General features: G+C 41.6%; 1 protein-coding gene across 3 annotated transcripts; it reads left to right on the top strand.

The window, feature by feature from the left end:
• Positions 1-5,015: 5,015 nt before the first annotated feature.
• On the top strand, positions 5,016-40,343 carry LOC138750432 (microtubule-actin cross-linking factor 1-like). Of its 3 annotated transcripts, none has more exons than XM_069912473.1 (8): positions 5,016-5,385; positions 14,670-14,879; positions 19,131-19,359; positions 19,592-19,908; positions 20,772-20,939; positions 26,017-26,140; positions 27,690-27,785; positions 32,975-40,343. In XM_069912473.1, exons 1-8 carry the CDS (start codon positions 5,188-5,190, stop codon positions 32,980-32,982), a joined length of 1,350 nt encoding a protein of 449 aa, XP_069768574.1. In that variant the 5' UTR covers positions 5,016-5,187; the 3' UTR covers positions 32,983-40,343. The 3 variants fall into 3 exon arrangements, with proteins under 3 accessions (XP_069768574.1, XP_069768575.1, XP_069768576.1); XM_069912475.1 differs by lacking the exon at positions 5,016-5,385 and adding an exon at positions 9,195-9,251; XM_069912474.1 differs by lacking the exon at positions 27,690-27,785.
• Positions 40,344-62,276: the final 21,933 nt, after the last annotated feature.

Genomic DNA, 62,276 nt, shown 5'->3' with positions numbered 1-62,276 from the left:
TGTTTACTTCAGATCTTATCTCTTTGAATAAATGATTTAATTATCTTCAAGGTCTCCTGACAGTCTGCGACCAACAAAAGACAACTGCATCTCTGGGCCTCATGAGGGAAGTTGGATAATGTCTACTGATTCATATGCATCCCTGGGCCCCATAGTGTAAATTTAGATAATGTCTACTAATTCATATGCAACAAGCAGGTTCTCAGCCTTGCAGGAGCAAAGGCTGCAAAAGTAAGAAACATGGTTTAAATCTTCCATTACACACCCCCTCATCATGCTCCCACCCTGCAACCGATGGGAACACCCCCTCAGCATACTCCCACCCTGCAACTGACGGGAAGCCCTACACTCCTTCAGCATACTCCCACCCTGCAACCGATGGGAAGCCCTACACCCCCTCAGCATACTCCCACCCTGCAACTGACGGGAAGCCCTACACCCCCTCAGCATACTCCCACCCTGCAACCAATGGGAAGCCCTACACCCTCTGAGCATACTCCCACCCTGCAACTGACGGGAAGCCCTACACCCAATCATCATATTCCCACCCTGCAACCGATGGGAAGCCCTACACCCCCTCAGCATACTCTGGGGAGCAGGGCACCAGAAATGGAGAGAACATCCCTGTTAAGAAGGTGAAGCTTGGGATATGATTCCACCGGCCAGTGACCATAACAGTGGATCAGAAATGGGTTCAGCGGCTAAAGGAGCCACACAGGCTGCACATGAGTTATGTTCATGGGAACCGCTCAGGCTGCGGGCTGCTGGAGACTGGCTCATGGGAATCCCCGTAGGAAATGGGATACGAGAGGGTGCTGAGGGCAAAAAGGGCTTCTGAAGGGTCTCGGATGCTGAAGGCTTCCTGATCATGTCGGAGGTTTGGATCTGGAGCTTGTGTTACACAACACCAATCGTTGTGGACCCTGACATCATCAACAACACACTGCCGCAACTACCTGTCCTAGCGGAGCTAGATGCTGAATTTACCATCACCGATGTCATAAAAGCAGTCCATTGCATGAAAAATAACAAATCACCTGGAATCAATGGTATCTCTTCTGAGATCTTGAAGATTGGTGGCGAAGCACTTACCTCCGAGCTCACAATACTATTCAAAACATGTTGGCTCCACCGTTACATCCCCAAAGATCTGCGGGACGCAAATATTGTGACCCTTTCCAAGAACAAAGGTGACCACCAAGACTGCAGTAACTACCATGGCATCTCACTGCTCAGCCTTGTAGACAACATACTCTGTTGTGCAATCCCATTCAACCCCCCCCCCCCCCACCCCCACGTCTGCCAACCATCGCCAACAGAATACTGCCTGAAAGCCAATGTGGCTTTCGGCCATCTCCATCAACTATCGATTTGGCCTTCGACTTCCAACAACTGCAAGAGAGATGCATTAAACAACGCAAACCTCTCTATATGTGCTTCATCGACCTGACCAAGGCCTTTGACTCACATCTATTCCATGTCTTAAAACATCTTGGCTGCCCTGACACACTACTGTCCATCATCGTCCAGTTTCACAACATCATAGAGGCCACTGCCCAATTCGATGGCTTGAGATCAGAAGAGTTCCCAATCCAATGCAGCATAAAACAGGGTTGCGTACTCGCTCCAGTTCTGTTTGGCATTTTCATCTCTGCTCTTCTGCGCCATGCCTTTCCAGAAGCTTCAGGCACAGCGCTGCACACAAGGAGCTCCAGAAAACTTTTTAATCTGTCACGGCTCCGGGCCAGGACATAAATCAGAAGAGTTATGATTTGAGAACTGCTCTATGCAGATGATGCTGCCTTCATGGTTCACTCCCAGCCAGAGCTGCAAGTATTGTGTGATGCATTGCATCTGCCTGCACTGAATTTGGTCGGAAAATGAGCCTGGGCAAGACGGGCATCTTTAGCCAACAAACCCACGACACTCCATCAGTTACGATCAATGGGTCAGTGCTCGCCAACATAGACAAATTCTGCTACTGAGGCTTCACTGTGACAACAACGAACTCACTTGATGCAGAACTGGACACAAGCCTGGGAAAAGCATCCACTGTCTCCATGCCCATGTGTGGGAAAACTGCCACCTCTCCACCAAGTTGAAAATCCGAGTCTACGAGGCCTGCGTGCTGAGTACGCTTCTCTACAGCCTTGAATCCTGGGTCACATACATAAAGCATGAACACTGCCTAACGCATTCCATTTCTGCTGCCTCAGATCCATCCTAGGCTACTCATGGCACGACAGAGTCACAAACGTCCAAGTCCTGGAGAAGACTGGAGGTACGGACCTCTACTCAATCATTCGCGCTCACTGCCTGCGGTGGGCTAGCCACATTGTCTGTATGCAGGATGGCCGATTGCCCAAAGATGTCCTCTACGGTGGGCTACCAGATGCTCCCCGCAATGTTGGCCGCCCACGTTTTCACTACAAAGACGTAATCAAGTGCAATCTCCAGTCATTCCATGTCAACCATACTGACTGGGGGGACCTCACCAAAAAAATCGCACTGCATGGCGTCTGCGATTCGCAGTGGAACATCACAATGTGCCAACGACTACAAAAAGTTCCGTGAGGGCAGAAGAGCGACAAGACACTGTGTTCATGTTCACTTGCGAAGGGATGGGCCACGATGTTGTCAATGAATTAAACAGGAGACTGTGCAGCCGCAGAGGCTGAGGGAGCATAGGAGGAGAATTCACAGACCGTGGCTCTGAACAGAGGTTGTTTTGATTCCCTTTCTACTCCAATAGCTCAGTGCTTAGAGCACTGGCCTTGTCAACCATTCCTTGCTGGGGCCTCATTTCTGCAAGGGGAGCTGGACAAAGTGGTGACTCTCCGTCTGCCTAAAATAAAAGGAGTCTTGAACCTTGAACCTCAGTCAGAAGTGAGGAGCTGTTTGGAAAGGCTGGGTGCTGAAGCCTATCAGCTCCTCTCTGAGCGGTGAAATGGATCGGTTCCAATTTGCAATCGTAGCAGTAGGTCTATGGTGGATGCCATCTCACTGGCACTACACAAAGCCCTGGAACTCCTGGACAGCAAAGATGCATACTTCAGGATGCTTTTTATCGACAACAGTTTGCCATTTAACACCATCATTCCCTCAAAATTGATCATCAAACTCCAAGACCTTGGGACTCAACACCCCACTGTGTAATTGGATGCTGAATTTCCCTCTCCTCCTGTCCACAATCAGTGAGGATCAGTAAGAACATCTCCTCTACAATCTCCACCAGTACCAGAGGGCTGTGTTCTTAGTCCCTGCTTTCTCTCTATAAACTTATGACTGCGTGGCTCAGTACAACAAAGCCAATGCAACTGATGCTACCATGGTAGTGGATTGTATATAATGGGGCGATGAGACAGCATACAGAAGGGAGAATGAAAACTTGGCTGAATGGTGCATGAACAACCAACTCCCACTCAATGCCACCAAAACCAAGGAGCTGATTGTGGATGTCAGGAAGGGAAATCCAGAGTTGTATGGTTCAGTGATCATCAGGGGATTAGTGGTGAAGAGGGTGAGCAAATTTCAGATCTTGAAAGTCATTATCTTGGACCCAACACACAAATGGCATTGTGAAAAAAAGACGTCGACACCTGTACTTCCTCAGGGATTTGCGGAGCTTTGGTACGACATCGGAAACCCTGGCAAGTTTCTACGGAGGTGTGGTAGAAAGTGTGCTGATCGGCTCCATCCCAGTTGGGTATAGGCACATCAATACCCTTGACTGAAAAGCCCTCTGAAAGGAAGTGGACACAGCCCAAGACATCACAGGCAAAACCCTCCTCACCAACGAAAACATCTGGAACTCTGCCATCGGAAGGCAGCATCAATGTTCAAGAATCCACACCACGCAGCACACACTCAGGAAAGAGATATCGGTGCCATAAGACCCGCACCATAAGGTTCAGGAACAGCTGCTACCATCAGACTCCTCAACAACAAACTCAGTTCAGGGACTTATGTAAGGAGGGTACTTTTACACTTTATTGATGTTTTTCTCTCTGTATCGTACAGTCGGTTTGTTTAAATTTCTTTATTTGTTTACATCTCAGTGTTGAGTCAGCTTTATATGGCATTGCCAAGAAGGGTTAATTCTGCATGGCCCACAGCAAAAATAATTTCAGGGATGGATGTGACGTCATGTATGAACTCTGACAAAAAATCTGAAATCCGAAATTGGAAATGTCAGATGTTTTACACGTCTGGACATGGCAAAAGAAACCTTTTCAATGCACTGTTGCCAAAAGTGACTTTAGTTAGGGAATATTCTGGGATTTGGAGCTTTCATAATGTGACAAAGACAAGGCCATTTCCTAACCCCTGTTGATCTAACTAATGTGAATTAAACATCTGCGATCCTAGCTCCATGAAACAAGCCTTTGATAAGTTGGGTCACTCTTATGGTGCCATGTTCTCCCAGAGTAAATCATCTCTGATACCAAACTTTTTTTCCCCTCCAAGAGCAGTTTAATGATTTTGGGAGATGTAATGGTGTCAAATAAACATTCCATCATCTGGAATCCAATGAAGTGGTTCAACCACATCGGAAACGACCACAGCAAGAGTGAGTTGAGGAGGGGAGTGAATTTGTCCAATTTGCAATAACATTCACCACGTGTCATTTTTCTTACAGACAGGCCAGAATGGGGTGTTTTTGGGGGGCACGGCGGGTCTTATCACAGTCCCTCATAGAGGAGGGTATCAATCACTTCCCCGATCTCCTTATAGCCCCCTGGCACCCGATCCAGGTGGGTGCAGACTACCTGGGAGGGAGGGGCAATGACAAGAGGAGTCCACCTGGCTGCCCCGACAACAATGGTTGGCGGGAGACCCTCAAATATAAACTGCCCCTTGAGTACATTCATTCCGAGAATGTGGGGGGGTTGGGGTCTCATTGTGACATCATAGCGAGAGAGTAAATATTGGGAGATTGCCATGGTTTCACTTGTCTTTCTGTATTATTGTGTAACAATAAACCCATTGATGACATCACACAGCCAGCAAACCCAGTTGCTGAGACTGCAGTCGTGTTCATTGTGAGGGTTGAACGTGGTGCGAGCGCGTGGCACAGTCTTTGCCGAATACCAGGGCTTTTTGGCCAAGTGAGGCTCACGGTGGTGACGTATTTGAATTACTACATCACACGTCACTGGAAACACCTCGCGTGTGACTTGCAGGAGAATGGGCAATGCCTTGTGCTGTCTACGAGTGGCACGAGTGGCTGGGGAAGAGGAGCAGAGTAGGAGATCCCTCACTCCTCGGAAAAGAATGATGTGCAACTGCTGCAAGAAGATCAGAGGCAGGTGGTTTCATTCCCGAGTTGCTGCGGAGGAATCGTCAGACTTCAATGTCGACCGCAGGGAAGAAAACACGCAGCAGGTACTCTCAGTCACGTGTGAAACCTTCTATGAGGCAATGTCGAAATGAACATAAGTTGTACTGTGTGCACAAGGTTCATTACTCACGTAAACATCAGACACTCATCCTATAAGGAGAGTTTGGTGTTTCGCAGCTAATTATCTCCAATTCAGTGTTGGTAAATCAGTTATGCTTTGTCTTATCTTTTTCCAAAGCATCTACAGATTGGGTGCTTCATTTATTCTGAAACTTAAACAAGGTCTTCAACAAGTGAATCCTACTTGGAATTTATACATTCCTACTTAATAAATGGGTCCAGATAGTCTTATTTTTGTAAATTAAAATGAAAAACATTCTCTTTCCTTTCACAGGACAAAGGATCCCCAAGGTTTAAAGTGTAAATGATAAAACTGGAATTACTGGATATTTCAATAAGAACAGAAAAGGCTGGAAACTCCCAGCAAGTCAGGAGGTGACCAACCTGCTATTTCCAACATTTTCTGTTGTTACATTTGAAGTATAATTATTTTTAATATTTCTTCTGGGAACAATTGGCTGTCAAAGGCAGGAATTAAATACTCTTTATTGTTTTGGGGTAGGGAGAGTTTAGTGCTTTTTTTAGGAAGGAATATATGGGTTGGCACAACATCAAGGGCTGAAGGGCCTGTACTATGCTGCAGTGTTCTATGTTCTGTGTTTCTGCCGTGGTGATTTAAGAGTAAATATTAACCAAGGACCCCCAGAAGAATGTGCCCTTTCCTTTGGTTTCTGCCCTGGAATGAGATGAGATGAGAGACTGGAGTCCTGGTTTTGTGGCTGAAATCAAAACAAGAGTGTTCTTCGTAAAGATGCACCAAGAATCTGTGGTTTGCCTTTCATCAAATTCAAGTCAGAAACCTCAGCCTTGAGTGTATAGGTGTGAAATCTGAATGTCTCTGGGGATTGACCCTGTGCCATGTGTTCAGTTGCAATGCCTTGGGCCAATCCTGAAAGGTGTTTTGCCTTGCTTTTTCCAGATACTTTTGTTCTGTTCACTGCCATGGTTCACATGACGCAGTGGATTTGAAAATAGTCATTAAGTTTTAACTGTGATTTTTACCTTTAAGACCACATGCTTGTTCTTGGTAAAATGTTTTTATTGAGTTGGAAGGTTGGAACAGTGTGGTGCATTATCAGGATATAAGGTTAATTGGGATAAGAGTGAAATGATGCTTTTGACAAGAATGGATTATGCAAACTGCAGAGATATTGTTACATTTAAGTGGTTGGATAAAATTAAGTATTTCGGGATAAATGTAGATGATAATTATAATCATTTATATGAGTTGAATTATAGACCATTATTACATTAAATTAAATAAGATTTAAATAGGTGGAAAGATTTACCGATAACTTTAATAGGGCGCTGTGTTGGCACAGTCTCTCATGGTGTATAACGCCACATGGCGGAGCAGCCATGGGAAGATGGCGCTGTCAAGGTTTTCTCCCTGCCTCAATTCACCTGCCCAGCGCACGCCTGGGGCAGCGATTCTGATATCACAATGCACGAGGTGACTGAGCTTAGGCTGCCCTTAAGAGGGCGCGGGCTGAATTTGAATAAAAACATCATTAATGGCTTTCAATGTGGTGGCTGAGTCTTTCTTGGTTGTGTCCAGCACGACAGTGTTTTAAAATGAATTTTTTCCCCCGTATTCAGTATTTTTGTCAATCAATTACATGTGGGATTCCTAAAAGGTTTTAAGGATTTCCATGTGCTGGGAAGATCTTTATTATGAAAAGGTAAATAGGCAAGAGTATCTATACAAAAATTGACTTGGAGTTTTATAATTACCACATTTTCAGGATTATTATGAAGCGGCACAATTCAAGTTTATTAATAGAATGGTTGGATCACAACAATCTTTACGTTGGGCTAAAATCCAAATGGCTCAGCTTCATGAACAAAGAATGCAACAGTTTATTTATAAATGGAATGCTCAACTTTTCCAAAATTATCCTTTACCGGTGTTAAAACATTTCATGGAAATATGGTATCGGACCAACGTTGCTATTGGTGCTGAGGGCAAAATTTCGGCTAAAACCCTTTGTATTAAAATAAGCTTTGTATTAAAATAAATCACGTATTCCTGAATATTTGGGAAAAGAAAGGTATTATCTTGGCCGAAGATTGTTATGAAGCTGGAAATTTTGTTTCATATCAGTGATAGAATGAAAAAATGGATCAGGTCCATGCTTAGTAACTTTGTTACTAGATAATTCTGGACACAGTTTGAGATTACCTAGAAGGATGAGATTTGAATGTTTAATTATTGAAGGAGGGGAAATGGGATTGATTACACAAATGTATGCTTTATTACAAAATAAGATGCCTAAGTCGGATATTTATAAAGTGAGAAGTAAAAGGAAGGAGGATCTGTCGGTTTTAATTTCTCAGGATGATTGGATGACATTATGTGAGGACAGTGTGACTAAGCCAGTAAACGTTATATAAAGATTCGTTCATTATAATTTTATTCATCAACTTTACTTAACACCTGAGAAGTTGAAGAGGTATAGATTTATCTCTTTGGATATGTGTTTTCAATGTGGAGAATAGATAGGGTCTTTTTTACATTCAGTATGGTTATGTGATCAGGTGAAACCCTTTCTGAATGGAATTATGGAACTTTTGCAGGGGTTGTTTAAATTTAAGCTTTCATTAGAGCCGTTAGTATTTTTATTGGGACATATGAAGTAAAATGGAGTTTGGAAATGAAATTGGATACATTTCAAATTGCATTTGTTCAGTTGGAATAGGCAGTAGCGAGAAAATGTAAAGCTATAACCTGGAAAGATGAAATTGAATTAAGTATTCAGAGATGGCACATGGACTTGCAATCATGTATTCCATTGGAAAAGATAACTTACAATTTACGCCATCCGTCTACCATTTTTGTTAATGTGCGGGTCCCTCTGTGAAGTGTATGGGTCTAAATATGTCATGGTTGATTGGTGACATCAAACCCGACTATGATGGTTTGTTTCTTTAGTTTGAGGTTGTAGAGGATGGGAGGGAGCTAAGAGAGGGGGTGGGAGGGGGGTATATATGGGGGAAATTTTTGTATGTTAATATGATGTATTTTATTGTGGATTTTGAATTTGATTTTAAATAAAGTATACAAAAAGAAGATTACTTTGTAGACCACATGCTAATAGTTCCTTTCATTGTTGTTCAATAACATCTGATCCTTTCCTGCTTCTAAACTGTATTTCTGTGAAATCTCCACACAGCGGCTTCTCTGTGCATTTCCGGCACTACCTGATCCAATGCACTAATTGATAAGGTGGTGTCTGCAACCTATCTTAAGGAAGGCTGAGACGACCACAGATCGCTAGTGATTGTTGTTTACTTTCAAGCAAAGTTGGCTCGGCCAAGGGTTCTTCTCAGATCTCTGAATGTGCAGTGTGACAAGAGTTTTAGAGGTAGCTTGGAATGAATTACTCGAGCAGCTTCCACACACACACATTTGAAAAGCCAGAATTTTAGCAGGATTATTGCATCCTGCTTTTTGCAAAGGAGCAACAAAGTATCCACATACAGCTTGCCTAGGAGAGCATGTGGCGTTAGCAGGCAGAGTTAGAACAGCTTTGCTCTCAGAGAGGGAGGGAGTGAGAGAGAAGGAGTCAGAGAAATCTGTTCCAGAGGGACAAGCTGCCAAACTTTGGAAGGCTGCCTGGTCAAAGGAGAAGACTGATGGTCTGAAAGATGACCTGAAAGAAAAAGGATCATCCGGAGAACCCTGAAGGGGGCAAGTTCTGTCAGAAAGACAAATTAAGAAGAAATCAGTTGCAGATGCTCTGGAAATGGAATCTCTCTCTCTGAAAACCAGCAAGAGCCCTTCTGAGTGGTAACCATTTGTCTGTTAAACACCAAAGCTTGGTGAACTTTGTTAATGCTAATGTATGAGCACTGTTGCAAGAATTGCCTGCAACCAGGACTGTGATCCAAAGAACTTTTCTAATCTTCAATACACATTACACTCACCTGCACTTAGTATTTGAGGGCGGATTAAGTGGGTTAGGTAGGTTAAGTAATAAGTTAAAGTTCAATTCTGTTTTCATGTTCAAATAAAATTCTAAACTACTTTTGTTTAAATAACCCTGTGTTGTCGTGCATATCTATTGCTACTGGTTTTTGGGGTCATCTGGACTCCGTAACATTTTATGGGGGCTCATCCTTTAGGATTTGAACATTGCAGTTTCATGATTTATTAGTTGATTGGGATGTTTTTGCAGGCTATTTTTACAAGCTAACAGAAAGCTTGTGTCTGGAAAAACTGCAGCAATGGATGTTGATACATTTTTGTTACAACCATCACCTGCAGAACTGCAGAAGGTGAGAAAATAGGAACTGATGGCTATTTCTGAGGCATTGAAAATTGTTGAAGTTAAACATTGGATGAGAAAAGTACAAACGTAGAGGATTATAATAGTGAAATATTACATGTGAAGGAAAATTTGTTGAGGAAGACTCACAAAAGGACATTCCAGAATAATAGGCATTTTCAGAGAGCTCATGTGGACCAGATTAATAAACCTGTTCATAAGGTTAGGATGGAGCAGGATAGTAGGGCTGAAATAAAGTCTGGAGAAAATGTTCAGTAAAAAGATGAAGGAAAGGTAGGAAAGGACAGAACTTCTGTATTTATATGCCATTTGTGTAAGAAAGCTGGTCGTGTGACTGTCTAGTCTTGAAACAGAAAAGGTAAAAACAGGTTTAACCAGAACCATGTATACAGAAACAGTGGAATTTAAGGAGAGCAGAGGTGCATAACCTGATCAGTAGGTCATGGATGTTTTCAAGCCTTTTGTGTCAGAGGGCTTTGTCTCAATAAAGGAGGGAGAACCACAGGTTTCAGTTAACATTCTTAGAGATACTGAGGCTGCTCAGTCATTGTTGTTAGAAACCGTTTTAACTGTGGATCAAAGGACAGACACAGAGGAGACAACTTTGATTAAAGGTGTTGGAGATGAGGTAGGGTCAATATTGCTTCACAAGGTTGTGCTAAATTCAGAATTAGTCAAAGGAACTGTTGTAGTAGGAGTTACCCATGCAAGGTGTCTCGTTTTTGCTGGGGAATGATTTGTCAGAGAATAAAGTTGGGTCAGTTTTAAGATTGACAAATTGGCCTAGTAAGGATGTGGTTTGAGAGGATGGTGAGATATATCCTGCATGTGCGGTAACTAGGTCTGTGACTAAGAAAATGATGACAGCTGAAGATGATCCAGTTGGGGGAGTCACGTGATGGAGTAGTGGCCGGTCAGGGAATTCCAGCCCTCTCCGGAAAAGTTAAAAAAAAACGCACAAAACACAAAGGTACAAGATTAAAATTTAAAACAAACTAAAAATAAAGGTGAGAAGAAAATGGCAGCGAAGAGAGAAATGTCGAAAACAACGGGAAGAAGAGAAGAAGAAAGAACGTCGGAAGAAGAAGGTGAAGGCCTTACCTGTCCGAGGAGGCCCGCCGCGGAGAGAGAAGCCCGCTCCCTCAGGTCAGTGGAAGTCCCGGGTTCGGGACTACAAAAATGGCTCGCAGATCCGAGTAAAAGTGCGCAACCGCGCAAGAAAAAAAACACACTGACGGGAGGGGGAAACAGCTGCGGAGTCGATCTCCACAGCTGAGAGAGACACCTGCAGCACAGCAGCTGGTGCAGAACAGAGACAATAACGACAACAAGAAAGAAGAAGGTAAAAAGAAAAGAAGGAAACAACAGATGGTCAATCCAGAGGAAGAAGAAGAAGAAGAACAGAAAGAAGTGGAAGAAGAAGAGAAAGGCAAGACAATGGATGTATCTTTTTTCAAAGAATATATGGAATCAGTGAAAGAATGGCAATTACAAGAATTTAATGAGATAAAAAGAAGAATTAAGAATGCAGAAGAAAAAATGAATAAAATAGAAATGGTCATATCAGAGATAGGAAAAAGAGTGGAGAATGTGGAAGAACGAGAAATAATCGTAGAAATGGAAGTAGAGGACAAAAGAGAAATTAGAAGAATCTAATAAAAAAGTTAAAGAGGCACATGAGCTGTAAGCTCAGAAGACAGATATAATGGAAAACTACATTAGAAGAAATAATATAAACAGGGTCCTAGGAAGACCAGAATTACAGGAAGAAATGGAAATAGAGAGGGCACATAGAACATTAGCCCCGAAACCACAACCGCAGCAAAAACCAAGATCCATTTTAGTAAAATTTTTAAGATATACAACAAGAGAAAATATATTGGAGAAAGCAATGAAGAAAATAAGAGAAGACAAAAAGCCACTGGAATACAAAGGTCAAAAATTTTTTTTCTAACCAGACATAAGTTTTGATCTCCTGAAGAAGAGGAAGGAGTTCAATACAGCAAAAACGATCTTATGGAAAAAAGGATATAAATTTATGTTAAAGTACCCAGCGGTACTTAAAATAGTTATTCCAGGGAAACAAAACAGACTATTCTCGGATCCAGAGGAAGCACGAAAATTTGCAGAACAACTACAAAACAAGCAGAGAGATGAAGACATGTAATGAGAGTAAAAATGACCACGAACTATATGTATGTGTGTATATGGGTATATGTATGTATATATTATATATATATATATATATATATATATATATAATATATATATTATATATATATATATATATATATATGTAGATGTGTATGTATGTGTGTGTATACATGAATGTATACGTATTTAGAGGAAAATATATAGGGTATAGATAAGAATTAATAAGGGAATGAAAGGGAATAGAGGGAATAAGGAGGGAATTAAAAGAGTGACCTTTGTTACATATGAAAATTGAAATCTTTTCCGGTGGGGGGCTGGGTGGGGATGAGTTATGGTCACTGCAAAATCAGTTGACATTTGCGAGTGAATTCGCAAATCCAAATGGAGAGGGGAGATGTGTTTGCCCAACAAGAGATAAAGGGCAACTCAGGAGGGGGAGGGGAGAATGGGGTTAAAGAAGTTTTAAATAGGAGAATAAGGAAAATTTTTGATGTTTTAGAAATGTTGTCTTATAAAGTGTTCAAAACAAGAAAACAGAAATGGTTAAGAAGGAAAGGTGATGATGGAGAAACGGAAAGGGAAGATAAACAAAGTATGAAATGGCTATGTTGAACTATATGACTTTAAATATTAACGGAATACATAACCAAATCAAAAGGAAGAAACTGCTAAATTTACTGAAAAAAGAAAAAATTGATATAACATTTGTGCAAGAAACACATTTAACTGAATTGGAGCACAAGAAATTAAAGAGAGATTGGGTAGGACATGTAACAGCAGCGTCGTACAATTCAAAAGCAAGAGGAGTAGCTATATTAATCAGTAAAAATGTACCAATTAAAATAGAAGAGGAAATAATAGATCCAGCAGGGAGATATGTAATGATAAAATGTCAGATATATTTGGAGTTTTGGAATCTACTCAATGTATATTCCCCTAACGAAGAAGATCAAAAGTTTATGCAAGATATTTTTTTGAAGATAGCAAATACGCAAGGGAACATATTAATAGGAGGGGATTTCAACCTTAATTTGGATTCAAATATGGATAAAACTGGGAAAAAAATTAACAGAAAGAACAAAGTAACCAAATTTATAATTAAATCGATGCAAGAAATGCAACTTTTGGATATATGGAGGATACAACACCCAAAGGAAAAGGAATATTCATATTATTCGGGTAGACATAAAACATACTCAAGAATAGACCTATTTCTGTTATCAGCTCGTAAGCAAGATAGAGTAAGAAAAACAGAATATAAAGCTAGAATATTATCGGACCATTCACCCTTGATATTGACAACAGAGTTAGAGGACATCCCTCCAAGAATGTATAGATGGAAATTAAACTCCATGCTACTTAAAAGGCAGGATTTTAGAGAATTCATTGAAAGACAAATTAAAATGTACTTTGAAATAAATACGGAATCAGTGAAAGATAAGTTTATACTATGGGATGCAATGAAAGCGTTCATTAGAGGGCAAATAATAAGTTATGTAACCAAGATGAAGAAGGACTATAATCAGGAAACAGAGCAGTTGGAAAGGGAAATAGTATATATAGAAAAAGAATTAGCAATGAAGGAAGATACAACTAAAAGAAGAGAATTGGCAGATCAAAAAATAAAATATGAAACACTACAAACATATAAGGTGGAGAAGAACATAATGAAGACAAAACAGAAATATTATGAACTAAGGGAAAAAACGCACAAAATCCTAGCATAGCAGCTTAAGACAGAACAAGCTAAGAAAATTGTATTGGCATCAAGGAAAAAAGACAAACAAATCACATATAATCCAACGGAGATCAATGAAAACTTTAGAGAATTCTATGAACAATTATACCAAACTAAAAACGAAGGGAAAGAAGGCAAAATAGATGAATTTTTAACTAAAATTGAACTACCAAAATCACAAATAGAGGAATAAAATAAATTAACAGAACCATTTGAAATAGTAGAAATACAAGAGATAATTAAAAAAAACTACCAAATAATAAAACACCAGGAGAGGATGAATTCCCAATAGAATTCTATAAAACATTTAAAGATTTATTAATTCCTCCCCTCCTGGAAGTAATCAACCAGATTGACAAAACACAAAGCTTACCAGATTCATGTAAAACAGCAATAATTACAGTAATACCAAAGGCAGGGAAAGATCCACTCGCACCAGCATCATATAGACCAATATCATTACTTAACACAGATTATAAGATAATAGCTAAACTATTAGCAAACAGATTAGCAGAATATGTACCTAAAATGGTAAATCTAGACCAAACTGGATTTATTAAAAAAAGACGCACAACAGACAATATTTGTAAATTTATTAACTTAATTCATGCAGTAGAAGGGAGTAAAGCGCCAACAGTAGCAGTTGCTTTAGACGCAGAGAAGGCCTTTGAAATGAAAGGGGAGGGATTAGACGAAGGGGCCCGAGAAATGAAGGCAGTGTTAGGGAGACATGAGCAGGGAAATGATGAAGCGGAATTCCATTGATGCCCGTGTGTGTGTATAGAAGGCTGGTCTTTAGTACCATCCTTTTCGTATTGATCGAAGACTGGGCAAGACCACGTGTTGCCCATGTGCATATTCCGATGAAATGGTGTGGAATGGCCCCTGTTTATAAACAGGCATCTTCCACTCAAGTGGTTTCACATCCTCCTCAATCCCAAGGGTTTGCAAATAGATGAGGGAATATGGAATTGCTGCCAGGAAAGTACAACACGTCTTCAAACTAACAGGATTTTGCAATTTGTAGGAAACAACAGAAGATCACCTACAAAAACATAAGAAGACAGTAGGTGATCTTCTGAAATGGTTGGCAGTCGAGGGTCACTATGGAGTTCATATCACCGAAGACGAATTCTACGCATTAGGTGATGGTTTCCAGATGGAGGAAGAGGACGATGCGATGGGGTCATTTGCTGAGATGGGCGAAAGACTGAATGACCACCAGCAAGGCCTGAAGGTATGAACACTTCCAGGTGTTTTGGATAAGTGTATATTCGAACAATTGTAAAAATATTTTGGATTGGACTTTTCATCAGAACCTCTGATCAGTACAGATTTGATGAAAGGCGACTGACTAAATTTCACTTAAATAATGACTAACACAATTTCCAAATAATGTTGAATTGAATTTTGACGATCTTCTCCCAATCCTATTCAAAGATCTAGCAGATCCTCTTTCTAACTCAGTCCTACTTTCTGTTCTTTGCTCTGGCCCAGTCACGCAAGTGATGAGAGATGACGGGAATATGATTAACTCACTAGTGAAGGGGCAGTGATTGACGATGGTCACAGAGGCCCTTCACTAACAATCTCACCATGGCAGCTTCTTAACAAAAACTCTTCACCTCAGTAATGCAGTTTTCTCATATAATGTGGATATTGATGTTGTAAAGGGAAGAACCTCCTCCCAGCACCCACTCATGTGATTAACTCTTTATAACCCATTGAATGGGCCATGCAAGCTATTCACAACCAAAAAGGGTTGAGGAAGCATACACCACCGGAATGAATTCTGGCGTAGCAACGTCACTGTTCGTCCACTCAACCAGGCCAGATCCTTGTGCAGATCTAGGGATTGGTTTGGAAAAGAGAGTGAGTAAGGCTACAACCCCTCACTACCACAATTTTCCTGTTGTTGAAGCAACTGTTGGTGACAGCAGGAGCAGAAAGATCCATCCCATGTTTCTCCAGGGGCTCCCTCAATTCTGATGTGTGGTAGCACCATTGTGCTAAATGGGATAGATTCAGAATAAATTGACAGCTGGAATCACAGTGGCCAAAAGGTACGATGGGCCTTTAACATTTGCAGCAGGAAAGTGTTACTTACCATCGTTAGTTCTCCCATTACAACCAAGACAAGTCATCACCATGGTTTAATAGGGAATGCAGATGCACATGAGGTGCCAGACTGATAATCTTACAACATTGGACAGTGGGCAGGCAATGCAGAAAAAAAAATAACATTCCAAAGACAGAATTAACCGCTGATGAAATTTGAGCTCTGTCATCCTTCCGGCTGGATCATGAACAGTAAACAGGAAAAGAGGGACCAAGGGTCTCCTCATTCTCAGTGGAGGTAGTCCTCAGCTTCTGAATAACAAAGTTGGGGTTAAGACACTTTCTAGCATGTTCCATCAGGTTCTTCCGACACCATCACAGAAATCACTTTCACCCCATTTATTTTACTTTGGAACACCAAGTGCAAATAGGACCAGACTCCATCACATTCGAAGTACTGAAGAAGTTCAGTCTAGATTTTTTTGCACCTCTTGTCACAGTTGATGCACTGACATCCTTCTGACAAAGTGGCAAATTCTTCTGGTATCTGGTCCATCTACCAAAAGCAGGACAGAGCCATACTTTAATAATCAGCTGCCCGATGGAAAGTGTGGCCCACACACTGTGACATAAAGTGGCATTGTTCACCAATAACCTGCATAATGGTACTTCATTTGGGTGTTGTCACATGACTCCAGGTCTCCTTCTCACTGTGGTCCTAACATAGACCAGCCATTTTGAGTACTGTAATTACCAAAGCAGATCAGAGGCTACCTGTCAAGCAGTAGGTGGCGAACCTTTGCTCCGCACTTGACTGGATGAGCACAATTCCCAAAGGGCCCAAGGACCCTAACAGCAGAGCAAAGCAGTTGGCTTGATTGGCCCTCCATTCATTCTCTCCACTGAGGTGGTCCTGTATCCTATCAACGGAGTGAACGACATCTACTCGACTCCAAGAATATGTCCAAAGAGGTGCCACCTGACATGGACAGGGACGTGCGGTAGGTCTGTAGGAACATTACTACCTGCTGATTCCCCTCCACACTCCTATCCCTTCTCAGGGGCTAAATTCAGAACTCCCAACCTTAAAACTTTGTAGAAAGAACTTGACAAGTAGCATGACAGCTATTCAAGAAGGTGGTCCATGATGACATTGCCGGCAGTGAGGCAGAACTAATCAGTTTGGGCCCTGGCAGGGACACCTGCATCTTGAAGTACTAATGTGAAAATGATAATTACCCAGAATGTTTTCACTAAAATGGGGATAGATTTTCATGTTTGTCATTCCTTAATATGCAGTGCTCAAGTCAGATTTTCATCGTTAAAAAAGAGCAAAGATCTTTAAACATTTACCAATTGGTGTTATCTTCTTTTCGTAAAGCATTGCTTAACATGTATGCAAATTATTGCCCTGTGTGTGCTTGACAGCCTGGTTTGTTTTGGAATAAGGCGACTTGAATAAAGTCTTGTCAAGTCCAAAGGATGTTGAACAAAATGGTAAAGATAAATACAATAAAGTCACTGTTATGTCTCTGTGTGGGAGGCTTCTTAAATAGCAGAAGTAAAATCTCTTCTGCTATTTGAATCTTGCATCTTCTTAGAGATGCAAGATTCAAATAGCAGAAGAGATTTTACTTATTAATGCCTTCCACCATGCCAGGAAATGTTCATACTCACATAGACATGCACCCCACATTGGTGCACGACATTTACGACAGTGAGACGGGTGTGTTATCTCGTTAGGATCATGTGAACTCTTTTGTAACTTCCTAGGAATACACCCTTCTCACTGTGGTAACCGTCGTGCACTACTGGGGGGCACCTATACATGAGTATGAGTGTGAACAGTTTCCTGAGATGGTAGAAGGCATCAGTAAGTAAACTCCCTTCTGTTATTTGAATCTTGCATCTCTAAGTTATTTAAGAATCCTCCCAGGTAACACGGAGACAGAACATGTTGGCAGTGGTCAAGAATAAAACTATAAAATGGATTGGAAGTGACTGAAATCTGAAGGGGAAGAAGAGAAAAAGTACACCTGAAAATGAATGGCTGGTGCAACAGCAGTTCACCCAGTGATGGACGGGAGGCTGAAGATATTGTTGAATCGTTGAAAACGTTTCAGCAGATGTACAATTTAGCAGTGAAAAGCTATTTTAAAAATGCAACAGCGAGGAGAAGGTTAGTGCTATACATGTCTGGATAGGGGAGCCAGGCCGTGACTTATTTAATAGCTGAGAGCTTACGGGGTGGATAAAAATGATCCAGAGCAGATATTTGCAAAGGTTGTTTCTCACCTTGAACTCAGCTCTAATCCTAGACTTGAATGCAATGAATTTCAAGGTTTTGTGTAAGAGACTGATGAGACTGTTACTAACTTCCTTACTACACCAAAAACTAATGCTGCAAAATGCAGATGGAAGGATATAGAGGAAAGATTAGCTGATCCACTAATATGCCCATCCTGAATGCAAAAGTCTCTTATAGGGAAGGATAGCTTGAAACTGGCCAAAGATATAGAAACAGGCAGAGTCTTCGAATCCACGAGGACACAAATGAAATCCCTATCAATGCAGACCCACCCACAGCAAAGTGAAGGAAGGGTTGATGCTATAAAAAATACAATCAGAAAAGTGCCACCCCCAGGACCTGTAGGAAGGGCAGCAGACAACACCCCTCCGTGACCAAAATGATTGCCCCGCATATGGTTCTGAATGTGGAGCCTACGGCATAGCAAACCACTGGGCGAAGATGTGCAAGTCTGGGGTGAAGGAAACAGTGATACCAGTGAAGAAAAAAAGACAAGAAGATCCACCATCTCTTGAAACTGTTCACACACTCATATACATAGACATCCACCCCACAGTGGTGCACGACATTTACTACAGTGAGAAGGGTGTATTCTTACACAGTTACAAATTAGTTCACATTCTCCTGACTAGATCACAGTCAACTCTAGTTAGATTTCACGTGTTCTCTTTTAAATCATGAAAGAATATTAAATCCCTGAATGGAAAGATAAGGATGAGATCATTCAAATGACAAAAGTTTAATGTGCTTAAGTTTAAAGTAAGTCTGTTTGACGGGGAAGGGACTGTGTACAAATACTGAAGGAGAGGATTTATTTTCTTGTCAGTCAAATTAAATATGGAATATATTCTATTCCATCTCAGCAGGATTCATCCTTTGACACAAGCAAAGAATTGTAGATCACGGTAGTTGATTAAACCTCCGAAAGGATAAAACCGTTTAGGTTTCTTGACTTGAAATACGTTTCCTGTGTGTATTTAAGGGTGTTTTGGTACCCTGATTTTTAATAAATTGGGAAACCTGAATATTTTATTTCAATTGCAAATGCAATAAATAGAAACCTTACCTCCCCCAAGACAACTTGGAGCAATAAAAATGAACCTAGGATTGTTTCTTTTCTAGGAACATCACCAAAAGTTGTCCCGGAAAGAGCAAGAGTTGGTTTTGGCCACAGAGGCAGCTCAGACTTTCCTGGAACAAAATGTCCAGGACCCTTTGCGAGACGAGGAAGTTGCACTGCAGGAGATCTTGAATGTCTTGATGGAGGAGTACGAATCCGCTTTATCAAGTGCAGATTCTCAATTAAACGTGATTGAGGATCTGCATCTAGAATTGCAGAAGTTCCGAAAAGGTGAGAGAAAGTATTCATTTATTTTCCAGATTACTATAAAATACTATTTACTGAGAGTTGAAAAGAATTCTAAGTAAGACAACAGAAAGCTACATGTGGTTTGGAATAACCCCAACTTGTAATTATTACAGGATCCTGTCAATGTATCAAAGTCTAGATAATCTGGTATTTTTTGACCATTTTGAATGCTTTAAAACATTTAACTATTTGACCATTATATTCCTTTAAACAGATCACGATGAATTTGAAACATTCATGAGTCATTTGGAGAAGGAACTAACAAAGATTAAAGCTGGGGAATTTGACTCCACGTCATTGACATTCAAACTTAAGAAGCAGCAATTCCTCTTCAAAGATCTTCAATTTCACAAAGGGGATCTAAGACACCTCAGACGATCTTGGAAAAGTGTCATCGATGCTGCCTTTCACTTTGAAATCAGGAATGCAATTGAAAGCTACAAGATCCAAATTGATCCTGATGCCATAAGCCAACATGTGGAGGAGACGGTTGAGAGCGCCGATGCTCGCTTCAACACACTTCGATCAGAAGTATGACATATCTTCATTTTTTTTTTAGATTAATAGCATTTAAACTCCAATTTTACTTAAGATCAGTAACTTGAGAGCATTTTGATAGACTGAGCAACTTGTGTAAGTTTTAGTCTTAGAAGAGTGGCTCTGGAAAAGGTTTGCGGCTGTTATTAATAATACCCATGAAGAACAGGAACAATGATTAAATCTTTCCAGTATTGTGGAGCTCTCTTGGTGGCCGAACTCACTCAAGTTGGACAGAGACCATTGCAGAAAATAAGTCGTGATCTCATTTCCTTTTAATAAAATCAAATGTCGAACAGATCATAACTGGCGAAGATTTTCCAGACTGGCCTCCCACGTGTATTTGTCACTGAACAAGGTGTAATGTGTCCAATCCACAAAGGTCACATCGCTGGTTCAATATTCCTAAACTCAACGGTGAGGCTTGAATGGCATAACAGAAATGCAGCGTGTTCGGCTGGAACAAGCCCAGCCCCAAAAGAATTTCTGTCTAATCTTCACTGACACACTAAATTTGTGAAGGTTTTCAATGCTTCTGATATATTCCTGACTATCAGTTTATTTTGAAAGCAAACTCAAAATATTAATTAAAAGATTTATTGACATAATAAGAAAATGGAACAGTACGGCAGGGTAACAGGCATTTCACCTTTGGTGAGAAGTGAACATTGCCTTTTTGTCTGTGACCCTCAAAAAACTTGATGCAGGGAACAAAAAAATTATAGTTGGCATAAGTGATGGACCAGTAATGTATCGCTTGACTCATTTTGGATCGATTGGACACTCGATATTTGATAGCATCACAAAATCGTACATTTTAAAAATCCACATACTCATTCATTTCTTTCACTCTATAGTGCATTGGACTTGGAACCCGTCTTGGCAAAAAGTTGTTTGAACAATGGCAAGAGAAGGCAGATGAGCTGCGTTTGTGGCTAGAGAGAATTGAAACAGAAAGACGAATGGTTCAGCTGGAGGCCATCTCTAATCCAGAAATCTTGCAGCAAGAACTTGAAAATGTCATGGTAAATTAAAGTTGTTATTTCATAAATCACTGTGTAATGTTGCTTAATCTAATTTACGAGTAGAATAATTAATGCTTTGAAATAATGTTAATGTGCACATCCAATAACAGTGGTGAAGGCCACATGGGAGGTTGTAAGTTTGGCACCTGAAATAGGAAGTTGAGCTCCATTCATTCCACCTTGATCAGGTTTTAATGGGAGCCTGATGAAGATCCAACAGCCAATTTGCTTCCAGATGGTGGGGGCAAGATTGGAAACTGTAACAAAGAAGCCAAACAGTTCTGCTCTCATTGTGTGTCTATTTTCAGTATGGGTTTCCTCAGACCTTATCCATGTTTAATGGGGGCCTGGTGACTAAGGATATGGTGGCAGAATTTTGGATGACCTCCAAGATTATAACAGCAGAGCAAAAAATCTCAGCAAATCATTAATGGAATCATCAGGTGCAGAGACGATAACTCCATAGATGGGGGTTTCAGGAACAGGGGAAGGGAGGTGGGAGGAAAGTGGTGATTTGGAGCACATTTGGAGGTAAGATTTGTTTGCAAAGTGGCAGAGATTGATTTATTCCAAAGAAGTATTCAAACCATAGAACCTTACAATATTACAGAACAGAAACAGGCCCCTTTGGCCCTTCTTGTCTGTTCCGAACCCTTTTTCTGCCGAGGCCCTCTGACACACCCAGTCCATAGCCCTCCATACCTCTCCCATCCATGTACCAGTCCAAATTCTTTTCAAATTAAAAATTGAGCCCACAGTCACCACTTCAACGGACAGCTTGTTCCACTCTCCCACCTCTTCACTCTGTGTGAAGACGTTCTCCCTCATGTTCCCCCTAAATTTATCCCCTTCACCCTTACCCCATGTCCTCTGGTTTGTATTTCACTTGCTCTCAGTGGAACAAGCCTACCTATATTTACTCTGTCCTCCACATCATTTTAAATCTCTCTCTCAATTCTTCCCTCATTCTACACTCCAGGGAATAAAATCATAACCTGTTTAACCTTTTCCTACAACTCTGCTCCTGACGTCCAGGCCACATCCAAGTCAATCTCTGCACAATTGCCATCCTTCCTGCAGTTAGGTGATCCAAACTGCACACAATAATCCAAATTGGGTCTCACCAATGAAAATTAGACTTTATCCTTTGATTGATCAAGGTCAATGTGCCAAAAGTTCTCTTTGCAACCCTATCCACATGTGACACCATTTTCAGAGAATGAGGTGTCTGTATTCCCAGATCCCTCTGTTCTATCGTACTCCTCACTGCCCGACTGGTTACCATGTATGTCCTTTCTTGGCTTGTCCTTCCAAAATGCAACACCTCACACTCATCTGCATTAAATTCTATCTTCCATTTTTCAGCCCATGTTTCCAACAGGTCCAGATCCCTCTGCAAGCTTTGAAAACCTTCTTTGCTGTCCACAACACCTCCAATCCTAGTGTCACCTGCAAACTTGCTGATCCAATTTACCGCATTATCAACCAGATAGCCTTTCTATCTTCATTGAGGATAACTTCATTGAGGATTTTTCTTGCATTTTCTATACTCTTCAAGCACCTCATTTGCTCTGTGATGTCTATACCTGCTGCACACCTCTCTACTTCCAAATGATTCCTAAGCCTGTTAATCTTGACAGGAACATGCAAAGTCTGTACTTTCCAAATTTCACCTTTGTAGGTCTTCCACTGACCCCGCATATACTTTTCCAGGTCAACACCTTCTCAATCCTTTCTCATTTCCTCAAAATTGGCCTTTCTGCAATTTAGAACCTCAATCCGAGTCCCAGACCTATCCTTCTCCATCATTAACTAAACTAATGGCATCATGTTGACTGGAGTTGATGTTTGAGGAATTGGAATTTGAATCAGAAAGACAAATCACTAGTTCCAGTTTTGCTTTTCTGAAGTGGAGGGCTTTTCTGCTCATGCAGTCAGAGAAAAGTCGGACCATTTATTGCAGTAAATGGCCTGGGATTGATGGTCATGGAGAAAAGCTGTGGTCGAGAGGAGTCACGTGATGGAGTAGTAGCCCTCTCCAGAAAAGTCGGGAAAAACAAAGGAAAACACAAAGGAACAGAAATAAAAGTTACAGAAAAGTGAGTATAAAGGTGGAAAGAAGATGGCGACTAAAAAAGAAAAATTGAAAGCAACGGTAAGAAGAGAGGAAGAGAAGACAAAGGAGGAAAAAGGTGAAGGCCTTACCTGTCCGAAGAGGCCCGCTGCGGAGAGAGAAACTCGCTCCCTCAGGTCGGTAAATAATGGACTACAAAAATGGCTCGCTGAGCCGAGTAAAAGTGCGCAACCGCGCATGCGCATGAAAAAAACACACCGACGGGAGGGGGGACCAGCTGGGGTGTCGATCTCCACAGCCGGCAACGACAGCTGCAGAACACCTGCAGCAAGAAGAGACCACAGAAGACAATAGAAACAAGAAAGAAGAGAAGGAAAGGGCAAAAAAGAAACAACAGATGGCCAACCCAGAGGAAGAAGAAGAGGAAGAGGGAGAGTACAGTGAAATAGAAGAAGAAAAGAAAGGCAAGATAAAGAAGGTACTTTCTCTTATTAAAGGATACATGGAGTCATTTAAAGAATGGCAAACACAGGAATTTAATGATTTAAGAAAAAGAATAAACAACACAGAAGAGAAAATGAATAAAATAGAGATGACCTTAACAGAAATGGGAAAGAAAATGGACAAGATGGAAGAGCGGGCAGTAGCAGCAGAAATGGAGGTAGAAGACTTAAAAAAGAAATTGGAGGAATCTAATAAAAAAACTAAAGAGACACAAGAACTACTAGCTCAAAAAATAGATACAATGGAAAATTATAACAGAAGAAATAACATAAAGATAGTGGGCCTTAAGGAAGATGAAGAAGGCAAGAATATGAGGGAGTTTATAAAAGAGTGGATCCCTAAGACCCTAGGATGTCCAGAACTACAGCAAGAAATGGAAATAGAAAGGGCACATAGAGTATTGGCCTCTAAACCACAACCACAACAAAAACCAAGATCTATTGTAGTAAAATTCCTAAGATATACTACAAGAGAAAAGGTACTGGAGAAGACAATGGAAAAAGTAAGAGAGGGCAAAAAACCACTGGAGTATAAAGGGCAAAAAATCTTCATTTATCCAGATATAAGTTTTGAACTCCTAAAGAAGAGAAAAGAGTTCAATACAGCAAAGACGATTTTATGGAAGAAAGGGTATAAATTTATACTAAAGCATCCAGCGGTATTGAAAATATTTATTCCAGGACAACAAAACAGACTATTCTCGGATCCAGAAGAAGCACAAAAATTTGCAGAACAATTACAAAAATAGACTGAGGGAGGAAGACGGGTAATGAGAGTAAAAATGATCACGATTGATATGTATGTGGGTAAAGACAAAAATAGACTGAGGGATGAAGACGGGTAATGAGAGTAAAAATGATCACGATTGATATGTATGCGGGTAAAGAGGTATAAGAGTGAATAGAGACAATGTGCATACGTGAATGTATCTGTACTTAGAGGAAAATATAGATAGTATAGACAAGAATTAATAAGGGAAGGTAATGGAATAGAGAGAATAAGGAGGGAATTAAAAGAGTGACCTTGGTGACATATGAAAAGTGAAATCTTTTCTGGGGGGGGCGGGGTGGGGGGAAATAGCGGTCACTGCAAAATCAGTTGACGCTTGCGAGTGGATTCGCAAATCCAAATGGAGAGGGGAGATGTGGTTGTCCGACAAGGGATAAAGGACAACTCAGGAGGGGAAGGGGAGATTGGGGATAAATAAGATAGAAATAGGAGAATAAGGAAAATGTTGGATGTTGTAGGAATGTTGTCTTATAAAGAGTTGAAAATAAGAAAACAGAAATGGAAAAGGAGGAAAGGTAATGATGGAAAAACGGAAAGAGAAGATAAACAAAATATAAAAGGGCTACGCTGAACTATATGACTTTAAATATTAATGGAATACATAACCAAATTAAAAGGAAGAAACTACTAAATTTAAATGAATAAATGTATTCCATTAGAAAAAATAACATATAGGTTAAGAAATAATATTGAAATATTCGAACAAGTATAGGAGCCTTACATTAAATACAATAGTGAGAACCTACCGGGGACAAACATTACCTAAGTTGATGGAAGGAGAAGGAAAGAAAAGAATGGACTCAGTAGAATTTCTGGTGTATTTTTGTTGAATGACAACATTGTCTGACTGGCTTAATGCAACCTAGATTGTATACCTAAAATGGATGAGGGGGGGGTGGGGGGGTGGCTTGGGAGGAGGGGGGGGGAGAAAAAGTCACTGTATATGTGTGAAAAAGAAATAGTGTATATCATGGCTAATGTGATTTAGGGTGTGAAAAATAAAAAAAATTAAAAAATAAAAGAGAAAAGCTGTGGTCCATTAAGTGCTCGTGGGAATAGGAGTTGCAAATGGGTCAGATTGCTGAGGGAGAACACATATTTACTTTTGAAGGATGATGGATTGGGGAGAGGGGTCATCCGGAGTAAAAGTAGACGGACAGGCCGAAAAGCGATAATGCAGAATAACCCTCTGCAGCCAAATCTATGTCCATTAGTGGTGAAAAGCCAAATGAGTTCTTCAGCATTATTTTATCAATGCTGATGTAAATCTAAGCATCAGAACATTTTTAAATATTTTCTTGTGACCTTGATGGTTTGCAAAGGGACTTCAGGGCCGGTCAAGAGATGTAGACAAGATAAAGATGATGAGCTCAACAGAATCAGAAAATGCTCAAACATCAGGCGTATTAAATACCTCGAAGCATTAATGAGTAATGAGTAATGATCAATAGAAAGTTTGAGCTGGTTGTTTGAGAAAATTCCAATATCCTGTGGTTATTGGGTCCTTGAAAATGTTCGCCTCCTCACCCCAAAGCAGGCCAGAGAGTTGTTGGTATTTATGATAATTTATAGAATCGTCTTCACAGGCTGTTTATCTCATTGACCCCAAGACAATATCGAAATTAACCAAAGTATCGGCGAATCTAAGATATACAGAAAGAAATATTAATTTTATTGTGAATGAGTCATTGTGTCATTTTGAAATCACAGGTCCTTCAGGGAGAAATTTCTGAACATGAAGATGGTGTCGAAAAGTTACAGGAGGCAGCAAAGTGCCTGCTGTCCTTGAGCATTGACGTTGTTCCAAATGTACTCCAGCTTCGAAAGACCACAGGTACCATTTCAACATTTGCTGCTTAGATCAAAAAATGGTTCTCTAATTCCAACAAATACAAGTGATGCTTCCAGCTGGAAAATTAGACATTTTCAAAATGTGCAAATTACCAGTGGGGACCCACCAACCTCTTTGAACTATTCTAAAATATTTCTTGCAATTGATTGGATTTCAAATGTTGAATCATCTTTACCTAGCACGTCATAAATAGGCTATCATTTCATAAAAAGCTCTGAAAACTCTAAAATTAATGGAAAGACCATTTACTAAAGAACTGTGCACACTTCAATAAATGTTTGAATAAAATGCAGTATTTAAGAAAGTTCAATAGAACTTTCTCCAGTGAATTGTGGACAGTGATTCAGACTCGTAGGCCAGAATCACAATAGTATTGCAAAATGTGTGTTTATTGAATGAAATTTCTGCTCAAGTGGTGCATCTTAGAAGTGTTGGGTCTTATAAAATTGTTGCATTGAAGGTACTGAATTAAGAACCATATTTGGAGCCTTGGAAATGAAAATGACGGCAAATGGGAATTCTTACAGTGAATTCGTTGAAAGTGATGCTGTGCGATTATTTAATAAAGCAGCCAGGCTCCAGTCATGCATACTTGTCCGTGGCTCATCAATTGAAGAGGAGATTGAATGATTGGAAACCAGATATCTTCCAATCATAGAAACAAGACTGGAAATAGGAAACAAATGTTACAATATGCCAGCATGATGGTGAAGTCACGAGCTCCATCGAAATGTTAATGTTGCTTTTCTTTTTTCCAGATGCTCTATCAGCTCATTTATTTTTCTACATTTTTGTTTTCTTTCCTAAATCTCAGAAATTCTATATTTTCTGAAGAGTGTGTTTGTCTTGTTGATCAGTTATTACTAGAAATAGAGGGTATGTAGAAATGGTAGAATGTTAAGCAGCGGCCATTTACCAAGTGTGAACATCTGGCAAACATGCAGCCAAGGAAGTGTTTAGGGCTGTGATGTCTCAAAGACTCCCCAATGAGAAGGGATTTCTCATGCTGTGCTGGGAGGGCACTGAAGATCCATGCATCTGAGCACCCGAAGGGCGGGATACAGTTCTGGTGAGAACGGTTGCAGCTGCTCTCAGAGTCTTCTCTATTCAGCTTTGATTGTTGTTCCTGCTCCTCCACGGCCCCAGCTCCCCCCCACTTCACCTGCTCCTCTCGATGAGTAAAAGGCCTTGAATTCAACATGTTTTCAACAAAGAGTTGCACAACTGTCCCTCTCTTTCTCTCTCCATTTCCTTTTGCAAATGTCCCTTCCTTTTCACTGTTCCTCATTTCACTCGTCTGCTATTTCACGCTGATTCCCTCCAAACTTTTTTCATTCCTTGCTCACATTTTTGCCCCTACTTGTTGCTCGTCATCTTCTGTTCTGCATTGCTTTAAATATTACTAAACCCACAGTTCTCCTTTCTCCAAAACAAAAAATGTGTTTGTTGGGATGAAAACACCGGAACCTTGTGGTAAATCTTTGAAGACACTTTTAAATGTATGTGTAACAGAACCTTGTGTTCATTTTAGCTACCATCGAACAGAGATTCCAGCTTTTGCGTGAGGAAACATCAGAGCAGAAGAGGACATTGGAACGGACAAATGTCCAAGTGGAAGATCTCGAAGGTTTACTTTTACCTGGCACTTCTCACCACTGCGATTTTGGAAATGTTTTATTTCTGGATTGATGAAGCAGGGTCGTTGACCTAGTTGAGAAACATTGCTATTTTGCTCACATAACTGGTCCCTAATAGCAATGATGCTGGTCCCTAATGATGTTGATTGCAAGATAAATCTTGGCTGGGACAATTACAGTCCGGATACAGGACTTCTCGGCCCCTCGAGTCCAAACCGATTTAAGTGAGCTCCTCTAGCCCCACTTACCCACTCCCTGTCCGTATCCCTCCAATCCCCTCACATCCATGCAGCTATCCAACTTGTTCTGAAATGACACAAGAAGTTACATCCCAGACCCTGGCACCAGGGAGACAAACTACCAATCTGTTTCCTTAATCGTATCCACAGAATCCCCAAATTGTCCTCCTGACCATCGAATCCCCTATAACTATTACCCTCCTCTTCCTTTCCCTACCCTTTTGGGCAACAGAGGCCGACCTTATGCCAGAGATACAGCCACTGATTCCTTCCCCAGCCTGAATGTTCCTCAAGGAGGAGTACCATTTGTTGAGTGCTTCAGTCACAGGGGCCCCCTCCTGTATCTGTCTCTTCCCTTTTCCCTCTCCTAACTGTAATCCACTGATCCTCCTCCTGTGGCCCTGTTGAGACCACCTGGCTATAGCTCCTATCTATGACGGCCTCACTCTCACTGACCAGGTCGAGGTCATTGAGCTGCAGCTCCAATTCCCTAACACGGTCCCTGAGACACTGCAGCTCAGTACACCTAGTGCAATTGTGGATGTCCAGGAGGTCGAAGACTCCAGGACCTTTCACATCTGACACTGAAAAGAACAAACTGCTCTCACACTCAACCCTTCTCTCTCCCCCTCACCTTAAAAAGAGAAAATAACAAAAAAATATAGTCTTACCTTAATCTAGATACTCGACCTCAGCCCCTACACGGTGAAGCCTCTCGAGCCAAAGCCTCGAAGCCCCACTCTTTCACCAGGCCACTCTCTCATTGGGCCACTCCTCTCTGGCTTCTCCTTTGCCTTTCCCTCCTTTTATTGGCCTTGACCAATTAAACCTGTCACTCTCAACTCGCTCCACCTCCGAACACTGCCCAAACTCTGGTCTCCATCTCCTCCGACTCGCTGCTCGAACCGACTATCGTATCTATTGTACGATAGAATCTTGTATGTTCTTTAAAAACCATATAGGATGTGGTTTAAGGTCTCATCCAAACCAATTGCATCCACTCATGCAATTTGATTTCACTACTTCCCCAATGTGCCATTTAGAAATGCACAGAATGACGTGGATGTTGCTTCTCTTCACCATCTGAAACAAGTAAATGGGTTCTTACTATTAAAGCTCCTGCCTCGCATGTTCGAAGTTTGAAAAAGATCAAAGCTGGTGCATAGTTTCATGCATCCACAAGTGTATAAGAAATGGGTTGTGGCAAATCATCGGCAATTATCCATGCCTGCTGCATCCAGGCATATTTGAAGATTGGAGCACGACTGCAACGCCATGTCAACTGTGGCGGATTAACTACCACTCCAGGCAGAGCTTTAGTAAAGCCCCCCTAACCTTGCCTCCCTGCCCCACTCTTTGCTGAATCGAATAAAGTGACATTAAGTTACTTTAAATAACATATTAGGGGTCTCCAAAGTAGTCGATATCGACCCTTGGTGAAGGGGTGGGGGGGGGGGTGGGTTGGAGAGGCAGCAGCGTGACCCAGATGTGTGGGGGGGGTGGTGAGACAGCAGCACCACTCACGTGGGCAAGGAGGGAGATAGACAGCAGCGCGACTCGGGTGGATTGGAGAATGGTAAATGGAGTCCCCTTGTTTAAAAAAGGTAATAGGGAGAATCTTGGGAATTAGGGTTAGTCTTACATTATTGGTGAGTAAACTAATGGAAGGGATTCTTAAGGATGGGATCTATGAAGATCTGGAGAAATACACTCTACTCAAGGATAGTCAGCATGTCTTTGTGAAGGCAAGCTTGGGCCTCACAAATCTAACTCAGTCTTTGGAGGAGGTTACAAAAGAAATTAATGAGGGTAGGGTGATAGATGTGGTCTACGAGGATTTTAGCAAGGCATCTGACAAGGTCAGTCACAGGAGACTCCTTCAGAAAGTCATGAGTCATGAGATGAGCGAAAAATTACCTGCATGAAATAAAAGCTGTCATGTCGGAAGAAAGCAGAGAGTCGTAGTGGAAAGAAAGTATTCTGCCTGGAGGTTGGTGCTGCAGGGATCTGTTCTGCGACCCCTAGTCTTTGTGATTTTCATGTCACCTGGATGAAGAGGCGGATGGATAGGTCAGTAAGTTTGCGGATGTCACGGAGGTTGGTTTGGAGGAGTTGTGGATGGAGATGAAGGCTGTTGAAGGTTACAAAATGATGAAGGTGGGTTGCAGAGTTAGGCAGAAAAGTGGTAGATGGATTTCAATCCAGATAACTGAGAGTTGATGCATTTTGGAAGGACAAACCAGAAGGCTGAGTCCAGAGTTAATGGTCGGTTACTTAAGAGTGTGGATGAACAGAGGAACCTTGGGTTGCAAATCTACACATTTCTCAAGGTTGCCGCACAGTTTGATAGGAGAGTGAACAAGGATTATGGTGTGCTGTGATTCCTTCATAGGGGGTTTGAATTCAGGAGTAGAGTGGTCATGTTGCAAATCTATAAATCTTTGGTATGACTCACTTAGAATATTATGTTCAGTTCTGGTCACCTCATTATAGGAAGGAGAGGGGACAGAGGAGATTTACCAGGATGCTGCCTGGATTGGGAAACAATTCTCATGAGGCAAGGTTCGCAGAGCTGGAGTGTAGAAGGATTAGAGGAGACGTGATAGAGGTCTACAAGATCTTCGACATCCTTCCGTGAATTCAGGGACCAGAACACTACGTAATATTCCAAATGCGGCAAACCAAAATTTTATACAGCTGTAACTTGACTCACCAACTTTTACACTCAGTGCCCCAAATCAAGAAATCCAGCAGGCTGGATGTTTCTTTACCATCCTCTCCACCATGTTGTCTCTTTCAGGGAGCAGAGAGCGCTCAGCTCAAAATCCTTCTCTTCATCAATGCTAGAAAAGATATATTGTAGTCTTTCCCATGCATTTGACCTCCCCCCCTCCCAAATCCAGCACCTCACTCAGGGGAGGGAGAGGGGAAGAGGAGGGAGAGGGGAAGGAGATGGAGAGGAAAAGAGAGGGAGGGAGTGTTGTCGAGGAAGGGGGAGGGATATAGTGAGAGGGTGAAGGGAAGAGGAAAAAGAGAGAGTGGGGAAGGAGAGGGAGGGAGAGTTGTCAAGGAAGGCAGTGGGATAGAGGGAGAGAGGGTAAGTGGAAGAGGAGGAGAGGGAAAGGGGAAGAAGAGAGAGGAAGAAATGTCGAGGAAGGGGGGAAGGATACAGGGAGAGTTTGAGGAGAAGGAGAGGAAGTGGAGAAGGAGAGGGAGAGAAAAGGATAGGGAGGGAGAGTTGTAAAGGAAGGGGGAGGAATATAGGGAGAGGGTGAGGGGCATAAGAGAGGGGAAGGAGAGAGAGAAGGAGTGGGAGGTAGAGTTGTCGAAGAAGGGGTGGGTTAGAGGGGAAGAGGAGAGGGAGAGGCAGGGAGAGTTGTCAAAGAAGGGAAGGGATTGGGGGAGTGGGTGTGGGGAAGAGGAGAAGTAGATGGATAGGGGAAGGAGAGGAAGAGGAAAGAAGAGGGAGGGAGAGTTGTCGAGGAAGGGTAAGGAATATAGGGAGAGGGTGAGGGGAAGGAGAAGGGAAAGAGGATGAAGGATAGTTGTCAAGGAATGCAGAGGGTTATAGGGAGATTGTGAGTGGAAGGGAAGGAGAGGGAGGGAGGGAGAGTTATCGAGGAAGGGGAGGGATATAGGGAGAGAGTGGGGGAGGAGAAGAAGATGGAGAGTGGAAGGAATGGGAGAGGGAGGGAGAGTTGTCGAGGAAGGGGAGGGATAGTGTGAGGGTGAGAAGAAAGAGAGGGAGAGAGGAAGGAGATGGAGAGGGAGGGAGACTTGTCGAGGAATGGGGAAGGATATAGGGAAGAGTGTGAGGGTAAGAGGAGAAGGAGAGCGATAAGAGATGGAGAGGAAGAGGAAAGGAGAGAGGGAGAGTTGGTGAGGAAGGGGGAGCGATATAGGCTGAGGGTGAGGGGAAGAGGAGGAGAGGGAAAGGAGAGGGAGAGGAAAGGAGAGTGAGGGAGAGTTTTCGAGGAAGGGGGAGTAATGGGGTGAGGGTGAGGAGGGGAAGGAGAGGGAGGGGAAGGAGGGGGAAAGGGAGAGGGAGGGAGAGTTGTTGAGGAAGGGTAAGGAATATAGGGAGAGGGTGAGGAGAAGGAGAAGGGAAAGAGAATGAGGGATAGTTGTCAAGGAAGGCAGAGGGTTATAGGGAGATTGTGAGGGGAAGGGAAGGAGAGGGAGGGAGGGAGAGTTATCGAGGAAGGGGGAGGGATATAGGGAGAGAGTGGGGAGGAGAAGAAGATGGAGAGTGGAAGGAATGGGAGAGGGAGGGAGAGTTGTCGAGGAAGGGGAGGGATAGTGGGAGGGTGAGAAGAAAGAGAGGGAGAGAGGAAGGAGATGGAGAGGGAGGGAGACTTGTCGAGGAATGGGGAAGGATATAGGGAAGAGTGTGAGGGTAAGAGGAGAAGGAGAGCGATAAGAGATGGAGAGGGAGAGGAAAGGAGAGAGGGAGAGTTGGTGAGGAAGGGGGAGCGATATAGGCTGAGGGTGAGGGGAAGAGGAGGAGAGGGAAAGGAGAGGGAGAGGGGAAAGAGGAGGAAAGGGAGGGAAAATTTTCGAGGAGAGGGATTTTGGGAGAGGGTGAGGGGGAGAGGGAGAGGAAAGTAGAGGGAGAGAGAGTTGTCGAGGAAAGGGGAGTGATAGAGGGAGAGGGTGAGGGGAAAAGGAGAGGGAGAGGAAAGGAGAGTTTTTGAGGATGGGGAGGGATATTCGTAGAGAGTGAGAGGTAGAGGGGAAGGAGAGGGAGGGAGAGGGAGGAAGAGTTGTCGACGAAGGGGGAGGGATAGAGGGATAGGGGATTAAAGGGTTTCTATTGTCTCTGAATCTTTACGAAAAAGTGAAGATGATTTTGAGCTGAAGACCATTGGTCGTCTTCGCGTGATCTTCCTCAACTCTGTTCATCTCTTCCCTTGAATGACTTTTGTTTCCGTTGCTTGTAGATTCGTGAAGCGCAGAAGGGAGGACAACAACTTGTGCTGGAAGTCGAGCTGGTAGCAGGACCAACAGTCAATAAGGCAGCCACACTTGGAAACACAATCAACATGTTCAGGTATTTCTACATCCAGTCCTGGAGGATCTCAACAAAGTTCATGCAAGATTTCTGCCAACACCTAAAAATTCGACAACTCCAAAAAAATGTAGTGAACAGATCCGACCTTTGTACACGTCATTCATCACCCACACCAAAGCCTTTAACTCTGCATCAAGGAAACAACTATAGGACACCCCTTCTAGTATTAGATGAACTGAAATGGAAGTACGGATCCTGAGGCTCTTCAACAAAGGCATATTGGCCACAGTCATGGTCAACATGAGTACTTGGGAGCCTTTTTGCATGAAGTGAAGAGTAAACAAGGATCCGTGTCAGGTCACTCGCCTGAGTGCTACTGGTACCATGTAACCCAGTACTACCTGTCACATGGTCGAGTGGTCGGCGACTAAACCGGCTCCCCAACCAGGCTTGCCTGGTGAGGAGGGTGGCTAGACACCCTGCAGGATGAAAAACAAGACCTGTCAAAGGGTGGATGAACCATGGACAGAAAGGTCTGGCAAACCATCATCTGAGAGGGAACAGCAACCTTCAAAGCCAGCAGATGTGCAGAAATAGAAGAAGATGAGAGGAGAGGCCGTACCAACCCAAGCCTGATCTGCCATCTGGAACAACCTGTCCTGAATGCAGAAGAACTTTCAAAGGCAAGATTGAACACAGAAGCCACTTGATAGCAACGAGGAGGAGAACTTTCTGACAGACAGCGCAGAATTCAAACTGAGGTCCAGTCCTGACCACTGGCCATGTAAAGGCATTGCCCTAACCACTACATCAACCGTGACACCCTGTCGGCTCAGAGAAGCCGGCTGGAATCTCGAGCGTCTGGAGGAATCGATGTGTCAGGCAGCAGTGGGGAGGGGTCGGGGATCAGCGGCGGCAGTGGGGAGGACTCGGGGATCAGCGGCAGTTCCTACCACACCCCCACACACACAAACCCTGACGCACACGCCCCACACACACACACATACACACTCTATTCTTTGAAAGATTTTATTTAATATTCTCAAATTACATAAAGAAAATCAAATACACATAAAATAACTGTAAACTACATCCCCTCCCCCTTACTAATACAATAAAAACCAAAAAAAGAAAAAAATAACCAAAATAAAGAAAAAAAAAACAACCTCTCCTCCCCCAAAACTTTAGAGAAATGTATCAAATATTCCCTGATTGGTCTGCCAACATTACAACATTGATTTAATTTCTATAGCCATGTGTTTCAAATATAAACACCACATATAAATAAAAAAGAGTAATTACTTACATTGTATGTTAATTTTTCTAAATATAGACAAGAGTGAAATCCGTTATGCCATCTTTGCAAGTTTATATTCTTCCATGTGACAGCTATACATTTTCTCGCTACTGCTAACCCAAATCTTAACAAAGCCAAATATGGTTTAGGCATTTTGAATCAACAAATGGAACATTAACATAACCCAACAAACATATTTTTGGATCCATTAAATATCCCTTTGAAACAAATCCCTCAAAAATTTTATAATTTCCTCCCAAAAATGCTTAATTTTCTTTCACGACCAAACTGAATGTACAAAAGTAACTTTCTGCTCTCTACATCTAAAACAGAAATCTGTTAAACTGAACCCATATCTCTTCAATTTCTCAGGGGTTGAATATAATTGATGCAAAAAATTCTAATTGACCATAGTATACCTCACATTAATTAATTTGGTAACACCGTCAACACACAGTTTTGACCATTCCTCCCATGTCAAAATAATATTTAATTCTTTCCCATTTGTCTTTTTCCATTTTCTCCTGCAACAACCAATACATATCAGAAATAAAGCCTTTTTCACCTTTATCTGCAATTAATAATTCAAATTTCTTATGACCTGGTAAATTTATTTCCTTCCCACAATTCTTCTTTAAATAATCTCAAAGTTGGTAATAAACAAAGAATTTGATGCAATACCATATCTTTCCTCCAACCTTTTAAATGCACAAAACCTCCCTGCTTCAAAACAATCTATTACATTCACTAATCCTTTAATTTCCCAATCTTTTAAGTAAGGATTCTATCATGAAAAGGGAATTAATTTATTCTGATATAATGGTGATCTTATCGAAACTATTCCGATAGAATCTAGAATTAAATTGCGATTTTACCAAATATTCATTGTATGTCGAAAAACGGAAAATTTAAATTCTTAGAACAATAAAGGATTCCATTTATAAATAAAATGATTAATATTATTTTCCAAAATCTGAGCCATCTTTATCTTTGCCCACCTAGAAGATTGTTCATTATCAAATAACCAATTAATAAACTTCATCGGTGCCACCTCATAATAATTATAAAAACAATGTAATTGCAAACCACCCAATTTATAATGCCAAGTCCATTTTTGGAAAGAAACCCTCGATAATTTACCTTTCCATAAGAATAACCCAACTATGCAAGGAATAGATTGAAAAAAGTATTGTACTCGAGCATAAATGTTCATCTTTATGCAATTCACTCTTCGTATTAAGGTCAGTGATAAATCTTTCCACTTATCTAAATCAATTTTAACCTTATTTCATAAAGGTACATAATGCAAAATAAATAATTCATGATCATTTTTATTTACAACTACTCCTAAATATTTAATTTTATTTGACCATCTAAATTTAGTAATTTGTCTACAATCCATAAAATCTTCTTCTGCTATTGGTAAAACCTCACTCTTTTCCCAATTAATCTCATATCCCAATAATTTACCATACTTATTCAACAAGTCCTGTGATAATTTTAGTGAAGTTTTTGGATTAGTTAAATATACAAAAACATCATGTGTAAATAAGCTAATTTTATTTTCATTTTCTCTCACTTTAAGTCCTCTAACACCAAAATCATGTCAAACAGCCTGAGCTAAAGGTTCTGTCACCAAAGCAAGTAAAGCAGGTGAAAGAGGAAAACCCTGTCTTGTAAAACAAGTTAAATTAAAAGATTTTAAAATCTCACCATTCGTTATTACCCTTGTCATAAGTTCTGCATATAAAGCCCTAACCCAACCCCTAAAAAATGGAACAAAATTAAATTTTTCCAATACTTTAAACAAAAACTTCCACTCAACTCGATCAAATGCCTTCTCAGCATCCAAAGATATATCCGTTGGTTGATTATCTTGTTGTTTTTAGCATTAATTAATGAAATCAATTTAACTATATTATCTGATGACAATTTAACTATATTGTCTTTGACAAACCCTACCTGATTGTTACGTAAAAAAATTTGGCAAATAATTCACTAACCTATTATCTGAAACTTTTGACACCAATCTATAATCAACATTTAATAATGATATCAGTCTGTAAGGTGACACTTTTAAAGAGTTCCTTTCTTTTTTTAGGTATAACTGTAATCAATGCTTTTGAGAAAGATTCTGGAAATACATCCATTTTAGTTGCTTGTTTCAAAACATCTTTATATAATGGAAATAATAAATCATTAAATTTTTTATAAAACTCCACCTTAAATCCATCCTCTCCAGGAGATTTCCGATCAGGCATCGATTGCAAAGCTTCTCTCAATTCTAATTCAGTAAATAAAATATCTAAATTCTTTACCTCAAATTCATTCAACACTGGCAAATTTAAACTAGATAAAAATAAATCAATTTGATCCATTTTTTTATAACCCTCTGACATATATAAATTTTCATAAAATTTTTAAAATTCATCAGTATTCATTTATGTAATTTCTCCATCCTAATAGCATTAATTGTCCTTGATACTTGCTCAGTTTTATGTTGCCATGCCAAACCATATGCACTCTTACTCCCAATTGATAATAACATTGTTTAGACTGCAAAATCATTTTCTCATATTTATACGTTTGTAAATTATAATGTAATTTCACTTTAGATAAATTTATCTTTTCATCCTCTGTATATTTTTTTTTAAATTTTTTCTCCAAGCCTTCGATTTCCTTTTCCAAATTTAAACTTACGAATAAATAGTTTTTTTCTCTCTTAGTTGTATAGCTAATAATTTGTCCCCTCAAATATGCTTTTAAAGCATCCCACAAAATAAATTTACTTTGAACTGAATTTTCTTTCATTTGTAAATAAAAAATAATTTGATCTCTCATCTACTAAATGAAATCTGGTCTCTTCAATAACTTTTCATTAAACCTCCAACGATAAGCTGTCTCAGTTAATTCAGTCCCTAAACATTTAATGAAGGATATGAGAATAACCTACTTTTATGTTCTGCAAAATTAAATCTACCTTGTAAATGCACAGAAATCAAAAATACATTTATTCTAGAGAAAGAATTATGCCGAGCTGAATAAAGTGAATAATCTTTCTCAGTTGGGTTTAAATTCCTCCAAATTTCCACTAAATTTAAATCCTCCATCATCTTAAACAGTCTTTTTGCCATTTTAGTTCTTTCAACAATTTTTGGAGATTTGTCCAACAAGGGATCCAAACAACAGTTAAAATCTACTCCGACTAACACATTCCCATATGCCTGATTCGAATTTAAAAATGTCCCTGAAATAAATGTCTGATCATCTTCATTTGGTGCATAAACATACATTAAAGTCCAACTTTCAGAAAAAAATCTTCCAGTTAACAATCAGTACTCTTCCAACATTAGCAAAAAAAAATCCACAGCAAAAAGTTTTTTTTTATTAACTAATATCACCACGCCTCTAGTTTTAGAGTTTAATGTAGACAAAATTACATGTCCTGACCAATCTCTCTTCAACTTCACATGTTCTTTTTCTGTCAAATGAGTCCTTTGCAAAAATACAATATCTACTTTTAGCTTCTTTAAATTTTTATTTTTTCTGCCTTTTTCTCCATTGATTGTAATTCAAAAGATACATTTTTACGTATCAAAATAGCTACATCTTTAGCCTTAGAATTAAATGAAGAATATACATGCCCAACCCAGTTCCTTTTTAATTTCACGCTTTCATTCACATTCAAATGTGTTTCTTGTAAAAAAGCAATATCAATTTTCATTTTCTTAATATACGCCAAGACCCACGTATATTAATCTAACTATTTAATCCTCGAACATTAAAAGTAGCAAACCTCAACTTTGACATATCTACTATTATTACTAAATACCAATAATATCTTTATATAAAAACTCAAATTAATGTATATAGGCCCTCCAATAAAAAAATCACAAATTAAAAACTAAAAAAAATTAAAAATAAAAAAAAATAAAAAAATAAAGAAAAAGGAAAAAAAAAGAAAATCCCCCCCCCCAAAAAAACTACCAAAAGGTAGTAATCCTCTAAACAAAAATTGGGTGTGGGTCACCCACCAGTGGCTGATGACTAGTAAAGAAAGTCCAAATCTCTCCTTGCCCAGCCAAACAGTCAGTAACATCAAAATATTATAAGAACAAAAGAAAAAATAGAATAAGAAAATTCTTTTTACCCAAAAGACTCCAATCTCGAAAATCCCATTTCAGAAGTTGGACTCTTTCCATTCCTGTTTTTTTCCCATTTTTGCCATTTCTTCCTTTTCCAGAGCTACCAAATTTTTCTTTAGGAGATAATGCTGGACTATGTCTTTGTCCTCTTATATCTGGCCATGAGTCAGCAAAAATCATTGCTTCACAATCAGTTTCAAAAAACCAAAATTGACAGACTCCGTAAAACACCTTCAACACTGCAGGGTAACGAAAAGTAGACTTATAACCTTTATGCCACAAAACTTCTTTAACTGGATTGAATCGATGTCGACCTGATGCATTTCCAACAATGGAGACATTTTCCTGTGTGCTCCCTCCATTGAAATCAAAAGGCTTTCCACTTCTTGGGAACACGCACCTTCTTCCGGGGAATGGGTAATTCCAGCCATCCTTCATTTGGTAGCAATAGATTTTTTTTCAGCCCGCACAGGAAATCTTTGGGGTCTAGGCAATGAAGAAATTGAGCCAGGGGCTGTTTCAGGTCGTCTAGGCCCCAGATCCTCAGCACTTCGAAAATGTATATTCTTATGAACTTGAGGTTTAATCTTTTTACCATTAGTGGCCATAATAATTCCTTGATACTTTAAACTAAAATTTAAAAAGTTTAAACTTGAAAACAAAGGTTTAAAAACAGGTATTTAAAAATCTGGCCAGAGAGGTCGAGATTACATGTCTAGACTCTACGCTATCTTGCCACGATCCCTACTTTTAGCTTCTTAATATAATCTATCACACATTGCCTTTTTATTGGGTGATTTAAACCGTTAACATTAACAATTGTAAAACTTAAATTACTTATTACAACTTTCAGAATGGCACCCAATCTTTCACAATTAACTTAAACAAAAACCCTCAAACAACAACAAAAAACACTTAAATCCCCCCCCCCGAAAAAACTGCAACACACTCGAGACACATAGCCCAGACACATACCCCAACAATCACACACCTCCCACACACACACCCTACACACAACCCCCAACACACATCCCCAGACACACACTCCACACATACAAGGCCCGACTAACACCCCCCACAATCACACACCTCCCACATGCACACCCTACACACACATACACATCCCAGGAACACACCCTCACGCTCATAAACTCCCACACATACACTCTGCGCACACACACACACACACATATCCCCCATACACATACACCCCCACACACAACCTCTGACAGATATACACAAACACCCTCCGACACTCATACACACCTTCCACACCCTCACTCCACAAACACCCAATGCACCCACAGTCCCTCTCCCACACACCACACCTACACATATACCCCAACGCACAACCCAGAAACACCGCCCACATACACCCCTCACACACACCTTCACACATGAGCACCTCCCACACACAACTCACAAAATCAACTCCCAGCCACACATCCCACACATAAACGCACACTCACACTCACCCGATACAACCCCTAGACAGATAAACCTCCCACACACATACCCGTACACACATCCTCTCACACTCAGTCCCCCCCACACACACCCACCCACACCCCATATACCTCTCACACACACCCCCAAACATACACACCTTCACACTTGACCACCTCCCACACACAACCAACACAAAATCAACACCCAGCTACACACACACATACATGCACACTCACAATACAACCCCTACACAGATAAACCTCCCACACACATACCAGTACACACATCCTCTCACACACACAGTCCCCCCACACACACCCACCCACACCCCATATCCACATACATACTTCCCATCCCCCCATATGCACCACCACACATACCTTAGAACATACCCTAACATTCATACACTCCCACAAATACATGCACACACAGCCACTCCAAAATATTTACCACACACACACATCCCACCATGCACACAACCCCATACATCTGCCCCAAAAACATGGCCCCAATGCACATCCCTCACTCACCCCCACATACACATCCCACACAATCATAACCCAACAGACTTCCCCACAAATACAATAACATACCCGTCCCACACAAACCCAACACAAACCGCACACACACCCATTCATAGACCTCCACCCATCCCCCAAACACATACCCCACATACACACCCAGCACATGGACGCCCCTCCATATTCACCCCTGCACACACCCCTGCACTCACATCCACACACTCGCACCCTCCACACTTGCAACCCCTACACTCACACCCCTGCACACACAACCCACACACAAACCCATTCCCAATCATGCCCCCTACACACTCCCTCCCTCGCATGCACTGCCACACATATTTCTCCGCACACACACCCTTCACACCCTTGACACAAACATTGCCAGACAAATCCCACCATGCACACGCACTAATGCGACCCTGCACAAACACCCTCCCACACAAGTCCCTCACACATGCACTCCCACTCACATGGCCCTACACACACATCCCGAACCACATACCCCTACACACACACACCCCATAAATACACCCACACACACACTCCCTCATACAACCCCCACACACACAAACCCGCAAATCCACGCACCCACACCACCCCACACATATTTCCCCCACACTCATGCGCTCACACACACACATTCCCTCCACGTATATCACACACACACACCAACCCTCCATATGCAAACCCCACACAAGCCACACATCCCATACCCACACACACACCTTCTATATTCAAATCCCACACACACACAAACCCCACTCATAAACACCACACAAGCACAAAACCCCTAACACAGACAAACTCACACACAAAAACCCCACACAAACACAAACAACCCCCACACTCAAATCCACCCCACACACAAACCCACCACACACACTAACCCACCACACATACATACCATACTCACATCCCCAAACATCAGAGACTTACCCAAATTCCCCACACACACAAACGCCAAAATAGCGCCCATGGTGGAAGTGAGGGCATTGGTGCAGTCGCTGACCCATGGGGAGGTGTGGGTGAGGGCATTGGTGCCATCACTGATGGAGGGAGGGGGGTGGTGCCGTCGCTGATGGAGGGAGGGGGGTTGGTGCCGTCGCTGATGGAGGGAGGGGGGTTGGTGCCTTCACTGATGGAGGGAGGGGGGTTGGTGCCGTCGCTGATGGAGGGAGGGGGATTGGTGCCATCGCTGATGGAGGGAGGGAGGTTGGTGCCATCGCTGATGGAGGGAGGGGGGGTGGTGCCATCGCTGATGGAGGGAGGTTGGTGCCATCGCTGATGGAAGGAGGGGGTGGTGCCATCGCTGATGGAGGGAGGGAGGTTAGTGCCATCGCTGATGGAGGGAGGGGGCTGGTGCCATCGCTGATGGAGGGAGGGAGGTTGGTGCCATCGCTGATGTGTCAAGGGGTGCAAGATGACGTCGTCATTGACAAGTATGGGGATGGAAGCAGCGCTGACAAGCGGGGTGGGGGCGCATGCAATGCTTGCCATGTTCTATATACGTTGGTGCCCCACACAGACACTGACACACACACTCACCCTGCCACACACACCCAATCACACATACACACCCCCACACACACTCCAAACCCACACCCCTCACACACACACTAACACACCCATGATGCACTCCCCACACACCCACCCCCCACAAGCACACACCCCTCACAACCACACACACACCCCTCACACACACCACACGTAACCCACACCCCTCATACACACACCCCTCCACACCATCTCTCCACCCATCCCACACACTCTCACCCCCCACCCACACATCCACACACTCAGACACCCCCACACTGCCCCCTACACATATTCTCACAAACACACATCTAAACACACTTCCCACACACACCCCTCCCCCACCCATCCCTCACACACACACCACATTAACACACCATACACACACCCACCCCCACACACCCCACTCCCTACACATCCACCCCCCACAAACACACATCCCTCACAAACACACACCACACACACCCACAAACACACTTCCCACACTCTCAGACACCTTCCACACTGACTCCACACAACACACAGACCACACACAATTCCCACACACACTCCACATACCCACATACTTACACACACTTCCCACACACACTCCCACTTACACACACACCCCACATCCCCACACTTACCAAACACTCACCCCACACAAACCTCTCACATCCACTTCTCACACACTCAATCCACACACTCAGACAACTCCCACAGTGACCCCACACACACACATCCACACTCCAATAGAATCTCTTTTCTCCCTCTCCCCTTAATCCCGTCTCCGAACCAGATTCTTGTATTAAAAGTAGACTTTGTTCCTAGACGAATATAATATGGGTCTGGAAGTCGGGTTTTAGAATGAAAGGTTCTGAAAATCAGTCAGGATAGGTCCCCCCAATTATTTTGGGGCAAATTGGAAGATGTTCTTTTATATCAGCGACATGTTCTATCAGTGAGATAATTTTGTCGAGTTCCTTCCATTTGACGTCGATGTTGTGCTTTGTAGAAATGTCTGCATATATTTGTTCACTTATGGAAAATGGAAAGAAGGAAATGCATACACGCACACATACCCACTCCCACACCCTCCCACACGCACACATACATACACACAACCTCCCTCACACCCCTTCTTACACACGCCCACACACATACCTACCCAAAAGGACCCAAGCACATACACTCCACACATATTCACCACACAATCCTACCCACACACCCCACACACAACCCCTCACCCATTCCCTCCATAACCCCACATGCAGACCCCAAACACACACCCAAATCCCTCAAAACTCCAGACACACATCCCAATGATTTTGGGGCAAATTGGAAGATGTGCTTTTCTATCAGGGATGTGTTCCATAAGTAAGTTAATTTTGTCGAGTTCCTTCCATTTGACGTCGATGTTGTGCTTTGTGCAAATGTTCTGTATATATTTGAGCGTTGATATATTTGTATATATTTGTTCACTGTTCTGTATATATTCTGTATATATTGTATATATTCTGTATATATTTTTTCACTGTAAACAAAAGCCCCACATATCTGCACACACACCCTCACACACACACCCTCCCCCACACCCCTTCTTACACACGCCCACACACATTCCCACCCACAAGCAACCATGCACATATAACCCACACACATCCACCGCACAATCTCACCCACACACACCACACACATCCACTCACACGTTCCATCCAACACCCAATACCCGAACATGCAGTCCACAAACACACACCCAATTCCACACAACTCCACACACACATCCCAAATCCCACACACAACCCCAACTATTTCGGGGCAAATTGGTAGATGTGCTTTTATATCAGGGACGTGTTCGATAAGTGAGATAATTTTGTCGAGTTCTTTTCATTTGACGTCGATGTTGTGCTTTGTACATATGTTCTGTATATATTTGATCGTTGATATATTTGTATATATTTGTTCACTCTTCTGTATATATTCTGTATATATTGTAAATATTCTGTATTTACTTTTTCACTGTAAATAAAACCCCCACATACATGCACGCACACACACACTACCACACACACCCAAATGCCAACAGACACTCCCACTCCCTCACACACACACACACACACACACACACACACACACACACACACACACACTGTCCCTCACACCCCTTCTTACACACGCTCACACATATACCCACCCACAAGCACCCATGCACTTATACCCCACACACATCCACTACACAGTCTTAAAAAATCAAACAAAAGATGAGAAACATTAAATCGGACTGACCCGACAGGACGGAGGAACTAAGGTCGTTTGGAATCAGTAGATGCGATAGAATCGGCAATCTCCGTCAGGCCGAGGGACCTTGAAACATCACGCAAGTACAAACTAAACTGGATGAGAGGGTCCTTGCAGAGAAATGGATTGGAGTCAATCCACAGGACCCTCAGAGCAACAGAGAGGATCACTGGAGTCTCCCTCTTCCCCATCAGTGTGATCTAGCAGGATCCTTGTCTGAAGAGGCCATGCCAAATCCTGGAGAAGCCCTTTGACCCAGCCCACAGCATCTCTCAGCTGCTCCCATCAAGGAAGAGAAAGGAGGATCAGAACCAGCATCAGCAGGATGAAGAACAGCTTCTCTGCAAGGGTCGGGAGAAGGTTGAAGCACCAAAGGAACTGCTCCCACTCACCATCCGAGTGCAAACAGAGAGCGCATGTAAAATGTTCAATGATGGGAATGTATGGACATGATACTAAGGGCTGAAAGAGACTTGGAACAGGGTTTTTTGTGGTCGATCATTTATTACGAATAAAGTCTTACACGAAAGGGCAAGAAGCAGCTAAGGTTCTTCTTTCCACACAGATCTACTGTTAGTCCTCTAATTCTATGGGAACTGTCGCAGGGTTGTAGCTCCCAGTTGTTGGGATAGGCTGACACAAAGTGGTAGGTCCAGGTACTAATGAGGATGCCATCAGGTGGTTCCCCACCCTCCACTCTCTCCCCACCACCACTGCCAACATTAGTTCTTTGTATTACAAATAAAGATGAGTGAAACACAGAAGTCTGCAGACGCTGTGATTATAGTTACAAACACACCGACATGCTGAAGGAACTCAGCTATTCTTTCCAGCATTCAGGCCTGAGCCCTTCTTCAAGGAATAAACAGAATAACCCAGAAGCAGGAAATCTCAGAAAGGCTCAGAATTCTGGTTAGGGGACAAATCCAGCCCAACAAAAGGTGTTAATTGGATGTGAAAGGGATGAGGTTTTTCATAGCAGGCCGAGCGACCATGTGGTCAGGCGGGCCGAATCGCTGTCCCAGTCAGTTGGTACAAGATGGCATAGGCCCCTTCCCTTCTCACGAGAAGCATGCGTTTGGTGACACATGTTGCCTGGGAGATGTCGCCACATCCTGGTTGCAGCAACTCCGCAACGCACTGACATCACTCCCCTAGACCAGCGCACCCCAGAGAGGAATGAGGTCGTCCCCTAAAAGCAGCACGAGAGGTTCATATAAAGGCAATTACTGGTTCACTTCATGCTGTGTGGAGGTGCTTCATTTCAGTAGCACCACCTTTTGCAGCCACGACAAGACCATGAACAGGCTGTCAGCAAGAGAATGGGATGGGGAATTGAAGCAGGTGGCCACTGGGAGATCCCCGCTCTTGTGGCGGACATGGAGAAGTTTGTGTTTATAGGATAGCTATAAATTCCGATGAGTTTTACTCACTCACAGGCTTCCAGAGTGGGTGAGAAAATACAAGTCTTTAGGCCAGCAAATCTTCCAGACAGGGATCAATGATCAATTCTTCCCAACAGGGTCCCAACCTCCAAAATCTGTGATGTCTTCCTTAATATTTTTAACACAGTAGCGCTAACTGAATATCGATCGAGTCAATGAGCTGCCAAAAGGCAGCCCATTCATATATTGGTTTCCCGTCCAAACACAGCTGATTGAGTCTATTACCTATCAGATGTGAATTGTCAAAAGCTACAGTAAGCGTTCAGTAACCTTAACAACACCTTCCAGTGCCAGCTTGAAATTGTTTCTGCCCAGAGGTTTCGCCCACCATTGTTCACAGACGAAGGTGAATGATGCTTGTCAGTGACACATGGGTCTCTCTGGAGGTTGAACTGATCCCAGAGCGCTGAGTTCTGGAGTAATGACCTCACCAAATTTGATGTTGCTGAATGGAGGAAACACTTTCGTATGTCGCATGGCACCTTTCACTTCATGCTGGAACTCTAAGAACCTCACTTGAAGCCGCATAGACCAGGCGCAGCAACCATGGAGCCGGGATTTCGATTAGCTGTGGCTCTGCGCTGGTATGCCACCCCTTGTGAGTATCGATCCATCAGTTCCATCTTTGGAATAGGCATCAGCACCGTGTGCATGGTGGTGCAGGAGGTGACGGCCGCCTTGACGAAGTTCCTCGGTAAACGTCTCATGTCCCTGCCCATTGGAACACGTCTCCAGGAGACCAATGACAGCTTGGTGCAAAGGGGATACCCAATGTGTGCCAGTGCCATTGATGGATCACATATTCCCATTATTGCCCCCAGCTTGCATGTTGCAGCCTACTACAATCGCAAAGGCTGGCATTGGGTGGTTCTGCAAGCGGTGGTCGACCACAGATTCTGGTGAGCTAAGCCTTTATTGGTCTTTATCACATCACATCTCAATGTCTATAACTTCACTGTGCTTTCCATTCACGTTACAGCTTCTCAGATGTTTTTGTTGGCAGGGCAGTACCCATGATGCCTCAGTGCTTGCCAACTCTCCTCTGTATAGAAAGGAAGAGGACCAGGGCGGATACCACTTCCCACCTGACGTGAGTGTTCACCCTACAAAGCTCCATGTGTCAATCTTATGTATGCTTATTGTGTCAACGGTCATGTGTATGAATTAACAACATTCTCCATTGTTGTGCCTGCAGGTGTCCAAGAATGTTAATGGACAAAAGCGTAGAGGTTCCAGCGCATCTTGTGGGTGATCTGGCATATCCACTACGAAATTGGCTGATGAAGGGGTTCACACAGCACCAAGGACTGGATCTGGATCAGCAAAGATTTAACAAGGCCCTTAATTCTGCAAGGATAGTGGTGGAACATGCATATTGCCGTCTAAATGGCTGCCGGTGGTGCCTGTCCAAGCGTCTGGATATCTCTACCACCTTAGTCCCAGGTGTTGTGTTTGCTCGCTGTGTCCTGCACAATATATGTGAGATTAACAAGGAAGACTTTCTGTCAGAGCGGACGTTGGTTGAAGCAGATGGTCCTGCACCCATTAGCACAGATTGTCGCAATCAGCAGGCCCATGGGCACCAGGCCATCCATTCTGCCATTTTGTCCATCCTGTAAGGGTATGACCCTGCCACCTAGCTCCTAATTTCCACAACTTGTTCCCCCCTCCACCCTCCCCACCCAATGCGACAACATGAACCTACTGCCTGGCATGTTATGTGTTCTCATGAAGTAATGGTTGCATATAAATGAGACTTGTGTGCTTGTCAAAAATGTAATAAAAAACATTTTTTGAGAAATCTTATTGCTTCATAAATATCTGAGTTCCATATAGCAATGTAAACATTTCACATTATGTTTAAACTAGATGTAAACCATGGAACGGACAAATCACATTGCAAATACCCTCCACACTTGAACACCGCAGAACAAAAACTAAAATGGTAAACTCAACAAACACCTCCACCCGGCACCACAGCATTTCTGTGTTGTGCCGATTATACCTCTCGGAGGAGGGTTACCAAGTTCATTTGGCAGGCGCATCCTGCGCATTCAGGTGGCCTTCCGGCAGCCCATATTGCCATTATATGCGGCTTTACAAGTGGGGCATTTGGCCACCTGAAAGTGCCTTTTCTAAGAGTTCCTGTATCTGGCTCATTCCTTGAAGAAGGGCTCAGGACTGAAATGTTGGGAATATATCTTGATCTCCTATGGACACTGAAAATCCGGGCTGAGCTCCTCCAGCTTAACGGTGGGTTTTTAACCACCACATTTAGATGCACATCTCAAGACAAGGCCACAAAAATGTGCCACCTGGGAAAATTGCATAACAGGGGCATCTTGTGGTTCCACTTGGCTGCTTCTTACATTATTTGGCCAGGACTTTCTTTGCAAATTTCCCAACACCTATTCTGTGTTTTCTCCAGCCTGTCAATTCAAATACACTTGTTTTCTTACTTCTCCAGTTCTTGGTTTCTCTGCTTCCTGACCTGCTTTTTCCAGCAGTTTTGTATAACTTATATTCCAGCAGTTGCTGTGGTTGAACTTTTACTGATTTAATGAATTGTTTTCATCAGAATCTAAATGTGCTTGAGTCCACGGACAGCCACGTAAGCATTGAAATGGGTGGCCACTGGGAGATCCACCCTGTTGCAGCAGACAGAGTTGAAGTGCATTAAATGCACCCAATGATTTGGTCACTGCAGCCACCAGTTAAAAAATTCAAGAGGTTCTGCAGTCTGTGTGTCAAGAAATCCCTCTGCACCTCTGTTTTTAGTGGGAATCCTTCAACCCTGAAGTTGTGCTCTCTCGTCCTTGACTCCTCTAACATGGGAGATAATTTTACCACATCTACTGTATCCAGGTTTCTCAACATTCGAAGTGCTTCTTAGGACCCCTACCACTCATCATTCTTCTGAACACCAAGGAGTATAGTCCAAGATCCATCAAACCTTCCTCATATATTAATCCTTTCATTCCAGGAATCATTCTTGTGAATCTTCTGCAATGCCAGCACATCCTTTCTTCAATAAGGAGCCCCAAACTCTCTCCGCTACTGCAGGTGCTGCCTCGCCAGTGCCTTATTAAGCCTCAACATCACATCCCTGCTCTTATATCCTATTATTTGCGATATGAATACCAACATTCCAATCAGCTGATTGACCACCAACATGGAAGTTAACCTATTGGGCATCCTGCACGGCGATGCCAAGGTCCATCTCCCCCAGAATTTTGAATGTTCACCCTATGCAATAATAATCTGCCCTTTTATTCCTTCTCCCAAAGTTCATGACCAGACATTTTCCTACTTTGGAATTCACTGGCCTCTTCTTTTTCCATTCTCCTAATCTATCTGTCTCTCTGCAGCCTTGCTGTTTTCTCCCAGCTACCTGCTGCTCTGTAACGGGTGAAGAAAAAGAGATGGCCCCCAGAATTGTTTCCCAGCATTTCTGCACACCTGCAGAAAGCCACATAACACAGCAATTGCCTTCTGGTCGTTCCCCCTGATAGTACAGATTCTAACACCAATGTGTATCTGTCCAGAGTGTACTGTAGGATGACTGTGATTGGCTGAGAGTGTAGCCACACCTACTGGCAGGTCTTAAAGGATTTCTCCTAGCCAGACCAGGTCATTCTGGACTGGTCGACCCACTTATGATATGCTCCAGTCTTTTAGTTAATAAAAGTCTTGGTTTGGATCAACAAGTGTTTGGTTCTTTCGACGCACTCTGCAATGTTCCCCCTTCCTGCACCTTTGCTCTCTGAGATGTGTCACCAGCAGTGTCCTTTCCTTCTGTTCCTCAAAATAGATACTTTATTTTCATATTTCAATATGTGCGCAACTCGGAGTTCACAATATTAGCCAAGAGCTGTTAAAATTCCCGGGAAAACATTGCAAATTATAAAATCTTCTCAAACAATGAAAAACCATGTACAAAAGTGAAAACAGTGACTCCTGGTGGGCCAGGTAAAAACTATCGGGAGATACATAAAAAGGTGCCTTTTTAGAATCTTTTTCTGCTCATGTAGAGAGGGTTTTGAAGGTTAATTGGAAACTATTTTCAGAGGCTTGGACTTGGATGAATTTGTACGGACTGAATGAAGATGATGTTCACTTTGTTCCTGATGCATTTTTATATTTGAATCAATCAATGAGAATATTATGGTTGGAGGAGATTTTAATTGTTGTTTGGATCTGTTGTTGATTAAATCTCAAAAAATTGTGAAAAAAAAACAAAATGGCGAAAAGAATAACTGAGTTGATGGGGGATTTAAATTTAGTGGAAATATGGGAACAGAGGAATCCGACCGAAAAGGATTTTTCCTTTTATTCTCACGTCATGATTCGGTTTCAAGAATAGTTTTTTTTGGTATCAGCCCATTTGCAGGGTCGAATCAGACAGGCTGAGTATAAGAGTAGGATTCTGTCAGATCACTCATTATTGTTAATTTCACGTAGTATCGCAGAGATGGTGGAAACCTGTTATTGTTGGTGATTTAATGAAATGTTGTTAAAAAAAACCTGAAATTATTACGCTTGTAAGAGATCAGATTAGGTTTTTTTAGAAACGAATAAGGGATCAGTTCAAAGTAATTTTATGTTATGGGATACTTTAAAAAAGATATTTACGAGGTCAAACTATTACTTACACAGCAAAAGTGAAGAAACAATATATAGCAGAAATTCAGGACTTAGAGAAAGAAATTGCAACATGAGAGAAGACATTTCAGAAAAATTCAACTGAGGATAATAAAATACAGTTGTCCAAATTGAAGCTTTGTTATAATACAATTGTGAAAAAATAATTCAATGATGGAAACAGCTCTACTATGAGTTGAGGGACAGAGCACATACGGTTTTAACTTAGCAATTGGAAACTGAACAAGTGCCTAGAATGCAGTTAGGAGAAATTCAGAGATAACATAAACCACAGGATATTAATGATGAATTTTGTACATTTCATCGGGACTTTATCTGAAGGGAATTCGGATATGGAGCAGATTGATTGTTTTTTGTCGAATTTAAATTTACCTTTATTAGAGGAAGAGGATATTAAGACTTTGGATGGTTCATTCACTGATTTGGAACTTAAGGAGGCGTTACAATCTATGCCAAGTGGAAAATCACCTGGAGAAGATGGATTTACATTGGAATTTTAGAGAAATTTTTATGATTTGTTATTTCTGGAATATTCTGATGTACTGAAGCTCGCCACTGATACAGGTTTATTTCCAGAATCGTTTTCAAGGGCATTAATAACACTCATCCCAAAGAAAGACAGAGATCCATTAAAAGTTGTGTCATACAGACTAATATTAATAAATAATAATATTGAATGTAGATTACAAAATTGTAGCAAAGGTTTTAGCAAACAGATTGGCTAACCTTTTACCGCAATTAGTACATGTGGATCAAGCAGGATTTATCAAGGACAGGTATTCAGCTGATAATATTACTAAATTAATTACAATAATTAATGCTTCAAGACAACTCAACCAGACAATGATATTAGCGCTAGACGTGGAAACGGCTTTCCACAGTGTGGAGTGGAATTTTTATTTAAGGTGTTAGAAAAATATAAATTTGGACCACTCTTTACCAGTTGGGTTAAGGCATTATATACTAATACTCCTGCTCGGGTGGTGACAAATGGACAGATTTTGCAGGCATTCAATTTGTTTAGATCCACTAGACAGGGTCGTCCGCTGTCACTAGCCTTATTTGCATTAGTTATAGAACCAAGCAATTAGGCAAGAATTGAATATTAAGGGAATTACAATTGGTGGGCAAGAGTATAAAATTAATCTCTTTGCAGATGATGTGTTGATATATTTGTCTCAACCTAAGAATTCTTTCGAACCATTACAAAATTTGTTGAAAAGATACGGGGTAATGTCAGGCTATAAAGTAAAGTGAGATATTACTAATATCAGATGGAGATTATTCAGATTGTAAACAACTTATGAAGTTTAAATGGTCAAATAAAATTATTTGGGCATAATAATGGATAAAGAGTATCAAAATTTATTCAGCTTAAATTATGTACCATTATTAAATAAGATTAACTTTGATTTAAATAGATGGAAGGAGTCACTGTTAACACGGGTAAATTGTATTAAAATGAGTATATATCCACGCATTCAGTATTTGTTTCAATCTATTCTGAGTGTTATACCGGGAAAGTTCTTTCAGGAATTAAATAAAGCAGATTGTTTCTTTCTATGGAAAGGTAAGTTGTCTAGAGTCTCTATGCAAAAGTTGACATGGAGGTATGTTTTGGGAGGTCATCAATTCCACATTTTCAAAATTATTATCAAGTAGCACAATTAAAGTTTATGAATAGATTGTTTGATATTGACCAACCTCCGATGTGGGTGAATGTGGAGATGGATCAAATACAAGAAAGAACAATACATTATTTTATATATAAATGGAATCCTCTGCTTTTGCAGTAGTATCAACTGACAGTATTGAAACATTTGATAGGAGAATGGTATAAATGGAATCAGTTTATAGGATCGAAAGGTAAGATTTCAGCTAAGACACCATTATATCAGAATCAGACAATTTCATTTTCTATGAATAATTCTTATTTGAAAGATTGGGAATCAAAAGAAGTGATATTATTGGAGGACTGTTTTGAAGTAGATTCACTTCTTTGGTTTAATAGACAGAGAGAAATTTGGAATATCACAAAATACTTTATTTGCTTACTATCAAGTACAAGATTTATTATTAGAATGCTTTGGTAGAAATTTTAGTATAACCTGGTCAAATGAAATTTGAGAGATTAATTGTTGATAAGGGGAAAGAAGGGATTTGTTTCCGAAATGATATGTTATTACAAGAAAAGATGAAAAAGGTAGATATATTTAAAATAAAGGATAAATGGGAGAAGGATTTATGTGTTCCTATTTCTGTGGATGAGTGGTCTTACATGTGTTTGGTTAGTGTTATGAAATTAATTAATGTACGATATAGTTTAGTTAGTTATAACTTTCTGCATCAGTTATATTGAACTCCTGAAAAACTGACAAAATATGGATTTAGTGGGTCAGATTTGTGTTTTTGATTTGGTGATCAGACAGGTACTTTTTTTATACTCAGCGTGGGAATGTTTAAAGTTGAAGCCCTTTTGGTAAAAAGTGATTAAATTTTTGCGAGTTCTTTTCAAATAGATTTATATGTGGATCCATGGGTATGATTACTGGGATACATGAATACAATTATGGCAAATTTACGCTTGGAGAAACCTCAAATTGCATATATTCGTTTAGAATTAGCAGTGGCTAGAAAATGTATAGCTGCAACTTGGAAAAATGATGTCGAATTGAGTATTTATAGATGACACAATGAAATTCAATCATGTATTTACTTAGAGAAAATAACGTATAATTTGCAAAATAATTATTCTTTTTTTATAAAGATGTGAAGTTGGTATTTGGAATGTATGGGTTGAGATGTTAAGTAAAAGCCTTATACGTGTTGCAAGATGTAAATGGATGTCACACCGTAACAGTCTGTTATGAGACGATGCTATTGAGTTTTTTAATATAAGCTTCGTAGGGGTGAGGGTTATAGGGGCTGGGATAGATTAGAAGGGGGAGGAGGGAGGTGGGAGGTAGTAGAGGGTAGTTTTAGATTAAACTTTGTATTTTTTCTTGGTTCTGTAAAATTCTTAAATAAACTTCCAAAAAAACTGCATCGAGATAAATGTCGAGCCAGGCTCATCCATTGAACAGAAGACAACATAACACATCAATTGCCTTCTGGTTTTTCATCCACTCTACTCCAAACCTTACAATTTTGACTCCATGGGTTTCCTCTGGGTACTGATGTCCTCTCACATCCCTCAGGTAGGTGTAAATGGCAGCTTGATGATTGATGTGGATTGTTTTATATTTTAAATACAACATCTATATTGTACATGTAATGGCAATATCATTCAAAGAATTAGACTCCACTACAAAACTGGGAGGAAGGATGTGAACCTGAAAGATTTAGTTATGGTCACTGATTCTTAAACAATTTGGTGAGAGGACACACACATGGATATCGGGATGAACCCAGGCATGAGAGGTTTCAGAAAGGAGTAGAGACTGTTCTTGATCAATCAAGAAATTTTAGAGATCACCCAGTAAATGTTATGAGAAGGCACATGAGCGCGCGATGCCATAAAATGAGTTACGTTTATATTGCATATTCGGTTAATTTTTAACTTAGACATACAGCACGGTAGCAGAACATCTCATGCCCTGAAGCCATGCTGCCCAATTTACACCCCATTGACCTATACCCCCTGCACATTTTGAATGGATGGAGGAAACCAGAGCCCCTGAGGAAAACCCACGCAGATACAGGGAAGACTTTCAAACTCTTTATAGACAGTGCAGGACCCGAACCCAGGTCCGGTCCCAACCATTGGTGCTGTAAAGGTGTTGTGCTAATTTCCACACCAACCATGTCATCCTTTAGATGCCATCTTATTCAGAATAAAGAGTGTTTACTCTTTCTCTCCTTTAACCATCTTGAACACAATGGCAAACTGTTTCATTAACCTCAAAAACAATTGATCAGAAATAATCTATAGAACACCGTCAAACCCATTAACTGAAATAAATTAAACAGAAGGAAAAAAGAAAAAAAATTAACTGCTAAAATGAAAAAAACCTAAAAATTAGGTCTAATCCAACCTCTCCCTCTAATCAAAGTTACCTTATGTAATGAAGAAAAGAAGAATAGTGTAGAACCACTGGTAGCCCCCAGAGAACAGGCGATGAATGGCCAAACCACACATTTAGTTCCTCCAATTGTAGAAAAATTCTAGGAATGTGCCCCATTATTTCATCAATTGGAACTTTCTATCTTTAATATAAGATATGATTGTCTCTAAACTTAAAAGGACATTACATCATGTAGTCACAGTGTATGAGTCGGGGAAGAATCATCTTTCCATTTCAATAACATTGCTCATCTGGCTATTAACGTAGCAAAAGCTCAAAATTTTTTCTGAGCTGCCGACGATGGTTTATCTGGATCACGAGAAAAACCAAACAGAGCAATTTAACGGACAAGTTCAAAATTGATCTTAAGAACCAATGATAAAGTTTGAAAAATGCCTTTCCTGAAATTCTCTAAGTTTGGGCATTCCCAAAACAGAGGAATTAAAGAGACTTGGAAAATTTTAAATTTCTCACATAGTGAATCAACATCTGCATACAAGCGAGATAGTTTCAGTTTGGACATATGTATTCCTGTACCACCTTAAATTGTAAAAATCAATGCCTAGCATAAAGTGAAGAGTCATTAATACAATTGAGAATAGAATACCCAGCTACTTCTGGAAATTTTATATTTAAATCTCATTCACAACTGCTCTTAATCTTGGATTTTAAACCCAATACATTATTATAAATACATGCTATTAATCCACCATGAACATAAAGCCGTAAATTTAAAAAAATAGATGAAGAATATTAGTCTTAGAAATTCACGGAAAATCCAAAATCTTAGATTGAAGAAAATGTCTAATTTTTCAATGTCAAAAAAGAGTGATTACTAAGTTCAAAATTTAGTTGATAATTGTTTGAACGTGGCAAAATTAACTGAAATAAAGGGGTAATTGAAACTTTGAATACCTATTCTATAACATCCTTGAAATCTACATCCAACAAGGATGGTGGTAAAAGATGGTTATCTATCATAGGGTGGCCCAATGAAAAACCATTTAGCCCAAAACAGTTCCTAAATTGGCCAAAATTGTCAATCAGTTTTTCAATCATGGATTATGTGTCAAATTTGGAAAATGGTAATATTGTAGAACTTTTTTGGAAAACTGTAATTCCGTCATGGCCCATGAAGGGCGATTCACTGATTTTTCCAAAATTATCTAAAGCAAGCCTGATCCAAATGCTATACTCTTTCCATTTATTACATTCCCAGCAGAAGTTGGGGAATTACAACTAGTAACAAGGAACTGGCTCTGTTATCCCCTCTTCACACAGGCCGTAAAGTTCATAGTTGGAGCAAAGGTCTATCTTGGATCAAATGAACCGATAAAAACAGGATCCAAAGCAAGATTTAATTTGTTATTTTGGCCCAGTATTTAATGGCAGAAACTTGCTGAGCAGAGAGGGCTTTTATAATAGATAGATAATATTGAAATATTACAGACCTGAAGGGCTTTTATGTATTCATTAAATAAACAGAAAAGGGTTTAAAATAATCAGACAATAGTCCAATTTTATAAATTAGATCAGGGTATTATATTATAAGCCCAAAGTTAGGGTTGTACCTAATGGACAAATGTCCTCAGCATTCCCATTAACCAGGTCTAGTGGGCAGGGATGCCCATTATCTCCAGCTCCCTTCGTTTTGATTCGAGAACCGTTGGTGGAAGATATTCACTGAGATCCAGACATTAAAGGATCGTGGGTAAATAAACCAGGAAGAAGATGAGATTAATCTATTTGCAGATGATGTCCTGATATGTTTGACAGACCCAGCAATTTCATTGGTAACACTACACTCTAAACTGGAAGATCATGGGAAGATCTTGGGATATAAAAGGATCAAAATAATCAACTTCCACGTATGTAAAAGGGAATTAATCAGGTGAAACTCTGGCCTGTGGTAAATCTGACATTTGTTGTTGTCCAGGTTTTCATTCTCTCTGTAAGTCACAAAGATATGAACCCTCATGATTTCATTATTAATATATTTAAGCACTGATGTACTATCAGGCCAAAACTCAGAATCTGCTAACTCCATCTGTAATTCTCTTCTTAACATAGTGTCCATTTTGCTCACCGTAGTAGCAGCAGTCAATTCCATTCAAGGTCTGGTGACTGACTTTAATGGAGTAACTCTGGCTTTTCCCATTACAAATCCACCATGTACTCACACTTGGTTTTCACAGGACTCAGTAACTGACAGGATCAAAATCACCTTCACTACATCAGCAAAATGGTGTAACAGCAAACGTGGCCAATCCAAAGTCTGTTGACTTCAAACGTCCAAGTATTTGAAGACACTCAATCCAATTTCTCCAATCTTGTGCGATGGATTCTGGGATAGTTTCATCCCATCCAAATTTTCTTCTGCAAAATTCTTGAAGAATTTTCTTTCATTGAATATTTTATTTAAATCAACATATATATGAAAGTTATAACAATTAAAATCAAATCACAATGTTACAGAGCTTACAAATATATGTTGATAATATATAAAAAAGAAAAGAAAGGAAAAGAAACTAAGATACTACTGTAGCGGCAGCTACAACCAGACAGGTTGAGTTCAGTGAGCAAAAATTCCTTTATTCAGGTTTGCATGGCTGGTCTTATGCTCCCAGCCCAGACTTGGCTGAGAAGCGTACCGGGGGGTCACGTGGGCCGCAGTTCACGGGCTTCTGAGCCTGGTGCCGAGGTAGGGGAGAAACCCGCGACGGTGCCATTTTGGACGGCTGCCCCACCGCATGCATGACATGAGGGGCTGGATCACATGCCTAATGGCATGCCGCCACACAGCCCCCCCAGAACCGGTGCCAATGGCCTTTTTTGTCGGGCAGCCTCGCTTCTTGGGTTGAGCCGCGACCACTGGCTCATTGGGGTTGAGGTGTGCTGGCTTTAATCTGTCCACAGTAAACAGTTCCCTCTTACATTAATGTCTGGTGTGAAGGTGGATCCTGAATGCTGGATGACTCTGTACAGCCCTTCATACAGTCTTTGAAGGGGTGCTGTGAAGGGTCTCATCTGATAAAAACATACTCTGCGGAATACAGCTCACTGGGCTGGTAAGAGGCGCGTGTGCCATGTCTGGGCGGTGGTGGGGGTGTGAATGACTCCAACTGGGCCCGGAGATGGGAAGTAAACCATGCGGTGCCTGTTGCAAGTTGTGAGGTGCATTGATAAACTCACCAGGCAGGGCTAGTGGTGCACCATAGACCAGCTCAGCCGATAACGCCTGCAGACCTTTTTGGGTGTCGAGTAGATGCCCAGGAGTACCCAAGGCAGGTCATGCACCCAGTTGGGGCCGGTGAGGCGGGCCATAAGTGCCGACTTCAGGTGGCAATGCAATCGCTCGACCAGTCCCAGTCTGTTGGTGAGCTGTGCCCAGAGTGAAGAGGTGAACTGCGTGCCACGTTTGCTGGTGAGGTGGGTCAGCATGCCGAACCAGGCAATACAATCGGTCAAAAGTGCTCGGGAGCAGGAGTCTGTGGAGGCTTCTCGATAACCTCAGGCCAATGAGTGGTACAGTCTACCACCGTGAAAAGTTAACGGTTACTTCGGGAAACGGGTAAAGGGCTGACAATGTCCACATGTATGTGGCTGAACCATTCTCGGACGTGTTCAAAATCCTGCACGGGAACTCTGGTGTTCCAGTGTACCTTGGAAAGCTGGCAATGGATGCAGGTTCTGGCCCAGTCTGCAATCTGCTTTCGAAGCCCGTGCCAAATGAAGCATTCTGCCACCATATGAACCTTGGACCTGATGGAACGGTGGGAAAGGTCGTGGATATGGTGGAAGACATGCCTGCACCACTGCTGGGGAACCACTGGTCATGGGGTGCTCATGAAGACATCGCACAGGATGGTATAATCACCGAGAAGAATCGGGAGGACCTGGAACTGCTGGCCCGTGATGGCCATCCTGAAGGCTTGCATCTCATCATCGGACTACTGATCCGGGGCAAGCTGGTCATAGTCTAGGCAGCGTGTCAGCGACCACATTGTCTTTCTCCGCCTTGTGCCAAATGTTGATGGTGAACTCCAACACAAAGGACAGGTGATGCTGTTGGCAGGCCGACCAGGGATCTCTAGCCATAGCGAGAGCCTGAGTGAGGGGTTTGGGGTGGGTATAAATGGTGAAAGGCCTCCTCTCCAAGAAATAGTGCAAATGAGGCACAGCAAGGTACATGCCCAGCAACTCATGGTTGAAAGCACTATACGTGTTCTGGCGGACGATGAAGTTGGCTAAAGAATTCCAGTGGTTTTCACTGTCCATTAACCTGATGCTGCAGGGTGGCACCAACGGAGGTGGCAGAGGCATCGACGGAGAGCAACATAGGAAGGTCGGTGTGTGGGGACACGAGTAGGGTAGCCTTCACGAGGGCAACTTTCGTGGCCTCTGGAGTCCAGGCGTATCTTGTTCTTGGCCGCGATAAGAGCGAAGAGTGGCTGCATGATGTGTGCAGCGGCTGGAATGAATCGGTTATAGAAGTTGACCATACCTGCAAACTCTTGTAGCTCCTTGAGGTTGTTTGGGCGTGGAAACTCTCTGATTACAGTGACCATAGCAGCTGGTGTAGCTCTTTCGGTCGTGATGGTATGGCCCGGGAACTGCATGGACTCTTTTCCGAACTAGCATTTGGCTGGGTTGATCATTAGGCCGAATTTGGCAGTTGGGAGAAGAGGGTGTGCAGGTGAGACTTGTGTTGTGCCCAGTCTCTGCTGGCGTCAAGAATGTCATCCAGATAAATGAACACAAAATTAAAATCCCTGCGCACCATATCCATGAGGTGCTGGAAGCTCTGGGCGGTTTTCTTGATCCCAAATGGGATGCATAGAATTTGAACAAGCTGAAGGGGGTGATGATGGTCGTTTTGGGGATGTCCTTGGGTGCAATGGGATTTGATGATACACGCGCACCAGGTCGACCTTGATGAATACCCTCGCGTCATGCAGATTGGCTGTAAAGTCCTGAATGTGAGGGATGGGGTAACGGTCAGGTACTGTCATGTCATTAAGCCATTGATAATCTCTGCAGAGATGCCAGCCACAGGAGGCTTTCGTGACCAGGTGGAACAGTGAAGCCCAAGGACTGTCGGAGCGTCGAATGATCCCCAGTTCCTGCAGATGCGAGAACTACTCTTTCGCTATCTGGAGCTTATCCGGCGGGTTTAACAGTAATGTACAATAAACTGTATCAGATTCTGTGACACCAGGTTCACAATGGGGAGAATATTTAACAGTGATATACGGTAGACTTTGGTAGATAGTGTGACACCGTGTTCACAGTACTGAGAAGGTTTAACAGAGATGTACGGTAGAATAAGGCAGATTCTGTGACTCCGGGTTTACAGTAGTGAGAAGGTTTAAAAATGATCTATTGGAAAATATGGAAAGAATGGGAAAAAAGTTGAATTGACGCAAAGTCTTCTCGATATTGAAGATCCGGAACAATCATTGGGACTGGAATCACTGGGTTGAATGTTTTTGTTTCAATACTTTGTGAAAGTCTGACAGGGGGAGTGGCTGACACTGAGTCCTTTAGTCACCTGCCACTTGTGGACTTTACCACACCCAGATTTTTAAGGAGCTACTACTTTTGAGTAGCTCGTTTGGGGATTGATTTTTCTCTTTTTTTTGGAATCTTTTAAATAGGTGGGGATTAGAATACTGTGAGATTTAGAAGGGGAGCATTATTTTATAATAGGATTCACATTCGTGGGAAGGTTTAACAGTGATATACTATGAAATGTGTCAGATACTGTAACACCAGGTTCACATGGGAATAAGGTTTAACGGTGATGTATGGTATGTTGAGGTAGATAATGTGACACCAGGAGTACAGTGGGGAGAAGGTTTAACGGTGATGTATGGTATGTTGAGGTAGATAATGTGACACCAGGTGTACAGTGGGGAGAAGGTTTACCGGTGATGTATGGTATGTTGAGGTAGATAATGTGACACCAGGTGTACAGTAGGTAGAAGGTTTAACAGTGATGTAAGGTAGGGCTGAGGCAGATACAGTGACACCATGTTCACAGTTGGAGAAGGTGCAAAGATGATGTACGGGAGAGTGAGACACTTATTGTGACACTGGGTTCACAGCAGTGAGAACGTTGAACAGTAATGTCCGATAAACTGTGTCAGAAACTGTGACACCAGGTTCACAGTGGGGAGAAAATTTATTGGTCATGTACATTAGACTTTGGCAGATACTGTGACACCGAGTTTACAGTAGTGAGAAGGTTTAACAGTGATATACTATAAACTGTGTCAGATACTGTGACACTAGGTGCACAGTGGGTATAAGGTTTAACATTGATGTACGGTAGACTGAGTCAGATTCTGTTACTCCGCATTTTCAGTAATGAGATGGTTTAAAAATGATATACAATAAACTGCGGCAGACACTGTGAAACCAGGTTTACTGTGGGAATATGGTTTAATGGTGATTAAAAAAATGAACTTTGGCAGATAAAGTGACACTAGATTCACAGTGGGTAGAGGTTTAATGCTGATGTATGGAAGACTGAGGAAGATATTGTGACACCGGTTTCACAATGGGGAGAAGGTTTATCAGTGATGTACGATAAGCTGTGGGAGATACTGTGACACATGGTTCACAGTAAGAAGAAGTTTTAATGGTGATGTAAAATAAACTGTGGGAGATAAAGTGACATCAGGTTCACATTGGGGAGAGGTTTAATGGTGATGTACGGAAGACTGAGGCAGATACTGTGACACCAGATTCACAATGGGGAGAAGGTTTAACAGTGGTGTACGATAAATTCTGGTATATACTTTGACATCGGTTCATATTGGGGAGTACTTTTAACGGTAATGTATGGTAGAGTGAGGAAGATACTGTGACACCATGCTCATTGTATTGTTCATTTATCTTAATTACAATATCTAATTTATATGCTCATTTCTTTTTGTGGCAACTTCTAAACATTCCATAAACTTCAATTCCAATCAGATTTTGGTCATTTAAATAGGTCACCATTAAAAGCCCAAATCATTTGGTCTCTAAAGTACGCCTCACAAAATTAAATTCTTTACTTGGGTTTGGTTGCAACAGCTCTTCAGTTTGCTTCATTATTTTTTCAGTCCCTCGTTTTGTGTTTTCTTTTTTGCCTGTTCAGCTTCACCAAATGGGCATCCAACTCTCTCTTCTCAGCTTGACCCAACGTCTCCTCTGTAAACTTAAGCAAACCAAGGAGACCAAAGTTAAAATTTTCATATTTGCATTTTCAAAAACAAAAATGGCGCTGTGACTTGCAGTTTCACATCATAACCCCACTTGCTAAACTTGCAAGCAACTGCACCTCATCCTACAGCTGGAAAATTGCAATAGAACTGCTTGCTTCAAGCAAAGTTATTATTTGACTCTTTAATAATTTTTTGTAAATTTCAACAGACATAATATCATTTAACTGTTGTTTATGTGTCGTTGGAAAATTACCTTTCCATTCAATCAGATTTAGAGTTTTGAGTGCCGTATTTGAGAAAAGATGTGCTCCTGTTGGGGACGGTTCAGAGATGATTTACTGGAATGATATCAGGAATGAAAGGGTTAGTGTATGAGGAACATTTGTCGACTCTTTGACTGTACTGGTTGGAGTACAGAAGGATAAGGGGGACCTCAGAGGCATTTCAAATGCTGGATGGCCTGGGCAGAGTACATATGGCAACGATGTTTCCCATGGTAGGGGATTCTAGAACAAGAGAGCATAATTTCAGGATAAAAGGGTGTTGATTTAAAACAAATTTTGTCAGTGGGTTGTGAATCTGTGGAACTGAGGTCATTGGGTTTATTTAAGGCAGAAATTG

The sequence above is a fragment of the Narcine bancroftii genome, unplaced genomic scaffold (assembly GCF_036971445.1).
Source record: "Narcine bancroftii isolate sNarBan1 unplaced genomic scaffold, sNarBan1.hap1 Scaffold_149, whole genome shotgun sequence".
Lineage (NCBI taxonomy): Eukaryota > Metazoa > Chordata > Chondrichthyes > Torpediniformes > Narcinidae > Narcine > Narcine bancroftii.
The sequence above is the reverse complement of the archived record's forward strand: the minus strand, read 5'-3'. Positions and strand labels throughout refer to the sequence as shown.

Bases quoted from the DNA above. Each gene is read 5' to 3' on its own strand.
- LOC138750432 (XM_069912473.1), top strand. From the start codon at position 5,188: ATGGGCAATGCCTTGTGCTGTCTACGAGTGGCACGAGTGGCTGGGGAA. The intron at 19,360-19,591 runs GTGAGAGAAAGT...TCCTTTAAACAG, and splicing joins ATTGCAGAAGTTCCGAAAAG to ATCACGATGAATTTGAAACA. The intron at 20,940-26,016 runs GTAAATTAAAGT...TTGAAATCACAG, and splicing joins AAGAACTTGAAAATGTCATG to GTCCTTCAGGGAGAAATTTC.